General features: G+C 33.8%; 2 protein-coding genes and 6 long non-coding RNA genes across 21 annotated transcripts in view; 2 read left to right on the top strand and 6 right to left on the bottom strand.

Moving 5' to 3' along the window:
* Nucleotides 1–216, bottom strand: part of LOC112728169 (uncharacterized) — a 6,504-nt gene extending 6,288 nt beyond the window's left edge. Inside the window, exon 1 of the long non-coding RNA XR_003166157.3 lies at nt 1–216. This exon is cut by the window's left edge and continues 87 nt beyond it. This is a non-coding gene — a long non-coding RNA (uncharacterized lncRNA).
* Nucleotides 217–1,821: 1,605 nt separating this feature from the next.
* On the bottom strand, nt 1,822–6,406 carry LOC112728170 (uncharacterized). The gene is made up of 5 exons (XR_003166160.3): nt 5,859–6,406; nt 5,116–5,213; nt 4,097–4,147; nt 2,278–2,460; nt 1,822–2,069 (listed from the first exon to the last, which is right to left on the bottom strand). It is a non-coding gene; the product is annotated as an uncharacterized lncRNA (long non-coding RNA).
* An 11,700-nt stretch (nt 6,407–18,106) lies between these two features.
* Nucleotides 18,107–18,544, top strand: LOC140176859 (putative pentatricopeptide repeat-containing protein At5g37570). The gene has a single exon (XM_072208415.1). The coding sequence runs from the start codon at nt 18,107–18,109 to the stop codon at nt 18,542–18,544; it is 438 nt and encodes a 145-aa protein (XP_072064516.1).
* Nucleotides 18,545–21,166: 2,622 nt separating this feature from the next.
* Nucleotides 21,167–22,654, bottom strand: LOC112729402 (uncharacterized). Its single transcript, XR_003166519.3, has 2 exons — nt 22,196–22,654; nt 21,167–21,513 (listed from the first exon to the last, which is right to left on the bottom strand). It is a non-coding gene; the product is annotated as an uncharacterized lncRNA (long non-coding RNA).
* A 2,608-nt stretch (nt 22,655–25,262) lies between these two features.
* Nucleotides 25,263–27,620, top strand: LOC112730501 (protein FAR1-RELATED SEQUENCE 5-like). Its single transcript, XM_025780583.1, has one exon. The coding sequence runs from the start codon at nt 25,263–25,265 to the stop codon at nt 27,618–27,620; it is 2,358 nt and encodes a 785-aa protein (XP_025636368.1).
* An 8,595-nt stretch (nt 27,621–36,215) lies between these two features.
* On the bottom strand, nt 36,216–38,689 carry LOC140177121 (uncharacterized). Its single transcript, XR_011868875.1, has 2 exons — nt 38,345–38,689; nt 36,216–36,486 (listed from the first exon to the last, which is right to left on the bottom strand). It is a non-coding gene; the product is annotated as an uncharacterized lncRNA (long non-coding RNA).
* A 1,114-nt stretch (nt 38,690–39,803) lies between these two features.
* Nucleotides 39,804–44,127, bottom strand: LOC112728171 (uncharacterized). Of its 10 annotated transcripts, none has more exons than XR_003166168.3 (12): nt 43,789–44,127; nt 43,468–43,677; nt 43,170–43,292; nt 42,636–42,803; nt 42,494–42,533; nt 41,955–42,182; nt 41,498–41,564; nt 41,357–41,405; nt 40,848–40,933; nt 40,635–40,757; nt 40,194–40,305; nt 39,804–40,101 (listed from the first exon to the last, which is right to left on the bottom strand). It is a non-coding gene; the product is annotated as an uncharacterized lncRNA (long non-coding RNA). The 10 variants fall into 10 exon arrangements; XR_011868880.1 differs by having other exon boundaries at nt 39,804–40,098; nt 41,955–42,347; XR_003166167.3 differs by having other exon boundaries at nt 41,955–42,347.
* A 4,497-nt stretch (nt 44,128–48,624) lies between these two features.
* LOC112728172 (uncharacterized) lies at nt 48,625–65,354 on the bottom strand. Of its 5 annotated transcripts, XR_011868884.1 has the most exons (10): nt 63,352–64,148; nt 62,822–62,915; nt 61,962–62,102; nt 61,277–61,401; nt 61,115–61,186; nt 60,930–60,979; nt 60,575–60,800; nt 49,403–49,525; nt 49,131–49,206; nt 48,625–48,937 (listed from the first exon to the last, which is right to left on the bottom strand). It is a non-coding gene; the product is annotated as an uncharacterized lncRNA (long non-coding RNA). The 5 variants fall into 5 exon arrangements; XR_011868885.1 differs by lacking the exons at nt 61,962–62,102; nt 63,352–64,148 and adding an exon at nt 65,218–65,354; XR_011868887.1 differs by lacking the exon at nt 61,962–62,102 and having other exon boundaries at nt 49,131–49,159.
* Between the last annotated feature and the right edge of the window lie 6,735 nt (nt 65,355–72,089).

Raw genomic sequence — 72,089 nt, forward strand, 5'->3', positions numbered from 1 at the left:
GGCTCTTGCATCTTTGAAGACAAAGTCTCAGCACATATTCCTTATTTTCAAGACCATAGCAGTATTTTGGAATACTGTCATACGATTCAACAATGATAGCACAAATAACAAATCCAACAATAATAATGAAAAAACGTGTTATTTGTTTATAGGTCACACCACCATTTCTAGCCATGTGTCTTCTTTTTGTTTTGGAAATGCAAATGTATGATATACCATGCATGAAGTTTTATAAAGGCTTAAAATTTCAGAATTGATATATTTGTTACTTAATTCATGTCCTTTTAAATCACCTTAAGGGTATCCCCTCGTATAATCAAAACCGTAAATTAATTTTGGTTGCCCCTTAAAGTCATTGAGTTTCGAAAAAAAAATGGTCTTTACATGTTTTGAGATTACGTAACTTATAATAATATATAGTTTAGGTGCATGCAGTAATATATAGTACCATGATACTATTTTTTTTAAAAAATTAAATTAATAATCGTAAAAGTAACAAGTCAAATTTAAAATAAGAGAAGTAATCAATCAAACTTAATTAATGTGAAAGAGATCACAAAAGTAACAATAAAAAAAGTTTTTATAGAAATGCACATAAAAATGTAGAAGGAGAACTCAAAAGTTACCGTATCGCGATCTGAGGAGATGCATCAACAGAAGAGACAACGAGAAAAGAGATTGTCGAAGTACGTAGTGGCATTGGCGCCAATAGCAAGGAGATGAATGACTGTAGCGGTGGCGGTGGCAGTGGCGGCAGCATTGGCACGACGACGGGTATAATTTAGGATTTCAATTAGGTCTTGCTCACTTTCCATCTCACTCGAAGCTAGCCCTAGTTTGCATCTTTAGTATGGGCTTTAAGTGTTTGTTTAGGCTTTTAAATATGTGGGTGTTTTAACTATATAAATGCTGGAATTTTTATTTTTGGGAGTTTTATAAATGGTCACAAATAGATGATGTTGGGGACGTTTTGAAAAATCTCCACCAATTAATAAGAATCTTGTAGAGTCTAAATCTTTAGGTCATAAAAAATTCTAATACTATATTATGAAACTATTTCTTCTAAAAATTTAAACTGATAAAAATAGACACATGAATAATTATATTTCTAACCCTTAACATTTTACTTCATTTAAGTGATTAATTAATGGAGGTCACTCACATAAAGTTGTTCAAAATAACTTTTTCTTAAAATATTTTATTTCAACTAATCAAATTGCCACACACATAATCAGTTAAATCATTATTTTTGTCATAAACCGGATAAATTGATTCAATAAAAATTAGGTGAACCAAATTTCATACCGATTTGAATTAGTATTTTTTTTTTATATATAAAATGACTACCACTACAAGATAGGCGCGTTTTAGCGGCGGTTTTTTCATGATTCGCGGCGGTTTTAAACCGTCGCAAAATCAAAGACCGGCGGTTTCTTGGACCGCCCTGGTTATGGGCGCGGGCATTAGGTTTGGCGGCGGTTTCCGCCGCTAAATCGGTATTTTGCGGCAATCAATTAAAAAACCGCCGCAAAATTCGAGTACCATGATGGCACTATTTCCAGTATGTTTACCGGCAGTTTTAAAACCGCAGCTATTTACTTCAATAGTCTCAAATTTGCGCCTATTTTGCGGCGGTTATAAAACGGCCGCTAATGTCAAATCAAATTGAAAAAAAAAATTGGATTTTTCTTTTAAAAAATGCTAATTTTTTTTTGTTTACTTTTATAGATATAATTTTTTGTCCTTTTTGGATTTTTTTAATACTATAAATCTTAATATTTTAAAGCCATTGAATCTAAGCTTGTGGCAAAAACAATAAAATTAACTGGAAAATAAAATAATATATTTATAAAAATATCAACATAGCAAATCTCTTGCTAAAAATTGCATAGTCAAATTTAAAAATATGTTTGCTTCAAACCAAAATAAGTCCAATCTTAGGATTCTATTTTTCACTCTATCCTTTCACGGAATTCATCCCTGCAGCGATGTTTGCTGGCAGCTCCTCACCTTGCTGTTGAAATAGATATCTCAGAACACTCTTTTTCTTCTCTGCTGCTGCTTTGAACCTAATAGATTACAAGCGTTACAATCTTAAGACTGTAAGTAGAAAAATGAAAGGAAGTAAACTTAGACACACAAAATTATGAAATATAACAACAATGAAGCATTTTATGAAACATCGGTTGAGCAAAAGCATTCTTTTAAATCAACATAAGATTAATATAAAAACAACTTGCAACCATTTCACAACAGATTTCAACACAAATTATTTACCAATAAGTAGTAATAGAAGTATGGCTTGAATATTAAATGTTGCGCGATGCAGATTTCCTTTTCCTTTACTTCCAACAGCAACACCCAATGCAATGTCATCAGTAGCTGCTCCATCCAATGTCATCACTATTCAACGAATGGATGCTATCAACCAGCACGACTAACATTGCTATAATCCGCAGCCTGTCAAAGGAACACAATCAAATTGCATAATAATAATAATAATAATAATAGAAAAATGAAGGAACCTGCATTCTCTTTAATAATAAAAAAAATTAACTAAAAATTTATTAGTTGATAATCAGGCATATAAAGATAGGACTATCAGGACTTAGTTTATCTGATAAAAAAACAAGCAGACAACTATCTCAATCCAAATTTTGATAATGACTTCAGCAATGTATATGCTTGTAAAATTATGCTTACTTTACTATATATGTGTTTCATAAAATTTAAGCGAAAAATTTTATAACTATAGTCTATAGTTATCCCCATCTTGTAATCATAAGACCTCAACATCATAGCATTATAATAGCATGAACATAGCTTAATACCGTCATTGGAACTTAAGGGTTTGAAATAGAAACATCAATCAGGCCGAGAGATTTATATCATTTTCCAAGCATTTCTAACACATGCCATGACCAAATTATGAAAGAAAGTTTCCTAAAAATATGCATATATACCTACACAACACGGGAGATCAAGTGAATATCCGCAAATCCAGAGTTAACATCTTAGAACTTAGAATATCAAAATAACTTCTTCAGAGATACTCCAAATCTAATCTTACGTTCCTATAAACATAGGTTTCCCAACATATAGAAAATTTATGAGAAAAAAAATCAGGAAGTAGTGCTCATCTCATGTGTAATTTCCACTCACTCCCTTAAAGTATATATTATAATTCACAGCCAAGACTAATGAGTTCTTTCTAAAGGTTGGGATGGCAAAAGGAGTAATATAAATTCTAAATTGTGTTTGATAAGTGTCTTAGGACAAAATATTCAGAAACATTGAGACAATAGAGACAGAGACAGGACGGAAAAAGAAAGGTCCCTGTCCCCTTTTTTTTTCAAGATGCCATTCTTTTTTTCCATGGCCTTTGTTGTTTGGCAGATGCATTTCATGCTCATCTAACAAAAATTTGCATCTCATAAGAAGCATCTCAAGAACATACAAAAAATTTCATCTACTATAGTTGTACTTTGACTTTAAAAGACCACACATCAATAAAATATGTTAGTTAATATGGAAATAAGCTTATAGTGAACTAATTCTGCCCAAGCATTCTCCCTGCTGGTTCTTATAAGCTCCTTCATAACCTAAATGCATACTTTGATATGAAAAACCTTTTTTTTTAGGAAAGGAAAAAAGTGAGCAACTAAATTAACCAGGCACACCATACTTAAAGATACAACATATATTAATAATTGATAATGGAGTGGTGATGAACACCTACTCAAATACCAAATATAAAAGACGAGCAGGATTCTAAATGCCATTGAATAATCAATGCTTTAAGTGATCAAACTACAGAGCTTAGACAAGAATATAGCACAATACATAAATGTCACTGTCAAGTGTAATGTTGTGCCTTAATGCTTAAAACCAAAGTTTTACATTTGTCCTTACCTTTTAATAATGGAAAAATTATCCATGAAACTAACTAGAGAATAGTATCAAGGAAAAAATGAGGCTCTTGATATTTTCATGTCCTTCCATCACAAAATAATTCTATGCACACAAAAATGCTAAATAATCATACTAGTTAACTAGTTCAATAAATATTAGGAGCTAAATTGACTTAAAAACTTACACTAAGAAATATCTTAAATCAAGGGCTCTCTGCTTCCATGATATTTTCATCCTACAAAAATGAGCAAAACCAATTTTAAAGTGCATAAAAAGAAAATTTAGAACAAATCAAACCAAAAAGAAAATGTATATAAAGAACCTTTTTACTTTTTAAATTTTTTCATACACAAGGTTAAGACAGCACAAGCACCTAGTGTATCTAATAACAGGTTAAAGGAGAAGAAATTAAATTGTCCTTTTGATAACAAAATTAAGTCTTTTTCTATTAATAACAAACTAAGTAGGAGAAATTATTGGTTATAAGATAAAAAAAGACAAAATAAAAATTGAATTATGATAAAGTCTAAATTAGTAGCACGGAATTGACTTTAGTATAAAATTGAATGCACAATAATATTATTCCTATAATATTTATACAAATCGTAATTTGTATATAAATCTTATTCATTTATAATCTTATTCTTTTAATCTTTATTAGCATAAGGTATACTAAAAGGAGAAAGCCAATGACAAAGGTAATGGAAAATCAATAAATAAACAAATTTTCAAAATAAAATTGTTTAGTCAACCGAAGATTGTTTGTTCTTTTCCCTTATACATTTTGATCAATCAACTAATGAAGTGAAACCGCAAGCATAAGCCATGTGAAGCATGCTTAGTTACTCAATCAGATGCATCACACATGCTTTATATATACTCTCCCATGCTTTATATATACTCACTTATAGACTAAGATAATTGAAAATGTATCAATCTTTAATCCAATTTGTATCACTCAATAAAAACAGAACACAACTTGTACTTATTATGTCCTCAGCAAAATAGCAAAAGGACAACATGGACATCAAAAGTTTTGGTCCTCACTGAAAACATCCTAGAAAAGCATCTCATGCCATCATCATTCCAATGATCAAGAGAAAACTATATATAAAATACACCAATCTAGATATTTATAATTCACTCCACATTCATTACTCAAATATGATAAATGGATAAATACAAATATTTAGCTTGTCTCACCTTACTGTCCATAGTGTAAAAGAATAACTGCACTCCCATTACAAGAACTCAAGAACTATGAATGCATTTTTCTTGCACAAATATGATAAATGGATAACCTGCGAATTGATGCATATATGTAAATACTCAGAAGCTATGATAAAGTTTGAGACAGTGTTTATAAGAATTCAATTCAATCAATGTGCCAATTAGAAATATATTACTCAGCAGCTTGCGAAAGTGTTTCCACATGTCCTGTAATATGTAAAATGGTAGACTAAGGGCCATCAACGTAGCCTAATAACAATCCCTAATAACCGACTGAACAGTTATAAAGTCAAGAGAGATACTAACAAAAAGTGCCAGAAGTTGTATCTTGGGACTTTTAAAACATATTTAAAACACTTGGCATATTGTCGAACACTTGGCATGCAAAAGCATAAACAACACAAAATAGTATTAACAAGCATTCTTTGTAACACCAATTCAAAATTCAGCACTAATGACATGAAAAATCAGCAGCATTTCGCAGTGGCTCAACAGAGTATCAGTCAATTAATTAAATTGAAATTCAAACTCAAGAAGCTATTAGCAACATGTTTAACTATGTATAAACTAACACTAATTCTAATAAATCCTAATTCTAATCTAAACTCAATTAACAGCAGCAAATAATCCTAACCAAATCAAATTAACACTAAAATCAACATATAACTAATACTAAATTAACTAAAACAGAGAAAAAAAAAAGATGATTTGAGAACCTGAGTCAAAGAACAGAACAAGAACAAAGGAGAGAGGGATGCAGTGGCAGTGACCAGTCGCTGCTGCGTTTGAACTCGCTGGAACTATAGTGGCTCTGTTCTAATTCTGCGACTGGGAATGAGGGAGGCAAGGGCCAGCTGAGAGCCACAGTGCGAGGTTGTAAGGAGGGGAAGAAGATGGTTGCGGCGGCATTGGATGGTAGCCCCCGGCGGCGAGACAGAGAAGGCAGGAGACAGGGGAAGAGAAAGAGAGAAAGGGTTTTCGCCGTGGTTGTTCGGCGAAGGTGGAAGAAAAAGAAAAAGAAAGAAGAGAAGAAGAAGAAGATGATGACGGTGGTGGTTCTGACAGAGACGCTGGGGGAGATGATCGATGTTGGCTCTGCGTTAGTGGTCCAAGAGAACCTAGGGTTGGAGTGAGTGAGTGACGGCCACGGGGGCACTTAGGGCCGCTGGCTCTCTTTATGATTTGATTGCGGGAGTTGGTGTTGGTTCCTTTTGTAGCAGAAGCCCAGACCGCTACCATAACCGCCTTTATTTTGTTAATTTGCGGCCATATAATAAACAGCCGCCAATTTATTGCCGCTATCCTCCATTTTTGCTGTAGTGTACAATATTTTTATTATACAAAATGACTAAAATATCCCTATTACATACATACATACATACATATATATATATATATATTTGTTCTCAAAAAAACCTACTTCTAATCCTCTCATCTCTGTGTTATCGTTCTCCTTCTTCTTCTCTCTGCCACCCTCGTCCATTTTCACCGCCGTACGCCACCCTCCCCCTTTCACTGCTTACACATTTAACTCTTAAGGTTACTGCATAACTCTCATCGCGCGCCTGACACCCAGCCCGAGGGAACCGTCGTCGCCAGAGGCAAAATCGTCTGCCACTCTCCTCCCCTCTCTGGCTCTCTGACTCTGCGACTACAATTTTTTCTACCTTTCTAACTATCTATTATAGTGTAATTGCGTCTCTTCCTCTCTGGTCTTTGGTTCGCTACTACTCTTCTCCTCCCCTTCGCCGCTAGTTCAAGTAAGACCTTCCATTTATCCTCTTCAATGTTCAATCTGTTGTACTTATACTATATTATTTTCTTCTTTGTTTTTTTTTTAAATATGCTTATTGATGAGCGGATATTTTATATGCATTTTGACATCATTTTTATATAGTTTTTAGCATATTTTATTTAAGTTTTATTATATTTTCATAGATTTTAGTGTAAAATTCATATTTTTGAATTCTACTTTGAGTTTGTGTATTTTTATACAATTTCAGGTAATTTCTAGCTGAAATTGAGGAGCTGGAGCAAAAGTCTGATTCAGAGACAGAGAAAGCACTGCAGATGCTGTCAGAATCTAACCTCCATGCACTCGAAAGAGCTTTTCTGGAGCTACACAAGTCCAAATGAAGCGTTCTCAATGGCTATGGAAAATTAACATCCAGAGCTTTCCAAAAATATATAATAGTCATACTTTGCTTCGAAAATGAAGACCCAAAACTTGCGTTCAACGCCAGCCATCTACCCCAGACCTGGCGTCCAACGCCCACAGAGAGGTAGACAGCGTCCAATGCCCAAAAGGGGGCCCCTAGACAGCGTTCAATGCCCCTAGGGAGTTTTAGAACGTGAGAGACACTCAAGCTCAGTCCAAACACTCACCAAGTGGGCCCCAGAAGTGGATTTTCGCACTACAAGCTTAAGCCTATCATATTTCTGTAATTCCTAGTCATTAGTTTAGTATTTAAAGGAGAAGATCACCCTTGTTTAGGATCTTCTTCCCCACTTTTACATTTGAACCTGTCATTGTATTTACAGTATGAGTTTCTAAACATCCTAAGGTTAAGGTTAGAATCTCTACTGAGTTTTATGAATTAATAAAAGTACTATTGTTCTATCTCAATTCGTGTTTGATCCTCTCCTAAGATGCATCTTTATTCTTCAACCTTATGAATAAGTTGAACCGGCACAAGGTTATCTCTATTCTACATGAGTTTAGTGAGCGTCTTTCATCAAATATCAATGAACCACTAGCTTGAGGATACGTCTCTTAGATTGCTAATCCACGACTTCGTTGGAGACTTCTCGAGACATTAGTTCAGTCGAGGTGTGGGGAGATTAGTGTCTTTGTGGTAAAGGCTAGAACCAAGGTGCAACACTCTCTGATCCGGAAGATTCGACCTTGTCTGTGGCATTTTGAGTAGGATCACCAATGGAATGAACTGCAGGAGCTTCACCCTCATTCAAACTGGATGCGCACTAATCCTGGTGTTCAGCCTAGAGGAAGATTGGCGGCACTATTGTCGGGGATTGTTCGAGTTGTCGGGGATTGTTCGAGTTTGAACAATCTAACGGATTATCTTGTTGCTTAGATTAGGTATTGTTTTGAATTTTGTTGAGACTTTTATTTTTCTTTTTTTTTCGAAAAAATCAAAAACATTTTCAAAAATCTTTCTTTTCTTTGTTAATCTTTGTTCTTGTTTAAGTTTTTGTTGTTATTCTTGTTGAGTTTTCGAATTTCTTGCTTTTTTTTTTTCAAAAATTTTCAAAAATAGTGCCTTTTGTTTAAGTCTAGTGTCAAATTTTAAGTTTGGTGTCCTTTGTGTGTTCACTTTTTGCTTTGAATTTTTGAAAAGTGTTCTTAGTGTTCATCTTGATCTTCAAGTTGTTCTTATTTATTTTCCTTGTTTTGATCTTAAAATTTTTAGTTTAGTGTCTTTTAGGTGTTTTTCTCTTTTAATTTTCAAAAACTGTGTTTTAGATTTAAAAATTTTAAGCTTGGTATTTTTTAGTTATTTTTCTCTTTCCTCGTTAAATTCAAAAATCAAAAATAAAAAAATATCTTTTCTTATCTCTCCTTAATTTTCAAAAATATTGCATATTTGATTTCAAAAATTTTAAATTAGGTGTTTTCTTGTTAGTCAAGTTAAGAATTAAATTTAAAATTATATCTTTTTAAAATCTTTTCAAATCTTTTCTTTTAATTTGATTCTTCCTTATCTTAACCTCCTTTTAAAATTTAAATTTTAATAAATTAAAAACTATCTTTTTTATTTTGATTTCAAATCTTTTTAAATCTTATGTTCTTAAATTTTTTTTTCAAATCTTTATCTTATTTTGTTTCAAATTCAATTTCAAAAACAAATCTTTTTCAAAAATCAAATTTCAATTCTTATCTCTTTTAAATCTTTTTCAAATCTTTTTAAATTCCTATCTTATCTTTTCTAATTTTAATTTTTAAAATTATATCTTTTTTTATCTTTTCTAATTTTAAATTCAAATCTTTCCTAATCATCTATCTTATCTTGTTTTCAAATCTTTCTTAATTAGTTTGTTGTTTTCTCTCTCTTCTTTTTCAAAACCTCCTAACTAATTTTTCTCTCTTCAATTTTTGAAAATCTCTCTTCTCTTTCTCTCTCTCTTCTTTTTCGAATTATATCATCTAACTTTCAAATCTTTTTAATTAATTAACTTTTATTTTCAAATTTAATTAATAAATAAATAAAAATAATTTAATTCTATTTTTTCTTTACTTCTTTCTTCTACCTTTCTTTTACCATGAACCCAAATGGGAATGAACAGTTCAGAAGAATTTTGGGGTCCTACATGTCCCCCAACCCTGACTTCTATGGGAGAAGTATTAGTATACCTCCCATTGGAGTAAGTAACTTTGAGCTCAATCCTCAACTCATTATTCTGGTGTAGCAAAACTGCTAGTACTCTGGACTTCCACAGGAAGAACCTGTTGAATTTCTGGTAAACTTTCTACAAATTGCTGACACAGTACACACTAAAGGAGTAGATCAGGATGTTTACAGAGTACTACTCTTTCCCTTTGCTATAAGAGACCAAGCAAAGAGGTGGTTGGATAACCAGTCCAAATCTAGCTTGAGAACATGGAAGCAGCTAGTAGATAAGTTTCTAATTCAATACTTCCCTCCAAGGAAGATGACCCAGTTAAGACTAGATATCCAGAGCTTCAAGCAAGAGGACAATGAATCTCTTCATGATGCTTAGGAGAGGTATAGGAGAATGCTCCGAAAATGCCCCACTGAAATGTTCTCAGAATGGGTGCAATTAGACATCTTCTATTATGGCCTTACAGACATGGCCCAAATGTCTTTAGACCACTCTGTTGGTGGCTCTATATATATGAGAAAGACAATTGAAGAGGCTCACGAGCTTATTGAGATAGTTGGCATTAATCAGCATCTGTACTCAACCGCTGAGACTTCTATGAAAGGAGAGGTTAAGGTAATATTTACTGAACCTAACCATCCAGAACAGGATGGTCCATTGACTCATCAATTACACGCCCTTGCCCAGCAACTGCTAGAATTGCATGAGACTTTGAGAGAAACACAGGCTTCTAATAGGAATGTGGAAGCCCAACTGAGTCAAACAAGGCAGCAGTTATCTAAGCAGATAACAGAAGAGTGTCAGGCCATTCAACTGAAGAATGGGAAAGTACTAAACACCCAACCTCAATGTAACAGAAGATCAGGGGAAGAAAAACTCACAGAATGATACCAGATTGATGTCCAAGACATCTCTGAGGGTGTTGAACGCCCAAAGAGGAATGTCATTGGCATTCAACGCCAAGAAGAGGTACCTACACTTGGTGTTGAACGCCTAATATGGGACATTGTTCTTGGTGTTGAACGCCAGGAAGAGGGCAGTAACAAGGGCGTTGAACGCCCAAATAAAGGTAGTCAGACACATACAAGTGCTGATAACACCCTTCCAATTCCGTAAGCATTCAACCTACATCAACTAAAGTTGATGAATACAGGGCCAAGATGCCATATCCTCAAAAGCTTCGCCAAGCGGAAAAAGATAAGCAATTTTCCTGTTTTGCGGATTATCTCAAGACACTTGAGATTAAAATTCCTTTTGCAGAGGCTCTTGAACAGATACCTTCGTATGAAAAATTTATGAAGGATATCTTAATCCGTAAAAAGGATTGGAGAGTGGCAGAAATAGTCTTCCTCATTGAAGATTGCAGTGTAGTAATTCAAAGAAGCTTACCAGATAAACTCAAAGATCCGGGAAGCTTTATTATACCCTGCACTTTGCTTGCACAAGAACTGCATTGTGTGATCTTGGGGCAAGCATCAACCTGATACCAGTTTCATTAATAAAGAAACTCAGTTTAACTCACGAAGTAGAACCAACCCGCATATGTCTTCAACCTGTTGATGGCTCTATTAAGTTTCCATCAGGCGTGATTGAAGACATGATTGTTAAAGTTGGACCCTTTGCCTTTTCCACAGATTTTGTGGTACTGGAAATGGATGAGCACAAGAGTGCAACCCTCATACTAGGAAGACCCTTCCTAGTTACAGGATGAACTCTCATTGATGTTGAAAAAGGAGAAGTAACCCTGAGAGTCAATGAGGATGAGTTTGTGCTAAATGCTGTTAAAGCCATGCAGCATCCAGACACTCCAGAGGAGTGCATGAGTATTGATATCATTGATTTCTTGGTGGAAGAAGTGAATATGGCTGAGAGACTCAAAGAAGAGTTGAATGACATCTTTTATGATGCTCAGCCTGAGTTAGAGGAGCCAAAGGAAACTAAGGAACCTCTGAAAACTCCTAAGGAAGAAGACAAGCCTCCTAAACTCGAACTCAAACCATTACCATCCTTCTTGAAATATGCATTTCTTGGAGTTGGGAATACTTATGCTATGATCATAAGGTCTGCCTTAAAACCACAAGAAGATGAAGCACTAATCCAAGTGCTAAAAAAACACAAGACAGCTCTTGGGTAGACAATCGATGACCTTAAGGGCATCAGCCCAACATAATGCATGCACAAGATCCTGTTGGAGGATGACGCCAAACCAGTGGTTCAACCACAGAGGCGACTGAACCCAGCCATGAAGGAGGTGGTGCAGAAGGAAGTCACTAAATTATGGGAGGCTGGGATTATTTATCCCATCTCTAAAAGTCCCTGGGTAAGCCATGTCCAAATTGTCCCCAAAAAGGGAGGCATGACAGTGGTTCATAATGAAAAGAATGAACTGATTCCTACAAGGACAGTTACAAGGTGGCATATGTGCATTGACTATAGAAGGCTCAATAACGCCACCAGAAAGGATCATTTTCCTTTACCATTCATAGATCAAATGCTAGAGAGACTAGCAGGGCATGCATTTTATTGTTTCCTGGATGGGTATTCCGGTTACAATCAAATTGTAGTAGATCTACAGGATCAGGAAAAGACAGCATTTACATGCCTCTATGGCGTGTTTGCTTATAGGTGGATGCCATTGGCCTGTGCAATGCACCTGCCACCTTTCAGAGATGCATGCTCTCTATATTCTCTGATATGGTGGAGAAGTTCCTTGAAATATTCATGGATGACTTCTCCATCTTTAGAGATTCATTTGAATCCTGCCTTGACATTTAGCCCTAGTTCTCAAAAGATGCCAAGAGACGAACCTGGTTTTAAATTGGGAAAAATGTCACTTCATGGTGACTGAAGGGATTGTCCTTGGGGATCGAATTTTGAATAAGGGAATAAAAGTGGATCAAGCCAAGGTAGAGGTAATCGAACGATTACTGCCACCCACTAATGTAAAAGGAATCAGAAGTTTCCTATGACATGCAGGATTCTACAGGAGGTTCATAAAAGATTTTTCTAAAACCACAAAACTTATGTGCAATTTATTAACTACTGACACTCCATTTGTCTTTGACTAAGAGTGTCTGCAGGCCTTTGAGACTCTTAAAGCTAAGTTTATCACTGCGCTTATCATCTCTGCACCCAACTGGAACTTGCCATTCAAATTAATGTGTGATGCCAGTGACCATGCCATTGGCGCAGTCCTGGGGCAAAGGCATGACAAGCTTCTGCATGTCATTTATTATGTCAGCCGTATTTTAAATGATGCGCAGAGGAATTACACTACTACAGAAAAGGAGCTACTTGCAGTGGTTTATGCCATTGACAAGTTCAGATCCTATTTAGTAGGATCTAAAGTCATTATCTACACTAACCATGCTGCTCTCAAATATCTACTCACCAAGCAGGATTCTAAGCCCAGGCTGATAAGATGGATATTACTCCTGTAAGAGTTCGATATAGAAATCCAAGACAAAAAAGGGTCAAAAAACCAGGTGGCTGACCACCTGTCTCGGATTGAACCTATAGAAGGGACATCCCCTCCCTCTACTGAGGTCTCTAAAACCTTTCCAGATGAGCAACTCTTTGTCATTCGGACAGCACCATGGTTTGCAAACATTACAAATTACAAAGCTATAAGATTCATTCCTAAAGAATACAATACGCATCAAGCTCAAAAACTCATGCATGATGCAAAGTACTACTTGTGGGATGAACCATATCTCTTTAAGAGATGCTCGGATGGGATCATCCGACGCTATGTGCCTAAAGAAGAAGCACACAAAATACTATGGCACTGTCATAGCTCCAACTTTGGAGGACACTTTGGAGGTGAGCGAATAGGCAGAAAGGTTCTCCAAAGTGGATTCTACTGGTCCACACTCTTTAAGGACTCTAGAGAGTTTGTCCGTAACTGTGACAGTTGCCAAAGACTGGCAACCTCTCTCATGGTCACGACATGCCTCAGCAAGGAATCCTAGAGATTAAGCTGTTTGATGTATGGAGTATAGACTTCATGGGTCCTTTCCCAGCTTCATACTCAAATACCTATATCCTTGTGGCAGTAGATTATGTGTCTAAATGGGTTGAAGCAATAGCATCACCCACTAATGACACTAGAGTAGTAATGAAGTTCCTCCAGAAGAACATCTTCAGCAGGTTTGGTATTCCTCGAACATTGATCAGTGATGGAGGTATTCATTTCTACAACAGACAGCTTGACTCTGTTTTGAGCCATTATGGAGTTCACCATAAAATGGTAATACCGTACCATCCTCAGATAAATGGGCAGGATGAAGTCTCAAATAGAGAGCTAAAACAAATCCTGGAGAGGACAGTAAGTGCCTCTAGAAAGGATTGGGCTAGAAAGCTTGATGATGCTCTATGGGCATACAAAACAGCCTTCAAGACCCCTATAGGAACATCACCATATCAATTGGTGTATGAAAAATTCTGTCATCTGCCAGTGGAATCGGAACACAAAGCCTATTGGGCAACCAGATTCCTCAACCTTGATGCTAAAGCATCAGGAGAAAAACGGCTGCTCCAACTAAATGAGTTGGACGAATTTCGCTTAGCAGCATTTGAAAATGCAAAGATCTATAAAGAGAAAGCAAAAAGGAGGCATAACAAGAAGATAACTTCTAGATTATTTGAAGCAGGCCAAAAGGTTCTGCTATTCAACTCAAGACTCAGATTATTTCCAGGGAAACTCAAATCCCATTGGAAGGGACCCTATGTGGTCACTAGTGTATCACCCTATGGGTACATAGAACTTCAAGATAAGGACTCGGACAATAGGTTCACTGTCAACGGACAGAGAGTTAAGCATTACCTTGAAGGAGATATTGAGCCAGGAGGCTCAACATTGCTACTGAGCTAAGTACAATGAAGTCCAACTAAAGATATTAAAGAAGCGCTTGTTGGGAGGCAACCCAATGATCAAAAGCATATTATTTTCTATTCCTTTGAATATTCTTATTCTTGAATTAGTTTTCTTCATAATTAGTTTTTATTATTTTACTTTTTTTGTGTGTTGGTGTTCATGAAAAATATTTAAACAGAGACAAAATGATGTAGAACAGAAGGCAGAACACCCTAGAGGAAGCATCTCTCTGGCGTTGAACGCCAGAAAAAGGTGAAGAATGGGCATTTCACTACATCATGCTGGAGAATGAGGTAAAAGTTCTCCAAATAATTTCCCGTTAGATATCCAAGACAGGATGTCCATCCAAGTCAGGTTGGCCTATCCAAACCTCATCTTTCACCTATGTTAAGAGACTAAAGCACTGCTTCACATAGATACATTTATCCCAGTGAAAAGCCCAATCACCAAACAAGTGATGGAAAGCGCCAAGATACCAGAGGATCATCCCAAAAGGAAGGCATCTGAGCCTCCACAAGAGATCCCTCCAATTAAATATTGGACTCAGTTGAAAGCATCTGTGATTCAACTGCAAACCACCTTGGATCAACTAAGAGAAGAGCAGAAAGATCAGACTAGCATGATTTGCAAACTGGTCAAGGAGCAAGAGAAGCAGGGGCGTGAATTAGAAGCTTTGAAGCACCAAAAACCTTCCCCTGAAGAACCCAGCACCTCTCATGATTAAGGTGGTTGAGTTCCACCTCCCATATTTCTGTTATTCTAATTTCTGTTTCTCATATTTAGGATTACATGATCACTAGTAGTATTTTAAGTTCTATTTTATTTTTCTGTCTTTTAATTTAAAGAATTGCATAAGCATTAATAATAATATAGTTTTTATTTCCGTCAATTAGTTATAAAATAATTCCTCTTATCATCATCAAACTGGAATAAAATAGTGAATTTTTTTAGAAGAATTAAGATGCATGAATTTTTGAGTTATATAATAAGAATAGTCAATTATTTTGATGTGGTGGTATTGCCTTTGTCTTCTGAATGTATGAATGTGATGGTTTATCAGTGGCTAAGAGAAGGGGGGTTGAATCTTAGCCCCTTTTTTGCTTAATAACACTTGCTGTTTTTCAGAACACTTGAGGAGATATTTTTGTTTTTGTCTCGTGACTAGTCAAAAGATATTTTCTTTTTGTCTCGTAACCAGCCAAGAGATATTTTTCAGATTTGTCTCCTATACAGCAGAAACAGAAATGGAGTAGAAGAGAGAGAGAATCACACCAAGATGTATCCTGGTTTAGCTGCTAAGTGCAATGCAGCCTACATCCAGTCTCCATCACAACAATGATGGAATTTCACTATAATCATGATTACATACACCAATTTTCTCTAGGAACTAACCTTCCTATCCGGGACAAATCCATAATCTAATTCCCAATCCTGAACTTGACTTGGTCACTGCCAAGCTTTCAATTGCAAAGTGCTAACCTAACTTGCAAGGGGATTCCCACAGAATCATGAAACACAACACAGATGTACAAAGGACCTCTAAGGACATATATGGCTTTTTCTTTTAATTTTGCATACTCTGCCTTTTTTCGCTCTATGGCTTTTTCTTACAAACCTCACTGTTTGCCTTTTTCTATGAGACTCAAGACAGACAAAACTAAACAGAAAAATTACAAAATGAAAAACATTGAAGGAGAAGAACTTCTGTTAGCTTGGGTAGCTATGAGAACTCTGTGCCTTGCACTCTTTTCTCCTTACTTCAAGCCCTGGCTGTTCTCCCTTATTTATAGAAGGGGAAGCCTCCAAGGTTGAAGCTCTTGAACCGAGCTAAACTTCTTCTTCTTCATGCAAAATCGGTTCGGCCAGAGAGAGAGCAGAGAAAACCGAATGCTATATCTAACATGCAATTACCTCTGTATATAGTATATATAATAGGGCTCATTTTAGTTTTTTCATGTAACGATAATAGAATTTTTAAATTTTGATTTAAAGCATTAGAAATAATGCTTATACGCAATTTTTTATTTGAAATAATAAAAAAAAGTTCTTATAGGTACGTTTTAAATTTTTGAAATTAAATGCTTTTTTGTTTTTTGAGTTACTTTTTTTTTCTTTTGTTTTCAAATTTTCATTTTGATTTTTTTTAAAAAGAATTTAAATTTTAAAAAAATATTTTATAAGGTAGGTAAGATTTTTTTAAAACAAATACGAAAATATTTATGTAAATATCAATATCTTATATTAAAATAAATAAATTAAAATAATTTGTATTTTTTTTTAATGATTTTTTTCATGAATTTTCCATGGATGTATATAGTGGTTAGTGATTAGTAGTAACATGGGACTAATATTTTTTCTGACAAATTAGTAACAACATGAAATAAGCGAGAAAATAGTCGCTAATTCCTCACTAAATAAGCTTTTGATTAGTGACTCAATTGCAACCAGTTACTTATAAAATTTTCTTGATCAGTTTTGGATTTGTTATAACTCTGCGACAGATTTTCAACGAGATTAGCGAGTAATTTGCTACAAAATAGGTAGGATATAGTTTTTACTTTGCGACAAGATTGCAGTTGCCAAGTCGCTCGCTAAATTAAACATGCGACAACTTAGCGACAAATGTATTTCACCCGCTAATCAGCAACTTGAAATCAGCGAACAAATTGTGTCAGTTGTTAAACGGTCACAAATTTCTCACTACTTAGGTCCTAGGCGCTCAATATCCGTATTTCCACTTTAGCGACTAATTAGCGAGGAACAGTTCCTTAGCTAAATGATTTATTTATTGCGACGAGTTAACGACGACTATTTTCTGTCGCTACTCTTATTTTGAATTTTACAATATTATGCGACAAATTAACGAGAAACTAGTTGCTCGCTAAAAAATAAAAACTTTGGTGACAAATTAGCTAGGAAATTATCCATCGCAAAATGCATTTCAATTCTTCGTGACGGAATAGTTAGGAACGTTGTTCCTCACTAATTAGCCATTTCGCACAAAGTTTATTTAGCGACGAACTTGTGTGTGAATTGTTTCTCGCTAATTGTATATCAAACACTTGCGACGGAATAGTGACAATAATATCACTCGTTACTTTACTTTTATTCGATTGAACCCCTAAGTGACTGATTTGCTAGAACATTGTCACTCGCTAATTTATTTGTGACAAATTAGTGAGGAAATTTTCTCCGCTCTTTTTTTAGCCACAAAAGTCAACATGCGAGAAACAAACTTACTCGTAAATCTCTCGCTAATCAGTCGCTTTTCTCAAGTTCAGGTATTTTGTGACTGCTCATTAATTTTGTCGTTAGTGCGTCACTAATTCGTCGCTAATTTGTCAAATTCTTGTAGTGAAACTATGAAGTCGTCCTTCTACAATAACAGAATAAGAAACCGTTGTTACACACTCTTTTAACCAGCCAATCCATTTCTACCAGAAACCCATTTTCTTTAAAATATCGAGTAAAAGACAAATAGGTCCCTAACCTTTTAAAACGAGGACATTTTCGTCACTCAATATTGGAAAATATATTTCGATCCCTCACGTTTTAAAACGGCTGACAATTATACCCCTCCGTCCATTTTGGACAAAAAACGGCAACAGAGCCAGCTGACATGGAGGGGTAGAGAATGACGTGTCCGTTACACTTGCTAAAGTGGATTGGGACAAATTATTAGTGGACAAATTCATCCCTTAAGGCCAAAATGACGCCGTTCTTCCGATGAATTCAATATTTCGACACTCTTCTTCTCCACCGCGTTCAACTGCCGCCATTATCACCCTTCTTAAGGCCTGCAAGACCATTCATCACATCTACCAAGTCCACGCCTCCATCATTCAACGAGGTCTAGAGCAAGATCACCTCATTATCTCCCGCTTCATTTTCCTTTCCGCCTCCTTTGCCGCCACTGCTTCATATTACACCTCCGTCTTCGACCGCGTCCTTGGCCCTTCCCCTTTTCTCTGGAACTCCCTCATTGGAGCCCACACCAAAGGAAGTTACTTTTTCGACGCCCTCTCTGCTTTTATTCGCATGAAGGCACATGGGTCTCTTCCTAATAGGTACACTTACTCTTCTGTGATTAAGGCATGTTCAAGCATGTACAGATCCTGCGAAGGAAAATTGCTCCATGGCTCGGTGTTGAGGTATGGGGGTTGAAGGTGATATTTTTGTTGGAACCTGTTTGGTTGATATGTATGGAAAATGTGGAAAGATTGGTGATGCTCGCAAGGTGTTTGATGGAATGTTTGAGAAGAATGTAGTTTTATAGACGGCAATGGTGGTTGGCTATGTGAAGGTTGAGGATATGGTGGAGGCAAAGAGGCTATTTGATGAAATGCCTCAGAAGAATGTGGCATCATGGAATGCGATGATATGGGATTTTGTGAAGGTGGGGGATTTGGGCAATGCTAGGGTAGTGCTTGATGCTATGCCGGAAAAGAGTGTTGCTTCTTTCACGATCATGATTGATGGCTATGCAAAGGCTGGTGACATGGCTACCTCAAGGTTCTTGTTCGACCAAGCTCCGAAAAAGGATATTGGTTAGCTTGATGTCGGCTTCTTTTCAGTTGGTTGCCTTATATGTATGTGCCATGTTCAGATATACCACTTCAACCAGACCAAGAAGGAGATGGCAAATTAACAATTTGTGTATTTAGTGGTCCCATTTTAGTGTGTTTGTGTGTATATTTCAAGGTCAAATTCAAGCATCTGGATGATGCTTTTGATATATCAAATGATCTCCAACATTTGTGCTCCCAAAAAATAGTAACTTAATTCTTGGAATGCAATTTTTTATAGTATTGCACAGGTGATACATACACGTATAAGGTTGCTGCTTCTCTCGAAAAAGCCTTGCAGGTATTACTGTATGTGTTAGGATTAGAATTAGTTTAAAACTTTCAAATTTAGGCCTTCATTTTAGTGCTGGTGTTTATATATATAGTCTTACATAAATATGGTTAGAGAAGAAGTTTTCTGTTCCTGCATTGCAGGGATTTGAGCATGTGTATGGTGACATTGTGAGTGGGGTCATAGATGTCAATGAATTAAAGTTCTTGATTAAGCATATGGAAGGTATGGTGAGAAAGATGGATAGGTATGTTAGTAACACTAAGAATTTGTATAGTGAAATGGAGGTTTTGAATCAATAGGAGCAAGCTATGAACAAGGTTCAGAATAATCAAAATGAGGAGAGTAGGAGAGTCTTTGAGCAGAAACTCGCATGGCAGAGGCAAGATGTTAGGCATCAAGGACTAATTTGTCCATTAAAAATTTGTTCTCCATCCACATCAGCAACTAAAACGGACACCTAACACTCTACCCTTCCAGGTCAGCATGTTCAGTTGCCGTTTTGAAGCCCAACTCGACGGAGGGATCTAAGTGTCACGCGTTTTAAAACGTGAGGGATCGAAATGTATTTTTCGATCTTGAGGGATGAAAATATCCTCGTTTTAAAAGGTCAGGGACCTATTTGTCTTTTACTCTAAAATATTCCATATAAAACTCCATTCCACCTTATCATACGCTTTGTTCATGTCTAATTTCAAGGCTAAATCCTGAAATCCATATATTTTGTTCTTTAGAAAGTAAATAAATTCATGTGCAATGAGAATATTATCACTAATGAATCTTGCTTTGACGAAAGTACTCTAATTAGCGCTTATAATATTCTCCATAACATTCTGCATCTTATGAACTAAAATTTTGGAAATATAAAAAATATCTTCATCAATTACGTCACCATAAGCCTTTCCAATCTTTCTCCCTAACTCCTTTGTCTTGCAATATTCAAGGAATTTCCATAATTGTATCCAAATAAGGACATTATCAAAATCTCTATCTTCTACTATTTTTTCCTGTTTCCAGTATCTAATATTGATAATAAATTTTTGGAAAAGCCACGGGCGCTTCTCTCTATTCTGGTTACGTCGATCTCATTATCAAAATAGAACTAAAAAATATTCCCTTTTTATAGCTTTACACCTTGAAACCTTCAGGTTGTCTCCAAAATGCATACAAGGGAGATTTTATAGTTCCTGTACTAAAGAGCCGAACAGCCATTATCCTCCCATCAGACTTCGTGAACATTTATCAATCCCATCTTGAATATTTGTATCTTTAAAGTCTATGATTTCCTCTTCATCACCCAATGAATGTTGTTGCTGTTGAACAGCAGGATTGGCATTGCTCCCCATTATTAATAGTGTTTATTAGGTCGGACAAAGTCAACAACTCATTCGTGTTTGATGAATATTAGGATTTCTCTCAAAATTCTGAGAGAATATTTTACAAAATTTTATCAGAATTCAGAACCCTATTAATTGTTGTTGACCCAAAAAAAAAAAGTTCAGCATAAAATGTTTAAAAAAAAGAAAAATCTATATAAAATTCGTTAAAAAACATGATAGATATATAATTATTTATGTATTTTTTTAATAGATTAAATTTTTTAAAAAAATAATTTTATAATTATTTATTGTGATGGATTTTATTAACTATACTTACTTGTCAATTATTTTCTAGCATTATTTTACCTCATTTAAATTGTTAATGATTACTAATAATACATCATAAAAGGTAGAATTAGGATATTGAAACTTAAGCGTAATTAAAGCAGTTAATAATAAAATAATATTAGAAAGATAATAATTTAAAATTATTTTATTAATTTAATATTCATAATTTTATATACATAATATTTATAATTATATTTAAAATTATTTATTTATTTTCATAATAATTAAAGAGTGCGGAATAAAAAAATTAGACTAGTTTAAATTATTTTTGTATTATCTCTTAAATATTTTTGTTAACAGTGTTATGCATAAAAATCAACATTGGAAATCGCTTTCGAGTTTGATCCATGTACAGTACTTTTTCTACTGTCTCAAGAATATCTGATTTTTTTATTACATTCGATGAGGCTACTATTGCTTAGGCTACTATTGCCTTATTATAGCACCACAAGGATAATTGAAGAACATAATAAGAAAGCAATAACAAATATCATAAACAAAAGTCTTTTAAACACCCCAAAATAATTAGCAATGTGAATCATTGCACGGTCTAATCAAAGTGCTCAAACAATCTTGAGATTTATTTAAATGTCAGTTCTCACATTATGCCTGCAGCAGAAGCAAATAATTAAGGTGAATGCTATGGTGCCTATTACTTTGTACCTAAGTTACTAAAAAAGGTAAGTAAATAATATTTAATAAATTTTATATGATTTACATTTTACTTTAAACATTTTATTTTTTACTTTAAAAGGGAAGTTAGGCAATTTAGACACCATAACAAAGGCACCATAGAATTCACCAATAATTAATCATTGTTAGGTGCTATTTTAGATATTCTCATTTTATAATATAATTTCAAAATTTTTATGACAAAAAAAAATTAAATTCAATCATTATTTAAAACAAATAACATAAGATAAATTTTAAAAAAAGTGTATGTTTAAAAAAAAATCAAACAGACTAAAAAAATTTTGACAAATTAAAAAAAAGTCTATGTCAAAAAAAAAATCAAACAAATTTAAAATTTTTTTTTACTAACGTGCTATAACTATAATTATTCATATATTTTTACGTACTCATTAATTTAAATTGTTGAGATAAATAATATTATAATATAAAATACGATATTAAGTTTTTTCTGGTCTAACTTATTAATCACTCTATACTTAGAAATAAGTAAAAAATTTATCATACAGTCTATATATACAAAAATACGATAATATAATCTCAAAAAGATTTATAAGTTCACAAATAAAAAATAAAAAATCATAAAGACTCATATACTTACCACGCATTAAGTCTCCTTCTCAAAACTAGTTTTGCATCTCTTAATGCAGTGCTCTGTTATTGTAAAACTATGTTTAAAGCGCCATTTGCATCCTTCAATACACCTTCTAATCCTATATTCCGTCTCTTCAAGACTATCATATTGAATTTCAGCAGTCACAGCAGTACAAATAATCATTCCCATAATCAACAATGTTAATGCATGTGGATGGGTGCACCACTCTTAGCCATATATGATAGAGAAAGTCTAGGGACTAACACTTTTGTTGAAATTTGGCTAGCACTTAACCATTAAAAAGAAAATGATTAATCCTACACCATTAGATGTCATCTCACACCATTAAAAATATTGATAATGGCTAATTAATGGCTAAACATCACAAATTATGCTGACCCCTAGCACTCCTCTATATGATATATGTGCTTTTTCTCTTTCTTTTATTTGTTGTGTTGGAATTACAATTTTATCAAAGACTATATTTTATGCGCCCATATATAGGCCTAACATATTTTTTAGAATTTTTGTCTCCCTCGCTTTACGTAAGAGTCATTAACTATCAATGTGAAAAAAAAATGTGTTCCCATTGTAGCAATAGTGTTATTACTTATTATCTCCATAAGGGTATTTTTATTATTTTTCATTAAGCGCGATTGCCTCTTCTTGACTTCGAAACATTTCGAGAATAATGGTCATTGTTACATGGCTCAGGATTCGGTGGTCCAGAAATCTTTGGACCACTTAGTGGTCCAAGTAAAAAAACATGTTTTTTAAGATTTTTTAACAACTGTTACATAGTCCTTTAACTAATTTTAATTATAAATTGACCCTATATATTTTATATAATTATAAAAACGATTTTTTATTTTATAAATAATTAATTTATCATAAATTTATCATGTTCATTAACAATCAAATACAAAAACAACAACAATTAGATCATCCATGGATCCCAATTTTCTTAAAATATTACATTCAATCCGAGACGTTCTTGAGGAGTCATGAAATCGTGTTTCGCTGAAATCCAATCGATTGGACTATCAAACCAATCGATTGAAATTTAACCCAATCGATTGGATTTCAGTTTATCACTAAACAATCGATTGTATATTGCTGGTAAGCATGGTTTTGCATAAATCAATCGATTGGTGAAGGTAACCAATCGATTGAACAATGAATTAAATGTGAAATTTATGTAATTCAATCGATTGGTCACGGCTAAACAATCGATTGGTCTCAATATTCAATCGATTGGTTACGGCTAAAAATCGATTGAATTATCATCAATTTCAATTTCAATCGATTGCATATAAAACCAATCGATTGATACTGTAATTATATGTACTCCAATCGATTAAAATAACAAAACAATCGATTGGAACATTGTGTTTAAGTATACTTCAATCGATTGGTGGGGGCTTGATTTCGTTTAATCTATCTACCAATTTTAAAACTTCTTCTTTAAATATGATCCGTCTAAGATTATTATTACTATTAGTTGCCAAATTTTTGAACTTTTGTTAATTTGTTTTTTCCTGCTACTATTATTATTATTATTATTATTATTATTATTATTATTATTATTATTTTGAATTTCATTTGAGTATTTAGTTAATTAATGATAATTATCTTCTTATTCATCTATCTTATTATTAAAATTCTATCTTACTTTTGTAAAGTTTTATTTTGATTTAGATACTCTAATCTTATCTTTTCCTTAATATTAACATTATAAATTGGTGAATAATCCATCACCAATTATTCAATCCCACCATTAAAATCGTGTATCACTCTCTTTATAAAAAATCTCATTGTTTTTCTTTCGAACATCCATCCATCTACTAAATATCCAATTTTTTTTATTTTTTATCTGTCTATTTAATATCCACCTTTTGTTCATCGTTAATCGACAATCACCGTTGCACCAATCAGCAAAGATCCAATCAATTTTTTCATTATAGTGTTCAGAAAACAATCCATCGTTTTGATTACAAAATCGAGGTAAGTGGATAGAATATCTAATTTTCCTATTATTCGTTTCGATACTTTATTCGTAAAATTGATTGTGTAATGAAAAAATATTTTTTTATCTTTTATTAACTGACAAGACATTGAGAATTACTAAAAAGTAAATAGATGTTATTATTTTTTATTACTAATTGGCTAGCAATCAGGGACGGACCTAGAGGGGCGAGTAGTGGCCTGAACCCCCCAAAATTTTAAGAAATTATACTTATATATAAAATTTGTGTTTAAAAAATAAAAACAAATATTAGGTAATTTAATAGTTTTATATGTATTATTTTTCACTATGTAATAGATTTATGTCTTAATTGTTAATTCACTAATATCTTTACCTAACTAATTTAATATCATACCCTCAAGTCTTTGTACCTTTCAAATTAGTTTTTATATAATAATTTCTATATTTATTTTTTTTAAAATCATTTGTTTTTTTATATTAATATATTTAACATTCATATTTTTTATATTAATAATAACTTAAGTAGTTATGTTTTGGTAATCACATTATGTACTGTAGATATTATTTTCTTGTAAAAAATATTAATTCTTCTTCTAAATTCACATTGGTAAAAGAAAATTTTATAAAGATATCTTATATATTGTATTCTACAATGGTACCGTGTCTTTCAATTAATTAATAATTTATAATTTATTTTTAAATTTTTTAAAAACTTTTGAAAGAATGAATTTTAGTTAATAAGGTATGTGATCATTTTTAACAAACCCCGTTATAAATTATATGGTACTTTATAAATTTGTAATGTACAATTGTTAAAGTTATATTTTATTTATGTAATTATCATATTAAAAATAAATTTGTTGGAAAAAGTTATAATTATATGTATCTTAATAAATCTATTAAAAAACTAACTCCAATAACTATATGTTTATTATTTTTATAGGTTAAAAAAAATTATATAAAAATTGGCACCTCAATATTAAAATCTCTGGATCCGTCCCTGCTAGCAATATACGAATCTATCTATTGTATATAATGTTATAAGATGGAGTGTATTGATTTTTTTTTTTCATTGGACATTTTAAGATGTCAGGTATATTTACGGACACTGAGATGAATGAGCAATACCAGGAGGACGATGACTTTAACCAACAAGAAGAGCTAGTAACTGACCAAGATATGATGGATGAACAGAATGAATTCGAACAAGATTTCAGAGATATCATAACCGAGGGAGCGTTTTTTTCTGAATCTGATACGTCAGATTATATCGTTGAAGCCGTTTATGCGGTTGACTTCGTGCAAGACATTACATCTGTGAAATTTAGTGAGAATTTTGCGGAGGAAATTGGCAAATACCACTTTTCTACTTTGCAGCTTGCATTTGATTTTTATATGAAGTACTCAAAGTCGAAGGGCTTTAGTGCAAGGAAGAGCAAGACCTTCAAGAATAGTAGTGGCGATATTTACAGACAACTGTTTGTATGCCACAGGCAAGGATTCAGGATGGAGAAATATTACACGATGGAAAAAAGGAAGAAGGAGCCTAGGTTGGAAACAAGAACTGGATGTGAAGCCCGAATGGATGTTAAATTTGTACCAGAAAGTGGAAGGTGGCATATCTTTTATTTCTCTGACGAACACAACCATGATCTATTGGATACACAATTCAGTGCTATGTTGCCTGCCCACAGAAAAATGTCAGAGGCAGATATTATGCAAATGATGAACATGCTAAAGTCAGGGATCAGCACCTCACAGATATTTAGTCTTCTAGCTAGCCAAGCAGGCGGATACGAATTTGTTGGCTATGGTCCCCGAGATATGTACAATAAGATTGCTCGGGAGAGGCATCAAATTCCTGGTGATGCAGCACGAGTGTTGAAGAAGTTGGAGGATATGCGGTTGAAGGATCCACAATTATATTTCAAGGCATGTCACGATTCAAGAGGTCTGTTACGTAATTTGTTCTGGTCTGATGGGATTAGCCAACTAGACTACCGACTCTTCGGGGATGTTATTGCTTTTGATGCTACGTACAAGAAGAACAAGTATAGTTGTCCGTTAGTAATATTCAGCGGGGTTAACCACCACAACCAAACAACTGTTTTTGCTGCTGCGTTAATCGCAGATGAAACTACTGATACATATGTTTGGCTCCTGCGTCAGCTCATGTTTGCAATGAGGGGCAAGACCCCGACCTCAATCATAACTGATGGGGCCATGGCGATTAGGAATGCAGTGAGAGATGTATTTCCCGAAGTCAGACATAGATTATGCGCTTGGCACCTTATTCGAAATGCAACTAGCAATGTTGGAAATCCATCGTTTACATCTAAATTTAGAAAAATCATGACAGGAGACTATGAGATTCCCGTGTTTAAGCGTAAGTGGGTTCAGCTTATTGAAGAATTTGGAATTGAGGATAAGCCGTGGGTGATCAACATGTACGAAGAGAAGCATATGTGGGCTACTGCATATCTAAGAGGAAAATTCTTTGCTGGCTTTAGAACTACATCAAGATGTGAAGGTTTACACTCAGTTGTGGGAAGGTATGTGGGGTCGCGGTATGATTTGACAAGTTTTGTAGAGCATTTTCAAAGGTGTGTAGCACACATGCGCTTTAACGAATTTAGTGCTGATTATGGATCTACACGTGGGGTGCCCGTCATGCAAACTTGTATAGAGCTGCTAGAGAGATATGCTGCTGAGTTATACACTCATGAGATATTTCTTTTCTTTTGGTCATTTCTCTCCAGAGCTGGATCAATGCGGGTTCTGAACATAGATAATAACGATGATTGCATAAAATACATTGTGTGTAAGCATGGGAGGCCCGATTTTACGTGGACCGTTGATTTTCGTCAAGAAGAAATGATCTTCATGTGTACCTGTTTACGAATGGAGTCATTTGGTATTCCCTGCGAACATATTGTGAAAGTTCTGGTTGACAGAGACATCCGTGAGATTCCCCGGTCATTGGTATTGGATAGATGGACAAAAAAGGTTAAATCAGCACTCAATGATCCAAGTGGGTTCACTAGGGATGCTGTTGTTATTAGTCGTCAAAGTGCTTTGGTGGAATTTTCTAAACAACTGGCTGCTGTTGCTGCTAAAGTACCAGAGAGATATGAAGAGACACGTGATTTAATTATGGGATTGTACTCATCTTACAAGGCTGCAGACGAAGGAGATAATCAACCTCACTCAGGTGTTGCTAGAAGTATCAATCCGTATGTGCATCCAACCACTGGAGGCTCAGGACAGCCATCTAAGAGGAAGAAGCGGCAACGTTGTAGTGTTTGTCAAATGGAAGGACATAAGAAGACAACATGTCCTTGGCAAAAGGACATTGACAACAACGTTTTAGAAAATGAAGCAATCGGTTCGGACGATGGCGACATGTGTACCGAAGCAACGGCTGAGTTAGATAGTGATAGTTAGCAACCTCCATAATCTTTAATGTTTTTGGGATGAAAATCAGTTCCGTATTTGTATTTTTTCTTTTTCACTATATTAATGAGATTTTATACATTCTTCCAATAGCCGTGCTTATGCTTTCTATGTGTAATGAGATTTTACTAATATGATTTCACTGCAAAGAATTATCGTAATTATATATCATTTGTTGTACACGCATAAGATTTCTCCTTTAATGTAGTATATGCAGTCTAATTTTGAATTGGTATAATTATACCACAAAGTTATAATTATCCCACAAAGCTATACCAAAAGGAACTGGATTGGTAGGAAGATCTTTATCAAAAGCTATAATTATATTTTAGGATATATATTTAAAATTTATATATTATTTTATTTTAAAATAGTTTTTTTGGTTAGACCACGATTGGACCGGTTCAACCAGTGAACCAGTGATTCTGTCGGTTCGATGACCGGTTCGGTTCTCTGAACCTTGCTCATAATACATTCATATACTTATTAATTTATTATAATATGTTTATTTCTTTGTCTTTTTTATATATCTGGAACTAATGATTATTTTTTCACTGCCATGTGTAGAAATAATTATTTTAGAATACTATATCATTAATTCCATCGAATAAATAATACTATGTGTAAGTTGATCTTGGATGAATAATAGGAATGGTAGAAAAACGGCTGATGATATATTTTTAATACTGTACATACATATTCCACAATATTTCACAATAATAATATACTTGAATTAATCATTCTACTTATATGACAAGATGAATTTGCTTTCTTGGTGGGATTAGCAATTGGTTGCTTACAATTAATGACAATCTAGCTAGGTAATAATCCTAGACTCCTAGCTGTTAGTATGTAGCTAGCTTCTTTAGTTTTTCCATTTCAATTGTAATCCACTAATGTTAATTAAATTGAAGTAGCTAAGTATGAAAATAATTCGGATAATAATTCGGTTGTAACGAACTAAGATTTGGGTTTTAAAACTAAGCAGTTACAAATATAAATAACGATTACAAGAATTTATTTTCATAAACACGATTAAGATGGATAAATTTAACGTTTGAGTAGAAAAAATGTGTTTTCATTTTTTTTACTTAATTTCTTTTCGTAATTTTAGAAACAAGAAGTAACAAAATAATATTATTTTATTAATAAGTAAGAGAAAATCGTCATGGTTGTATTTTGCTTTATTTATTTACAGATTTATCACTTATAGTTTGAAATAATATTTGTATGGGATGGTGGTTGATCTAATGTTTGTATGAGCTGGTGGTTGAAATAAGGTTTGTATGAGCTGGTTGTTGAAACAATCAATGGAAATGACATTACTTCATGATAAAAATATGTGTTTTTAAAATAAATTAAACTAAAACTCCATTCGGTGCATAGAAATAGAGTAAAATTGCGAAAAGTAACAAAGCAATACATTTCTATTTAAGAAGTCATTTAAAGAAATTCGCAGAAAGTACATCCACTAACTCTAACAAATAAATACGCACTAACCAAAGTATTATAGTCTATCTAGATTAATTATAAGAACTGTGCATATTCCAAAACTCCTCGACCGATGCTATAATCTGTGGCTTCTTATGGTTGATCCGACTCCGGAGTATATGCACCGCGGTTATCATGCGAATATCGTGATCATCAAGCTACAAATTATACATTATGAATTAGTACCAAAAAATAGGACCTCCATATTAGTTACTGTTTGTCACATCAAATTACCTCCATGTTAGAGAGGACCTTATCCACTCTACTAGACAATTCTTGAACTTTATTTAGATCCTCGCTTTGAATAACATCGTCATTAATAACTTGGTCATCCCGTAGAAAACAAGAAAAAATTAAAGTTTAAATTACTCGTAATACGTTATACTAGATATTAAATAACCATTAAGGATTACCTTTGCACTAGGAATTGTAGTTCCAAGTTGATCACCAAAATCAACTTTGATAAAATCACAGTCCAGTGACATATTCTGTGTGTTAGTAGCATCATTTGAGACCCCCACTATATCTTCGTTAGAAGGAATATCCATGATTATTATCAACGGAAGAATATATTAGGAGTAGACTTGGTTGAAAGGCAAATAGTTAAAATAATTTGTCAACATATACAAAATTAGTCGGATTGAACACATATATATACCCAAAAAAGATAACAAAATTTGAATTCTATCTTTTAAAAAATTTGCGAAACAGCCGAATAATCTTAAAACTGTTTAAGATATCTTATCTTTTAATTAAAAACAAATACTTTTCAATTTCAACTTAAGAACATATTTTCAATTTAAGAAATTAAATTTGATCAATTTATCTAATTATATCTTATCTATAATTATCTTTAATTAGAAAAATACTCAAATGAAATTCAAAATAATAATAATAATAATAATAATAATAATAATAATAATAATAATAATAATAATAATAATAATAATAATAAACGTAACTTCTAATTCAATACGCATGGTTTGGGTTTAGTATATAGCGATTTTGAAATTTCAATCGATTGGATTACAATACCAATCGATTGAAAGCTGAAAAAAACACATTTAGGACACTTTCCAATCGATTGAAGTTTCAAACCAATCGATTGAATTAGAAGTTACGTGCAAAGTTCAATCGATTTTTAGCCGTAACCAATCGATTGAATATTGAGACCAATCGATTGTTTAGCCGTGACCAATCGATTGAATTACATAAATTTCACATTTAATTCATTGTTCAATCGATTGGTTACTTTCACCAATCGATTGATTTATGCAAAACCATGCTTACCAGCAATATACAATCGATTGTTTAGTGATAAACTGAAATCCAATCGATTGGGTTAAATTTCAATCGATTGGTTTGATAGTCCAATCGATTGGATTTCAGCGAAACACGATTTCATGACTCCTCAAGAACGTCTCGGATCGAATGTAATATTTTAAGAAAATTGGGATCCATGGATGATCTAATTGTTGTTGTTTTTGTATTTGATTGTTAATGAACATGATAAATTTATGATAAATTAATTATTTATAAAATAAAAAATCATTTTTATAATTATATAAAATATATAGGGGTCAATTTATAATTAAAATTAGTTAAAGGACTATGTAACAGTTGTTAAAAAATCTTAAAAAACATGTTTTTTTACTTGGACCACTAAGTGGTCCAAAAGTTCCTGGACCACCGAATCCTGAGCCTTGTTACATAATAACACTTTTAGAGTAATGTTATTTGAGTAACAAAATTTTATTTTTTTTATTAATACTTTTAGAGTAATGTTACAAGATCGAAAAGTTCTTTAGTTTCATGTCTAACATGTGTCAACTGTTTCTTTATGCATCCATTGAGTTCGCAAATAATTTAAAATTCAAAATTTGAATTCGGTAACTGTTTGAATTGATCTTCTCCCAACAACTTGACACATCTCAAAATTCTTAAATATTTGAGTAAAATCATGCAATTTTTAAATTAATCCTAAAAAGATTAAATCAGTCAAAATCAGTATCTATCTTCGAAATATTTTAAGAGCATCTCTAATGTTTAGTTTTAATTTTATTTTATTTTAGATTTCACACAATATTACATAAATATTTGTGAGACTATGTATCATAAAAATTGATTTAAAATTTAATATAAAATTCGTCACTTCAATATTTTATTTTATTTTAATTTAACAATACATAATAAAATTACAATATTCATTTGATGAATTTAATAGATATATAAAGAGTAGTGTTTTACTAATATCTCTTTACTGATACTAGTATCATTTTAAAATTGTGTTCAATACAAATTTTAATTTCAAATAACTTCAATCACTGTAAAAGTCAAAACTAATACAAAAAAATATTCCTGCTCTAAGTTTATCACCTTAGTTCTTCTGTTCATTCGGTGACTAACGACATTAATGTTTATCTATTTATCTGCATAAGCTTGTCAAAGTGAAGAGGTCTGTTGTGCATACCCACCCTTGTCATTAATCTTGACTGGTACAATCTTCTTCCATTAATTATACGATCATTGTGAATAGAATTTTAGTTCCACATTGTTATGGTCAATTCATGATATAAATATATTCGTTCTAGTTGCACTGAGTTAAAATGCTTCAATGATTAGTTTGAATTTTATTACAAGTAATTTGGATTTCACTGCTAGCACTTTTGTCCTGCATATAATCCAGAAATCATTAATAAAAAAAGACATTTGGTCAATGTCCCAGATTTGGAGGTTCTCTACATTTCCGCTACTCATTATGCTGGAGCAACAACAATTTGATCTCTCAATAAGTGGTATGTTGCTGCACAAAAATGATATTTATGGATGAGATAGGATTTGTGCACTTGGAGATTAATTTGCCATGGTTCTATAAATTTATTGGATTAGCTAAGTGTATTGTGTGTTGCCAATAAACTTGTTATTTCAACAAACATTAACGTTAGTTACAGAATAGGCAGAATGATTAATGTGATTAATTTTAAAATTTTTAGAATTAATTTTAAAATTATAATCTTTTAAAAACTAATTTAATCATTTACTGTAAAATATTTTTAAGTGTTTATTCGATTCTCTTCATAACATTTTCGTTTTATGAAACTTTATGTGAATTTTTTTTATTTCAAATATTACTTGATACTTGTTTAATTTACATATATATATTTTGAATGTATCTAATATATATATTTTTTTAAATATTTGGTTAATCTCATTTAGCGGTAAACACGCATCTTCACACAAATTTTTTATTGGATTTATGTGATTTTTTGCATAATTTTTTTTATTGTCTTAGATTTTTATATTGAGTAAAGTATCGTTTTTGTCCCCAACGTTTGGGGTAAGTTGTAAAGTTGTCCCTAACGTTTCAATCGTCCTATTTAAGTCCCTAACATTTTAAAATTGTCTCAATGTTGTCCTACCGTTAGTGATCCGTTAACAGAATTAACGGCGGGACAAAATTGAGACGATTTTGAAACGTTAGGGACTTAAATAGGACGAAAACGTTGGGGACAAAAACGATACATAGAAATAAATTTTAATTCTATCCTTCAATAATATTAATTTTTTATTGTACATAGTATTTAATTATTTTTTAATCACATCTAAGTAAATTACATTTAATCACATTACTTTCATTCTAAATAAATTTATGTTTTTTATAATTTTACACTTAAAATAATGTAATTTTTTATAAATAAATAAATTTTACTCTTTTATTCTAAATAAATAATGTAATGTGATTAGAATGAAAGTGTAAAATTATAAAAAAAAATTATAAGCAATGTGATTAAGTAATGAAAGTAAGATTACATTATTTAAAATGAAAGTATAAAATTTATTTATTTATTAAAAAAGTTACATTACTTTAAACATAAAATTATAAAAAAATATAAGTAATGTGATTAACTAATAAAAGTAAAATTACATTATTTAAAATGAAAGTGTAAAAATTATTTATTTATAAAAAAATTACATTACTTTAAGTGTAAAATTATAAAAAACTAAATTAATTTATAATGAAAGTATAAAATTATAAAAAAAAATTATAAGTAATGTGATTAAGTAATGAAAGTAAAATTACATTATTTAGAATGAACGTGTAAAATTATAAAAAAAATTAATTTATTTAGAATGAAAGTAATGTGATTAGCCATAATTTATTTAGATGTGATTAAAAAATAATTGAATATTATGTATAATAAAAAATTGATATTATTGAAGTATAAAATTAAAATTTATTTTTATGTATCTCAATTTTGTCCCGCCGTCAATTCTGTTAACGGATCCCTAACGGCAAGACAATATTGAGTCAATTTTGAAACGTTAGAAATTTAAATAGGACGATTGAAATGTTAGAGACAACTTTGGAACTTACTCCAAAAGTTGGGGACAAAAATGATACTTTACTCTTTTATATTAAATTATTCCTTTTGGAATCAACAAAATAATTGAACTCTAATCTTTAGATTATAAAAATTCTAATTCTATATTATGATACTATTTTTTTTTAAATTTAAACTAATAAAAATAGACATATGAATAATTATTATATTTCTAACACTTAACATTTTACTTTATTTAAGTAATTAATTAATAGAGCTACTCACATAAAGTTGTTCAAAATATCTTTTTTTAATTTAAAAATATTTTATTTCAAGTTTTCAACCAATCAAATTAACACACATTATCAATTAAATCACATTATTTTTGTCAAAATTAAACCGAATAAATTGGTTCCATCGAAAATTAAATGAACTAAATTTTAAATCGGTCTGAATTAGTTTTTTTTTAATATAAAATTTAACCAATTATATGTGTTGTAATTTGATTGGTTGAAAAATAAAAAATCTTTAAAAAAAGATATTTTAAATTAAACAACTTTATGGTTATGTTTGGTTGGAAGGAAAAAAATAGAGAGGAAAGAAAGGAAAGGAAAGGAAAGGAAAAGAAAGGAAAGAAATTGAGTGGATTTTTATTTTTTTTAAATGTGTTTGGATAAAAGAAAAATAAGAAAAAAAGAAATGTTATAAAAAGATAATTTTATCTTTATATTATATAAATGATATAGAAAAAAGTAAAAGAGATAATATTAGAAGTAGAGAGAGAGATTTAGTTTTTTCTCCATTTTCTCTCTATTATTGAAAAAAAAAATTAGTTGATCCTACCAATATTTTTTTATCTATTTTTTTTTCTCTCATTTCTCTTCTCAATCAAATAAAAAAAAAATTATTTTCCTTTCTATTTCTTTTTCTCTCTTTTTTTTCCTCCCATTTTCACCTCAAACAAACACACCTATGAATATATGGTTCTTTGGCTTTCACGAGGTGCATGATTGGTTCAAGCATGGCCTCCTCAAAGAAGGTTGTTCCAAATTTGCAGCTATAATATGGTCAATTTGGCAAGACAGAAATATGGGTAATTTTCAGGGAGTTTTCGGATCTGCTGGGTCAATTGCATACAAGGCTCGCAGGTGCATGGTGGATTTTGAATATACAACTCAGAATCGAGTGTGTTGCATCCAGGGATTAAAACCTCTATCTTGGTCTCCGCCAGAACCTGGTGCTTGGAAGTTAAATTGTGATGGGAGTGTGAACTTGGGGGATAATTGTGCTGGTTTTGGGTGGGTAATTCGCGATAGCTCCAGTCAATGGGTAATAGGATGCTCAGGAAATTCCTTTGGATCTAGTGTCATCAAGATGGAGTTGTGGAGTATATGGAAAGGTTTGGCTTGGGCTTGGGAGGCGGGTCTTAAGCTTGTTGTCTGTGAGACAGATTGCGCAGCAGCTTTTGAGCTAGTGACTGGTTGGCAAGTTCCACTCTGGCATCTTGAAAAAGAAGTAATACAACTGATCTTTGACTTGAAGTTAAGAAGGGATTGGGATATTCGTTTTGAGCTTATCCCGAGAGAAGCTAATGTCGTGGCAGATCGGTTGGTAAAGATGGGATCTGGAGGTAGCGGAACTGATGAGGTTCACCTTTGGCACCAGCCACCAGAGATGATTTATCCTCTCTTACTGTTAACAACCTGATTTCTTTTCTTTTTCTTTTCTGCTCTTTTGTTTTTTCTCTTGGTTGTTCACCAAAAAAAAAACACACCTATGAATAAGCCTATGTAGTATTATTAAGAACAAAAGTCAACCACCCAATCCGGACCTGTTGAGATTCTCCGTTACCAGATGTAGTGGAGTTATGAATGATAATTCCATAACGGAAACCTAACGAATGGTAAAAAAATCTGCACCATTAAATCGATATTAAAAAAAAATTTAGTAGTAAAATAAAAACACTAAATTTTCTTAAAGTTATAATTTATATTTTTAAAAAAATCTGTTTTACTTAAAAAATAATTTTAATATTATAAATAAATAAAAAATATTTTTATATTATCGTACCTAAATATAATTATTAGATAAAAGTATATTTTTACATAAAATATTTAAATATAAAATTATTTTTATTTTTGGATAAAATATATTTTTTATTTTTAATGTTTTTGAAATATTTTAAAAATATTCTTAACATTTAATTGATTTAATTTTATCCTTAATATTTGAAATAAACTTTAATTTTATCTTTTATATTAATTTTTTGTCAATCAATTTTTTTTAATTATATACTTATCACATATTCATCATCGTATCATACCATTTTTTCTCATTTTTTCTTATTCGAGTAGCAATCTCTCTCGACTTCTATTATTTTCATAGATATTTTCTCTCCATACTTTTTTTTATTTTACTGCCATTCACTCCATCTTTACTATCTCACTTCACTGCAATTCGAAAGCTTTCATCATTAATATTAAAGACAAAAAATATATATTTTTTTATCTTTTAAAAATTCTTTTAAAAAAATTATTCAAATAAATTTTAAGTATTAGAATGTCTTTATAAATTGTTCTTCTATGTGTAATAAACTTGGTGAAAAAAGCCTCCTCATCTCAAAAACTACGAAATTCGAATGATCGCAAGAATTTTGAACAAATATTATGCATAAAAAATTTAACTTTGTGAATCGCTTTTGAATTTTATCAGTGTGCATTATTTCTTCCTTTGTGATTATTCGTCTAAATAAATTTTAAATTGGATGAGCATGTAAAAGAAATTTCGGCAGCAATAATTTCACTTCACAATTTTTTATTACATTTGATTGTAGCCTAATGGTTACTATTGCCTTGTAGCACAATTTAACTATTAAAGCACAAGGATAACTGAAATAATAAGAAAGTAACAAATATAATTAACAAAGTATTTAAACATCCCGTGTTGCAACGTGAATCATTTTCTGGTCTGATCGATGAGGTGCTCAAATCTTCTTCTATGTGTATTGAAATTAAAGATTTATTTAAATTTCAATTCTTACATGCCTGCAGAAAATAAATGTTAGGTTTTTTTGAGCATATAACTATTTGGAAAAAATTATCTCTCACATAACAATAGTGTTAGTATATATAGACTATAGAGTACTGTACTTCAAGCTCAAAGTATATATATAACACGGAAACCAAAATGGAACACAAAGTAAATTTAAAAATAAATTAAACTATTGAAATATTTTGGATTAGTTGCACTTTCCCTCTTGAACATTATTATTAGGTCACATGCAACTTTAGCCCTTAAACTTTAAAAATGCGCAAATTAACATTTAAATTTTTAAAGATTTAGAGCTAAAGATCACATAATCTACAATTCAGAGAGTAAATCGCAATTATCCCAAATATTTATTTCATATGTTATTTTGACTACATCTTAAGGCCCTTGTCATATAGGTAAATGATTTATATGCTTTATTTTTCAATATCTTATTAATCTTTGGTGAATTCTACCCAATCATTTTTAAAATAATATAAAAATTATCTTCTATGATGTGTCACACTTTTAATTTAAGTTATTATCTTAAGCATAGTTAGATTATACTGTAATAAATTTTTAAAAAGGGTAAATGTATAATTTATTAAAAGATTAGAAACTGATTGTTTTTAATTTTCCAAATCACGTTAACGGTAGCCCCTCTCTCAATGTAACTCAGCAACTCTTTCTCACTAGTCAGCCTCTCCTGAAGTCTCGAAGACTCGAACGGCGAACTCCAGAGTACAGAAGTCACAATTACCGGCTCCTCTGATTCGTCTCGCCAACTCCGGTGCGTCTCCAGTAATACACCGTCACGTTTGTGGCTCCCCTACTTTGCGTCGTCACGTCTCTTTGCTCTGGTGCATCTCTTGTCATCGCGTCCTCGTTCGTTGCTACTGTCACCTCTGGCCAGAATCTGCTTCGCCGTGTTTAGATAAATTGGTTTTCTCTCTTCTCTGCATTCTTAAAACTTCCTATAAGTTTTTTTTATGTATTCAATTGGCTTATAATTTGATTAAAATCAACGAGGCAGTGTTGCTTTGGAGATGCACGAAAATGAAAAAAATGGGGAAGAGCGAAAGGCCGAAAGTCATTACAGAGGATTAGAATACAATTACATTTTCTGGAAACGATTTAGAAAAAAGTCATGTTTCAATTTTTAATACTTTAAAATTAAAAATTGCATATTTACACATTTTAAAAACTAATTTAATTATAAAATATTCTAACTATGGCTAACCTAATAACTAATTAAAAAGTGACACATATCACACCAGATAAATTACATGTTACTTTACAAAGAGTATGATAGAATTCACCTTAATTTTTATACTACTCTAAACTTTTGGTGCAATTTAAAAAAAAATTAAGATAATTTGGAAGTATTTATTATTTCATATATTAATATTAAAAAATATAAAAAAATAATTTTTAAATATGAATATTATTTATTTAACTTTTTTTTCACTCACTCTTTTGAAAGTCATCTAAACCACTATGATTCTATCCAATTCTTTATGAATGAATAACCTTTATTTTTAAAATATTTAGGGTTTAGAATTAGAATTTAAGATACATAATTTAAAATTTATGGTTTAGAATTTAAAATTTAGAATATAAAATTTAAAATAAAAAATATAGACCGATGTCAGATGAAAAATATTAGCTTCCTAGTTGAACTCATGATTATAATAAACTACTTAAAGTACCATGATTTTGTTTTAATTTTTATTTTGTATCATATAGTTGAATATCCTACATACTTTGTATCTTTGATCAGTTAACACTCACCAATGAGTGGAAAATTTTTCATATAGTAAAATATGAATATTAAATAATTAATATAATATAATAATTTAAAATTTAAATACTTACCATTGCTATAACTTTCCACCGGAGGACGATACTTAGTATTGCATCTCTAATGCAATCCTCCGCCGCCTCCGGATTATTTCTATAGCGGCTCTTGCATGATTGAGCACAACGTTTCAGCTTATATTCCGGATGTTGAAGACCATCGTATTGAGCTGAAGACCATTTTGGAATACTGTCATGCGATTCAACAATGATAGCACAAATAACAAATCCAATAATAATGAAGGAACATGTTATTTGTTTATACGTCACACCACCATTTCTAGCCATATTATATATATGTCTCTTCTTTTTGTTTTGGAAATGCAAATGTATGATATACCATGCATGAAGTTTTATAAAGGCTTAAAATTTCAGAATTGATATATTTGTTACTTAATTCATGTCCTTTTAAATCGCCTTAAGGGTGTCCCCTCGCTTTGTTAGGAGTCATAAATTAACAATATAATCAAAACCATAAATTAATTTTGGTTGCCCCTTAAAGTCATTGAGTTTCGAGAAAAAAAAAATGGTCTTTACATATTTTGAGATTATGTAACTTATAAATATATAGTTTAGATGGATGCAGTAATATATAGTGGCATGATACTATTTTTTTAAAAAAATTAAATTAATAATAGCAAAAGTAACAAGTCAAATATGAAATCAGAGAAGTAATCAATCAAACTAAATTAACGTGGAAGAGATTACAAAAGTAACAATAAAAAAAGGTTTTCATAGGAATGTACAAAAGAACATAGAAGAAAAATTCAAAAGTTACCGTGTCGCGACCTGAGGAGATGCATCGACAGAAGAGACAACGAAAAAAGAGATTGTCGAAGTACATGGTGGCATTAGCGCTAGTAGTAAGGAGATGAATGACTGTAGCGGTGGTGGTGGCAGTGACGACAACGACCACTACAAGATTTTTATTTATTTGTGGAGGTTTATAACCCCCACCAAATGGTTTGTGAGGGTTTCCAAAACTCCCAAAATTTGAGGTGCCACGAGGTCTTTTGTGGGGGTTTTTAAAAACCTCCACGATCTATTTAATGGAGGTTTTAAATGTGTTTAGTGGGGGTTTTATATTATACTTTTGTGACAGTTTTAAATCACTTTTGTGACGGTTTAAAACCCCCACAAATTGATTTTTTAATTTAACAAAAATTAACTATTTTGTGAGATTTTCAAACCTCCACAAATTTTATAATTATTTATTTATTTTTAATTTCAAATCATTCATTAATCTCATCTTATTTACATATTCTCAAATTAAAAATTTATTTTTTGATATCAAAATTTAAAAATTAAATCTTGACAATTCAGAGAGACACCCCCATCTAGATCGGTAATACAGCCCAAGAACAAAAGAATTTGATTCAAACATTCATGATCATAGAATCTACAACTTAATATATATATATAAAACTTAGAAATTAAACATGAAGAATGCTCCAGATGTATCAATTATCAAATGAGATTTCAAAGAGAATTAATAACCTCTCATTTATTAAGCAGCAAGAAATACAATGTTCTGAGTATAAGGTACAAAATGGAAAATCAAGTACTTTATAAGCCTTCCTTACAAGTCAGGTTCAAGGCTTCAATTGTGTATTCATTGAAAATTTTGATTTTCTATATGCATACCGTGCAGCCACCTAATGCCGCTACCCAGGCCACTTTCTAAGAAAATAGGGAAGAGGAACGTGGCTGGGAAGGGTGGAAAACAACCATCAATTCTCATGAGTGATTAACTGCTTCTTTAATTAATCTGTCTTCTGTGCCCAATGATGCAGGTTACAAAATATTCACAATTGTAGTATAATTGAAAATGCTTTAGTATTCAGGAGAAGATAGAGTGATATAATACCTATAAAACTTGCAAAGGTTCCAATGATTCTCCATGATTGTGGAGAAGGCGAATAGCAGCATTAAACATGGGCTCCTTACCATCTTGTGGATCCAAATACATTTCAAGCAACCTGAGGCCATCATCAGATTTAAAAATGCAAAAATCCATTACAATGTGCAAAAGAACTTCTAAATAAATATTTTTCCAATCTAACACCTTGTAATTGTTTGCATTTAAGTGTTCTATTGCATGTCACACAAATTAACCAGAGAATTACAAAGAAACTGGAGAGCTTTGCTTCTATCGTTTTAATGAATTTATATTTATTCATTTATTTTATTGAGGATACCTGGTCCTCAAATATCTATGTAATATCCTTCTCTTCTTGTAAATGATATTTCTTCTTTTGTCAGATACTAATAATATTCGGAGGAGTCATGTGAAAGAAAGTAAAATTACCGGGAGATATGTACCATCAATAGAGAGATTGAAGCAGCTTAGGCGATCTCCAACAAGTGAATAAGCTCCACACTGGAGAACTATTGCACCGGGTTGATATGTTTCCACTACTTTAGAGATGATCTATAGTATAAAAATTTTCAAAGTTTCAGATTAAATGGAATCAAGTAAGAAATAATGCACAGAGACAAAGTGAGAGGGAGTTGGACTTACAGTATTGAAAAGTCGACTAAAGCTAGGGTCATCTATTCCATCCTTGAATGGGACATCTATGGCATAATACTTGCCTTCTTTTTCTCCTATTTCCGTCAATACAGTTATATCAGTTCCAATCATTCAAAAATAGAGCTTTAATATATTTTAAAGAATAAAAATATTCAATTTCAGCAAATATGCAGCTAGCAACATGCCACTATCAAGTGGTGCCTGAGACCTGACAACTTACAAAAATACAGACTTAAAAATATATATGGGACTTCTAACATAATAAACTACAAAGTTATAATAGACTTCTAACATATTTAAAACAAAACAGGATATAATAGACTTCTAACATTATGTTTCAGCCTAACTCTATATTAGTATTCAAGATAAATCATAAACAAAACTAGGCCATAACACATCCGAATACTTAAAACCATTCTAAATGATATATGATGTGATAATGATTGTACAATGGGATCCCTTCAGAAGACACTGTTCTATACTCTTTAGACCATTACCTTATGAAGACAATTGGAACCTGCCACTAGGCTTTCTTCTTCTCCATCCCTGACATTTTCCAAATTCAAAAACCATTCAGCATCACCAATATTAACAAGAATAAAAGAGAGGAAGGAAAGATTTTCAAGTCACAAACTTACAAAGATAAGATAATACACAAATGTCAATCCAGCCAATACAACAAATGCGATCTGAAATACGTTGTACCTGTTATGTAGCAGCCATTTTGTCAGGTTATATATAAGCAAAGTATAGACAAAGGAAAAAATAATACAAGTAAATATTCATATTAACTCTTCAACAATAATAGTGAAAATAACATTCCTAATATGAATATCATATAAGTTATTGATGCAACACAAAATGTAGCCATTAAATGGTAAACACTAAATCAAATATTTACTTTGAACACTAATCCAATATATTTTAGGTGTGTGAATATTAAAAACCTAGTAGGATAAGGCTTTGTTGTTGTTATAGTACAAGAAAAAAAGTAGACCATCTTACTATGCGGTATATATTTGCAAACTATTAAAAGGTTCCACATTTGCCCTTAAAAGGATACAGGAAAGTGAAAAAAAATCCAGCTCTACTCACTTGTACAAATATTTAATTCCACGCAGAGACTCCAAGGCGTGGCCAAATATTTCCTGTGCTGTAGCTGCTTGATCATAGTAGGCAAATGCTGTCGCACAAAACTGGATCACACTGAAATAGTGAAATATTTTAACATTATTAGCAGTTTAGTCAAAGCACATGAATACAACATAGGCAAGTCAACTGCTTCAACAACGGAGCCCTCTTTCATTATTCCATCGGCAATTTCTGTGGCCAAAACAGACAAATTATTCAGATTGTGGAAAACACTTCAGAATACAACATATTTATACAAAATCAATCTTCAAGGAATTAAAGAACAAACTAGCAATCATGGTTAGAGTACTTATTTCATTCATACTGTTGGACCTGCCAACAAAGAAGTCCCTAAGTCTGCAATAGCTGAACAGCTATCAGCACAAATTCTTGGATAGCAATGTGATCATATCAGTAAATTAGAACTGAAATCATAAACCATTTACGATCATGTCATAAGAAAAACTAGCAGAATTATACTAATTTTTTTGGTCTTCACATACCAGTTCTTTTGTCTCCAATAAGTATATCTCCCATATCAAACTTTTGCAAAGAAAAAAAAAAGATAAAAGTTAGTAAAAAAAAGAAGGGAAATAAAAAATGCATTGTAATTTTTAAGAAAAAAGACTATATTTAATGATTAACCTCCCAATATCTTTTTCTTGACACAGGCACATAAGTGTGCTTTCCCTTGTAGTCCAAAAACAAGTTCGCCCCCATTCTCTTCCTCTGGGTTACGGTTCAGCCAAAATGAAAACATCGATTCCTTAACAAAACCTTGATCAAGCATATTGTACCTGTTACACATTATATCTGACAAGAAACAGGAATCAGATGAACTTGAAGAAATGAATAATCAAAATTTGGATGCTAGCAGTACCAAACTGGAACAGCTTTTCCAACTACTATCTCTTAAAAGTGACTAGTGCAAACTAATTAGAATGCTCTGTTTAAACAATTGCAAACAAAAGCTTCAGTGTCTTAAATCAATCCTGCTACTGAACTTAAAGCAAACTGCATCATGAATTACCATCATCTTCAGAAACTGCAACAACAAGGTTAGTTAGACAGTGCATTAACCTTGACATGAGCAAAGATGTTATAATCAACTTATACAATAAAATAGAGAAAACAAGAATTGGAAAAATAAAATGAATGAAAATGGTTCTACTTACTAACCTGATGGTCATTGTTGTACTTATCAAATATCAACAGCCTTTGCTTTGCTCCAATGGTCTCTAATCTGTGCTATTGTTGTTGAGAAAAGTATCAATTTCCAAGAAAAGGGAAGAATCCATCATGCTGTTGTTGAATCAAGAGCATAATTAATCAATAATCATGAATCAGAGCATGGAGTTGTTGAATCAGGGGAAAAAGGAAGAATAAAATAAAATAAAAATAGCATCAATTATAAAATGATCAAAATGGAGAAATAAAACTCAACAAGAAAGTTATAATTGAATTATTGATTGCTAACCAAATATGCGATTCACATCGTCCGATCCTTCGATAGAAGGTGACGCCGCGATACGCTGAGCTTTGCGACCTCGGTCCATGTCTACTCTTCTTCACCTGTTGCGCTCTATGAAGAACCATTCTTTGCTCCACCGCCGCCATTGCTGTTGCACTATCACCGCCGCCGCACTACCACCGCTGCGATCTTTCTTCATAACAAATTCCAACCACGCTATATATGCATGAAAAATGTAGAGAAAAAGTGAAAAACAATTGAATATCCAAACTGAGTTAAATAAATAACAATGAAAAAGAAAAAAAAATGAACAAACAGAAATTGAACTTAGGTGATTGAGGAGAAAATCAAACGCGTCGACAGATAAGCTTGATGGAGGCTCCGACGGTGACTACGAACTCACTCTCTCTTATCTCGAAAGCTATGGCGTGTAGACGAGCTTACTCTCTCTCTCTGATCTCGAACACTAGAGCTTACTCTCTCTCTCTCTCTGATCTCGAACACTAGAGCGAGCTTGATGGTGATAATGGAGAAGAGATGAATGTGGTGGTAATAGATCTAGGGTTTCAGATCTCACATAAACATTGATTTGGATTTTGGACGATTTTAAACTTGAAATTTTTAAATTTTAACTAACAATAATTAATGGGAGTTTTAGATGATGCCACAAATAAAATAGATTGGGGAGGTTTTAAAAAATCTCCATAAAAAAAATTCCATAATTAAATAGAAATCTTGTAGTGGACGGCTGTAATTTAGGGTTTCGATTAGGTCTTACTCACTCTCCATCTTACTCGAAGTTAGCCCTAGTTTGCATCTTTAGTATGGGATTTGAATGTTTGTTTGGGCCTAAAATGTGTGGGTGTTTTAACTATACAATGTTAGAATTTTTATTTTTAGAAATTTTATAAATGGTCACAAATAGATGATGTTGGGGAGGTTTTGAAAAATCTCCACTATAAAACCTCCACCAATTAATAAGAATCTTGTAGTGTTTAAATCTTTAGGTCATAAAAAATTCTAATACTATATTATGAAATTATTTCTTCTAAAAATTTAAACTAATAAAAATAGACATGAATAATTATATTTCTAACCCTTAACATTTTACTTCATTTAAGTGATTAATTAATGGAGGTCACTCACATAAAGTTGTTCAAAATATCTTTTTTTAAAAATATTTTATTTCAACCAATTAAATTACCACACATAATCAGTTAAATCATATTATTTTTGTCATAAACCAGATAAATTGATTCAATAAAAAATTAGTGTTGAGTTTGAAAAAATAATATTAAAATGATGATCAAACATTATTAAAATGTTAATTAAGTGTTTATAAAATATTTTTAATTGTTTGTTTGATGCTTTTGTTTAGTGTGCAGGAAGAAAAATTAATTTTTCATTGATCCAAGAAGCATGAAAAATAAGCCTACACTAATACTCCAAATATTGATCCAAAATGAGAAACAGGTGAACCATAAAAAAAAGAAAAGGAAACAAGTCACATGTTATGAGTAGAAAAGCAAATTAATTATGCCCCAAATAAACAAGCCAATCTTGATCACCAAACAAAGGTTGCCTCATACCAAAGTGATTTAAATCAAGTGGCTGAATGTTAAAAAGAGAAAGAAATCTAAAGAGATCCAAATCCTTCAAAGTCCATGATGAATTAAAGAAAGAAACCAAAGGCCACAAGCTCCATACGGTGATCACAAAAAGCATTTATTTTCTCCCATGCATTGGTTACTGGAACTCAAATTCCAATTCAATTAATTGCATTTCTTGATAACCGAAACTCCCAATTCAATTCAATTTACTTTGCATTGAAAACTTTCGCCAAAAGCTTCTCTCTTCTCTCTCCTCTCTCACTTGCTTTGATCAAATCACATCATCTTCCAAGAAAGAAAGAAAATAGAATGCACATAGAGTGGGTTATGACCAAAGGCTACAGGCTCCATACGAAAGCTATTCTCTCTTCTCTCTCCTCTCTCTTGCTTCGGTCAAATCACTCTTTCATAGAAGAAGAAAGAAAAAAATGGAAGACACAGAGGGAAGAAGATTTTTTCCACAGAAGAAAGATCTGCGAAGTGAGGCTAAAAGATTTCTTTGCCAAGAAAAGAACAGAAAAGTCTCGGTTCTTGAAGCAAATCTATCTTGAAGGCTCAGCAAAAATTTGTTTTCGTTTTTGTGCTACAAAGAAGATCTAAGTCTCAGAATCTGTAGCTGGAAGAAGCAAAAATGGAAAGCATGAAGCTGTCCTAGGTTAGATGCTCATCAACACTCAGAATCAAATTTTGGAGCCAAAATCAAGATCAATGGCCAAGATTGAAGAATATGGATGAAAAAGGATGAGAGAGGTGCATGCAAATAGATTCGATTTCTCTCTCTCTCCTCTGTTGAAGCTGCTGTTACTCTGTTGTTGGAGAAAAAGACAGTGCTAGGGTTGAATGTGACTCAACCTTGGAAGCTTCACTCTTCTATATTAAGGGTGAACGGCCAAGGGTTGAAGGTAAGGAGTGAGAGCACATGTTTGGGTTCCCATAACTTTTTGAGCTGTTTATTCTTCTCCTTCATGGCTTTCATTGAATTTTTTTTTCAATTTAGTCTGTCTGTGTTTCATTGGTAAAAGGCAAAATGTGAGGTTTTGTAAGAAAAAACCAATGAGTGAAAAAAGGCAGAGTTAAAGAAAAAGCCATAGTTATCTCAGAAATTCTTCGTATGTATTTCTGTTTTGTTGTCATGATCCTGAGGGGATTCCCTTGCAAGTTGGGTTAGCACTTTACAGTTGAAAGCTAGGGTGAGTCCTAGTCCCTTGCAAGTTGGGTGAGCACTTTGTTGTTGAAAGCTAGATTGAGATCTAGTCAAATTCAGATTGGGTGTAGAATCTGGATTTGTCCCAGATAGAAATGGGTAGTTCCTAGGAAGAAATTGGTGTTTGTAATGTTGTGAAAACATAGTGAAATTCCATCATTGTTGTGATTGAGACTGGATGTAGGCTACATTGCACCTAGTAGCTGAACTAGGATATATCTGGCGTTACTTCTTTTTCCCTACTCCTTTCTCTGTTTCTGTTTATCAGGAGACAAAAATAAAAGTGTCTCTCAACTCGTCACGAGCCAAAACAAAAGTACCTCTCAACTTGGCACGACACAAAAGTAGAAATATCTCCTGAAGTTTTTCTGAAGAATCAGAAATTAATATACAGTGAAAAAGGGGCTAAGATTCAACCCCACATTCTCTTAGCCACTGATTACCATCAATTAGGTGAACCAAATTTTATACCAGTTTGAATTAGTATTTTTTTTTTATATAAAATGACTACAATATCGTTATTATACAAAATGACTAAAATATCCCTATTATATATATATATATATATATATATATATATCTTTTCTGTGTCATCGCTCTCCTTCTCTCAGATTCTCTCCTTCTTCTTCTCTCTGCCACCCTCGTCCATTCTCACTGCCGTATGCCATCCTCCCCCTCTCACTGCTTACACACTCTCAAGGTTATCGCAGAACTGTCATCGCGTGCCTGACACCCAGCTCGAGGGGAACTGTCGTCGCCGGAGGGAAAATCATCCGTCACCCTCCTCCCCTCTCTGGCTCTCTGGCTCTGCGACTACAATTTTCTATACCTTTCTAACTATCTGTCATAGTGTAACTGCATCTCTTTTTCTCTGATTTCTGGCTCGCTGCTACTCTTCTCCTCCCCTTCGCCGCCAAATCAAGTAAGACCTCCCATTTATCCTCTTCATCGTTCAATCTGTTGTACTTATGCTATATTATTTTTTTCTTTGTGTTTTTTTTTAAATATGCTTATGATGTATTATTGATGATTCTGTTGAATTTTGAGTTATTAATTTACTAAATTTTTATTTGAATTTAGTTTATTAATATTAAATTATTGTTGTTGAGATTGAATTATAAATTCAATTTTTTTAGTTTATCAATTTTATTCTCCATCCCCTTGTTCGGTCCTAAATTTATTAATTTGATTATGAAATGCTCTTATACTATTGTTTAGTGCAACATCTTATAGGGGTTTGATATATGGTCTCATTTAATTTAATGGCTTACTATCACAATACACTTGCTTGTCATGTCAAAGAATGAGGAGAAAAAAAGGAGAAAGAAATGTGATTCAAAAACCATTTAAAAAGGACAAAGAATAAGAAGATTCTAGTGTGAATGCAATTGAAATAAGTCTTGAATTGTTTTTCCATTTTAGTCAACTTTCTAATAAGTTAATTGACGAAATAGAAAGGGAAATAAGTATATAATATGCTTTGCTCAAACTTTAGTATGTTCAAATTAGTAAGAGTAGATCACTTTGTATGTATGACTTGTTTAGGAAAAATTTTAGATGAAGTATTGTGCTTTCTTATTTTTATATTTTATCTGGTAAAAATTGCTTGCAATCTTTTCATCATTTTGCACAAAATTTGTTTATAGGATGTCCAGGACAAGTCAAGATCTGTGACCAAGGCTAGCTCCTGTCATGAAGTGTTAATATAATTCTAGTATTTTTTTTAGTTTCTTCTTATAAAATTTTATCTGAATTGGCAGCGAAAAAGAGGAGAAGAGCAGCAGCGAGCTCACTACAAAAAATTCTGGTAAAAACGGCGGTTTTTTTGGGTAAATCGCCGTAATTCTGGGCGCCATTCTAGTTATTACGGCGGTTTTTGAATAGGTTAAAATGGTGGTTCAAATCGCCGTTATTTCCAGGGTTAAAATGGTAGTTTTTGGATAGGTTAAAATGGCGGTTTGAACCGCCATTATTACTCTGATAGAGTGGCGTTTTGGTTGGTTAAAACGATGGTTCAAACCGCCGTTATTTTCAGGGTTAAAATGGCGATTTTTGAATAGGTTAAAACGGCGGTTTGAACCACCATTATTACCCTGACAAAGTTGCGTTTTGATTGGTTAAAACGGAATTTTTGAACCGCCATTTTTACCCTAATAGTAGCATTTTGGTTAGTTAAAATGACATTTTTGAATGCTGTTTTACCCTGACAGTGACATTTTTTATCGTTTGAAAAAATAATTTTTACCGTCATTTTTATCGCGTTAAATAAATAATTTTATGATTAAAATTTTACAATAGCAAAAAATCATAATCCATAAATAAAATATTATATAACTCATAAACAAAATATTAATATAATATATAATTTTTTATTATTGAAAATCAGAAGTAATAACTCCTATACAAAACATTATCTTACTAAACTTAGCAAAATACAAGCATTGCAATAAACACTAATCAGTCAAATCTACCATCCAATTCTCTAAACTATGTTAATATCTAATAATGTATTTAAACCATCTAATAAGTGCTGTTTTTACTATGGTACTAAAAATCCTTCCCTTCAAAGCTTCAACTCAACAAACACATTTTAGTGCTGATTAAATTGCATAAAGTAACATACGTGTCGTTTTGGATGAGATTTGCTTCCTCTTGTGCAAACCTATAATCATGAAAATAGATTGCAAGAATTCAGATTATTTAATCCTAAAATCAAATGCAGCAATAACAATCATACATAATGAAGCTGCTCAAATCTCTTATTCTAATGCATAGAGATATAGGCAACAAAAACAGTTAGCATATATCAAACATCGTGTATAACACCGGTAGATTCGTCACTTCGATTAACTAACCTGTGGTCTTGCTGCTCTTTGTAGGAGCTCTGTAGAAGTACAATTGCTCGAATTGGTAAAGAAGTTGCAAGTAGAGCTTTTATGGGAAAAAAATAACAGAGAAAAAAATATGGGAAGATCAAGTCAAAAAGCACAATTGTTGCTTCTATGCACAAGCAAAATATACGGTAAGATAAAAAGCTATGTCACATCACAAAAAAAAAGAACAAGATAAAAATTAACTCTTATGAAACAATATAATAAGAAAAAAAAATCCTCCATGGTCTCATTACCTTCTCAAATGTAGCAATCAAATTATCTCTGGCAGTTGAAAATCGACTCTCCACAACCAAACTCCTAAAATAATGATAAGCAGCTGCCAGCTCATCCTCAGAATATGAAGCCAATAAGGCAAGCTAAAAAGAAGAGGAAGAAGAAGAAATACTTATCAAAATGGCATACAATACTGATGAGCGGATATTTTATACGCTTTTTGGGGTTAATTTCATATAGTTTTTAGGATGTTTTAGTTAGTTTTTAGTCTATTTCTAGTAGTTTTTAGGAAAAATTCATATTTCTGGACTTTACTATGAGTTGTGTGTTTTTCTGTAATTTCAGGTATTTTTCTGGCTGAAATTGAAGGAGCTGAGCAAAAATCTGATTCAGGCTGAAAAAGGACTGCTGATGCTGTTGGATTCTGACCTCCCTGCACTCAAAGTGGATTTTCTAGAGCTACAGAATTCGAAATGGCATGCTTCCAATTGCATTGGAAAGTAGACATCCAGGGCTTTCCAGCAATATATAATAGTCCATACTTTGCACAAGGATAGACGACGTAAACTGGCGTTCAACGCCAGTTCTCTGCCCAATTCTGGCGTCCAGCGCCAGAAAAGGATCAAAAGCTGGAGTTGAACGCCCAAACTGGCATAAAAACTGGCGTTCAACTCCACAAATGGCCTCTGCACATGAATTGCTTAAGTCTCAGCCCCAGCACACACCAAGTGGGCCCCAGCACACACCAAGTGGGCCCCAGAAGTGGATCTCTGCATCATCCATCATAGTTTATCCAAATTTTGTAACCCTAGGCTACTAGTTTAGTATTTAAACAACTTTTAGAGACTTATTTTGTATCTCATGACATTTCAGATCTAAACTTTGTATTCTCTGACGGCATGAGTCTCTAAACCCCATTGTTGGGGGTGAGGAGCTCTGCTGTGTCTCGATGAATTAATGCAAGTATTTCTGTTTTCCATTCAAACACGCTTGTTCCTATCTAAGATGTTCATTCGCGCTTAACTGTGATGGAGGTGATGATCTGTGACACTCATCACCCTCCTCAAATCATGAACGTGTGCCTGACAACCACCTCCGTTCTATATACGATTGAATGAGTATCTCTTAGATTCCTTAATCAGAATCTCCGTGGTATAAGCTAGAATTGATGGCGGCATTCATGAGAATCCAGAAAGTCTAAACCTTGACTGTGGTATTCCGAGTAGGATTCAAGGATTGAATGACTGTGACGAGCTTCAAACTCCGGAAGGCTGGGCGTTAGTGACAGACGCAAAAGGATAGTAAATCCTATTCCAACCGGATCGAGAACCAACCGGTGATTAGCCGTGCTGTGACAGAGCGCGTGAGCGTAGTTTTCACTGGAAGGATGGAAGGTAGCCATTGACAACGGTGATCCACCAACACACAGCTTGCCATAGAAGGACGTGCGTGCGTGAACAAGAAGACAGAGGAAAGCAGAGATTCAGAAGACAAAGCATCTCCAAAACTCCAATATATTCTCCATTACTGCACAACAAGTAACCTTTAACTTATGCTCTCTTGGTTATTCGCAATTCAACTGATAAACATAATTGACTTCCTGACTAAGATTTACAAGATAACCATAGATTGCTTCAAACCAACAATCTCCGTGGGATTCGACCCTTACTCACGTGAGGTATTACTTGGACGACCCAGTGCACTTGCTGGTTAGTGGTACGCGTTGTGAAAAGTGTGATTCACAATTCGTGCACCAAGTTTTTGGCGCCGTTGCCAGGGATTGTTCGTGTTTGAACAACTGACGGATTATTCTGTTGCTTAGATTAGGAAAAATCTTTCTTTTTTTTGGTTTAGAGTCTTTCATTATTTATCCCTTGTTAAAATACTTTAAACTTATAGCTCAGTTATTTAGAACGTGGTGTTTATGTTCATGATAATTGGCTATCATAATTTTTTAAAAACTTTTTTCAAAAATAATTTTTCTATTAAATCCTGTGCCAAACTTTAAGTTTGGTGTTTTCAAAAATAATCTTTCTTAAAATTTTTGAAGGTCCCATAACTCATTTGGCTAGAGCGTTAATCTGTGTTCTTGGTAATTGGGTTAGAATCTTTTATACTCTTTTCGAAACCTTCTTTTTCATAAATAATATTTTCTCTATTAAATTGTGTGCCAAACTTTAAGTTTGGTGTTTTCTTGTTGAATCCCCCTTGGTTTTCGAAAATTTTGGTGGTTTTCTAAAAATTTTTAAGGTTGGTGTTCTTTCTTCATGTTCTTGTGTTCTTGTGAATCTTCAAAGTGTTCTTGAGTTTTCCTTGTGTCTTGATCTTAAAATTTTTAAGTTTGGTGTTCCTTGGTGTTTTCCCTCCAAAATTTTCAAAAACAAGGAGCATTAGATCTAAAAATTTTAAATCTTGTACTATCTTATTGTTTTTCTCTCTCCTCACTAAATTCAAAAATATCTTTTCAAAATATCTCTTCTAACTTCCTAACTTCTTATCTTTTCAAAATTTGTTTCAACTAACTAACTAACTTTTTGTTTGTTTCTTAATTTTTTCAAAACTACCTAACTAACTCTCTCTCTCTCTCTAATTTTCGAAAATATCTTCCCTCTTTTTCAAAAATTTCTGTTTTTTTTAACTAATTATTTTTATCTTTTTTTTTACGAAAAAAAAATTTTTTTTAACTTCAAAAATTCAAATTCTTTTTAGTTATTTTATTTTATTTAAGTATTTACTTCTTATAAAATAAAATAAATAAAAAGATAAGTCAGTCCAAGTTATATCCATAGATCCATCATGGACATAAGTGGAAATGAACAGTTCAGGAGGACTCTGGGGTCATATTCTAACCCCTCTACTGCTTCATATGGGAGTAGCATCTGCATACCCTCCATTGGAGTCAGTAGCTTTGAGTTGAATCCTCAGCTCATTATCATGGTGCAGCAAAGTTGCCAGTATTCCGGTCTTCCACAGGAAGAACCTACAGAGTTTTTGGCACAATTTTTACAAATTGCTGACACAGTACATGATAAGGAAATAGATCAGGATGTCTATAGACTATTACTGTTTCCATTTGCTGTAAAAGATCAAGCTAAGAGGTGGTTAAATAACCAACCTAAGGCCAGCATAAGAACATGGAAACAGCTGACAGAAAAATTCCTGAATCAATATTTCCCTCCAAAAAGGATGACACAGCTAAGGCTGGACATCCAAGGCTTTAAACAAGGAGATAATGAATCTCTTTATGATGCTTGGGAGAGATACAGAGAGATGCTACGAAAATGCCCCTCTGAAATGTTTTCAGAGTGGGTTCAGTTAGACATCTTCTACTATGGGCTTGCAGAAGGAGCTCAGATGTCTTTAGATTACTCAGCTGGTGGATCTATCCATATGAGAAAGACAATTGAAGAAGCTCAAGAGCTCATTGATACAGTTGCCAGGAATCAGCATCTGTATCTAAGCAGCAACCCTTCCATGAATGAAGAGGTTAAAACAGTAACTGCTGAATTCAGTACTGTAAAACAAGCTGCTGAATTCAATCAGCAATTAGATTTTCTAACAAAGCAGCTAGCTGAATTCAAAGACAGGTTACAGGAAACAAGGATAGCTAATATACATATGGACGAACAGTTTAAGCAAACAAAGCAGCAGCTATCAAAGCAAATAGCAGAAGAATGCCAAGCAGTTCAATTAAGAAGTGGGAAAACATTAAATACCCCACCTCAAGGCATCAAAAATTCAAGAAATGAGCGACCCACCAAAGATTCCCCTGAGGACAGTAAGAGCCCAGGGAAAAATAATTCTGGCACTAAAACGCCAGAAAATGGGTGGAAGGCTGGCGCTGAACGCCCAGACCATGCCCAAAACTGGCGTTCAGTGCCAGAAACAAGGCAGGATTGGCGTTCAACGCCAGAAATGGGCAAGAATCTGGCGTTGAACGCCCAAAGGGGGCATAATCCAGCGTTGAACGCCCAAAATGGGCACATTTCTGGCGTTCAGGCGCCAGGAACAGACAGTGAGTTGGCATCTAACGTCACTCCAGCTTCTGACTCTGGTACTCAATTGTCAGTGAGGGATCAGACACACACAAGTGCTGATAACAACCCCTCTAAAAAGGCTTCTTTAACCACTAAGGTTGAGGAATATAAAGCCAAGATACCTTATCCTCAAAAACTCCGGAAAGAGGAGCAGGATAAGCAATTTGCTCGCTTTGCAGATTATCTAAGGACTCTTGAAATAAAGATTCCTTTTGCAGAGGCACTTGAGCAAATACCTTCTTATGCCAAGTTCATGAAAGAGATCTTGAGTCATAAAAAGGAGTGGAGAGAAACAGAAAGAGTTCTCCTCACTGAAGAATGCAGTGCAGTCATTCTGAAAAGCTTTCCTGAAAAGCTTAAAGACCCTGGGAGTTTTCTGATACCATGCATATTGGAAGGTGATTGCATCAAGACAGCCTTATGCGATCTTGGGGCAAGCATCAACCTAATACCTGCATCCACTATCAGGAAGCTTGGCTTAACTGAAGAAGTTAAACCAACCCAGATATGTCTCCAACTTGCTGATGGTTCCACTAAATACCCATCAGGCGTGATTGAGGACATGATTGTCAGAGTTGGGCCATTCGCCTTTCCCACTGACTTTGTTGTGCTGGAAATGGAGGAGCACAAGAGTGCCACTCTCATTCTAGGAAGACCCTTCCTAGCAACTGGACGATCCCTCATTGACGTCCAACAGGGGGAAATAACCCTGAGAGTCAACGATGACGAGTTCAAGTTGAACGCTGTCAAAGCCATGCAGCATCCAGACACATCAACAGACTGCATGAAAGTTGACCTTATTGACTCTTTGGTAGAAGAGATCAACATGGCTGAGAGTCTCGAATCAGAGTTGGAAGACATCTTTAAGGATGTTCAGCCTGATTTGGAGGATTCAGGGGACATGAAAGAGCCTCTGAACTTTCTTCTGAAAGAGGAAAAACCTCCTAAACCGGAGCTCAAGCCACTGCCACCATCCTTGAAATATGCATTTCTAGGAGAAGGTGACACCTTTCCAGTGATCATAAGCTCTGCTTTAAATTTACAGGAAGAGGAAGCACTTATTCAAGTGCTAAGGACACACAAGACAGCTCTTGGGTGGTCCATAGGTGACCTTAAGGGCATAAGCCCAGCTAGATGCATGCACAAAATCTTACTGGAGGATAATGCCAAACCAGTGGTTCAACCACAGAGGCGGCTAAATCCAGCCATGAAGGAAGTGGTGCAGAAAGAGGTCACCAAATTACTAGAGGCTGGGATTATTTATCCCATTTCTGATAGCCCCTGGGTGAGCCCTGTTCAAGTCGTCCCAAAAAAGGGAGGCATGACAGTGATTCATAATGAAAAAAATGAACTGGTTCCTACAAGAACAGTTACAGGGTGGCGCATGTGTATTGACTACAGAAGGCTCAATACAGCTACCAGAAAGGATCATTTTCCTTTACCATTCATAGACCAGATGCTAGAGAGACTAGCAGGTCATGATTATTACTGCTTTTTGGATGGCTACTCAGGCTATAACCAGATTGCAGTAGATCCCCAGGATCAAGAGAAAACAGCATTCACATGTCCATCCGGAGTGTTTGCTTATAGAAGGATGCCCTTTGGGCTATGCAATGCACCTGCAACCTTCCAGAGATGCATGCTCTCTATTTTCTCTGATATGGTGGAAAAATTTCTGGAAGTCTTCATGGATGACTTCTCAGTATATGGAGATTCATTCAGCTCCTGTCTTGATCACCTGAAACTTGTTCTGAAAAGATGCCAAGAAACCAACCTAGTTTTAAACTGGGAAAAGTGTCACTTCATGGTGACTGAAGGAATTGTTCTTGGGCATAAAATCTCAAACAAGGGAATAGAGGTGGATCAAGCAAAAATAGAGGTAATTGAAAAATTACCACCACCTGCCAATGTTAAGGCAATCAGAAGCTTTTTGGGGCATGCAGGATTCTATAGGAGGTTTATAAAGGATTTTTCAAAAATCGCAAAACCTCTAAGCAATCTGCTAGCTGCTGACACGCCATTTGTGTTTGACACAGCATGTCTGCAGGCGTTTGAAACGCTGAAAGCTAAGCTGGTCACAGCACCAGTCATTTCTGCACCAGACTGGACATTGCCATTTGAGTTAATGTGTGATGCCAGTGATCATGCCATTGGTGCAGTATTGGGACAGAGGCATGACAAGCTTCTGCATGTCATTTATTATGCCAGTCGCGTTCTAAATAATGCCCAGAAAAATTACACAACCACAGAAAAAGAACTACTTGCAGTGGTTTACGCCATTGACAAGTTCAGATCATACTTAGTAGGATCAAAAGTGATTGTGTATACTGACCATGCTGCTCTTAAATATCTACTCACAAAGCAGGATTCAAAACCCAGGCTCATCAGATGGGTATTGCTTCTGCAAGAGTTTGATATAGAAATAAGAGACAGAAAAGGGACAGAGAACCAAGTGGCTGATCATCTGTCCCGGATAGAGCCAGTGAAAGGGACGTCCCTCCCCTTTCTTGAGATCTCTGAGACGTTCCCTGATGAGCATCTATTTGCCATTCAGGAAGCACCATGGTTTGCCGATATTGCAAACTATAAAGCTGCAAGGTTCATACCCAAGGAGTACAATAGAATACAAAAGAAGAAATTAGTTACTGATGCAAAGTACTACTTGTGGGATGAACCCTATCTCTTTAAGAGATGTGCAGACGGAATTATCCGTAGGTGTGTCCCCAGAGAGGAAGCATAGAGAATCCTATGGCATTGCCACAGATCTCAATATGGAGGCCATTTCGGAGGTGAACGAACAGCCACCAAGGTCCTCCAATGTGGCTTCTATTGGCCCACACTCTATAAAGATTCCCGAGAGTTTGTACGTAATTGTGACAGTTGCCAAAGAGCTGGTAACCTGCCTCATGGTTACGCCATGCCTCAACAAGGGATCTTGGAAATAGAGTTGTTTGATGTATGGGGAATTGACTTCATGGGACCTTTTCCACCATCATATTCAAACACTTATATTCTGGTGGCAGTTGACTATGTATCAAAATGGGTCGAGGCTATTGCCACACCCACCAATGATACTAAAACAGCGCTGAAGTTCCTCCAGAAACATATCTTTAGCAGGTTTGGTGTCCCTAGAGTGTTAATCAGTGATGGGGGCACTCACTTCTGCAATAAACAGCTTTACTCTGCCATGGTTCGGTATGGAATTCGCCACAAAGTGGCCACCCCATATCATCCACAAACCAATGGGCAAGCTGAAGTCTCTAACAGAGAATTAAAGAGAATCCTGGAACGGACAGTAAATACCCGTAGAAAGGATTGGGCAAGGAGCTTGGATGATGCTCTGTGGGCTTACAGAACAGCATTCAAGACCCCTATAGGGACCTCTCCATACCAACTCGTGTATGGTAAAGCATGCCACTTGCCCGTGGAACTGGAACATAAGGCCTACTGGGCAACCAGATTCCTAAACTTTGATGCCAAATTAGCAGGAGAAAAACGATTGCTCCAGCTAAATGAGCTAGAAGAATTCAGATTCACAGCTTTCGAAAATGCCAAGCTTTATAAAGAAAAATAAAAAAAATGGCATGACAGAAAGCTGTCATCTAGAATCTTTGAACCAGGACAGAAGGTCCTATTGTTTAACTCTAGACTCAGGCTATTCCCCGGGAAACTGAAATCCCGGTGGAGGGGACCATACGTGATTACAAGTGTGTCACCATATGGTTATGTGGAGCTTCAAGATATTGATTCTGATAAGAAGTTCATTGTCAATGGACAGAGAATCAAGCATTATCTTGAAGGCAACATTGAGCAAGAATGCTCAAGGCTGAAGCTAGATTAAAAGCTCAGCAAGATCCAGCTAAAGACAATAAAGAAGCGCTTGCTGGGAGGCAACCCAGCCATGGGGCAATAATCCTCTAAGCATTTTGCCCTATTTTTATTTTTATTTGTTTATATAAAGTTCACTGACACTAAGGTAAAGAATCATTTGCATAAGTTTACAGGGTTACAGAAGGAATCTACACACAAAACAAAGATAGGGAGCTTACTGGCAAGAAAACGCCAGTAAGGATAGCTATCTGGCGTTCAACGCCAGAAAAGGGCAACAACTGGGCGTTGAACGCCCAGGAGAGCAGCATTTGGGCGTTGAACGCCCAAAACAGGCAGTGTTTGGGCGTTCAAACGCCAGGATGGTGGGGAGGAGCTCTCCTTCTACCCATCTCTTTCTTTTTCTTTTGCTTGAGGACAAGCAAAGCTCTAAGTTTGGTGTGCTTATCCGTGATCACTAAGATCATGGCCCCTAAAGGAAAACAACCCACTCCAAGAGGAGTAAGGGCATGATTTAAAGGAACTGAAGCGCCAGAAATTCTCTCTTGAAGGACCAAGCACCTCACAGACTAGAGGAACATCCACTTCCCAAACCTCAAGGTTGTTGAGTTCTAATCTTAGCCTTAACTCTGTGATAACTGTTCTTATTTTAATTTTACCTTAGGAGTCATATAGTAGTAATTAGTATCTATTTTGATTTTATCTCCAATTAAGCTATAGTTTATTTTTCTCATCATCAGCAAACATGAATAAAGTAGTAGATCTTTTGAATAAGAAGCAATAAAATTTCGAGTTTTAATAAGAGAAATTCTAATTAGTTAAATGTGGTGGCAATGCTTTCTGTCTTCTGAATGAATGCTTGAACAGTGCATATATCTTTTGAATTTGTTGTTTAAGACTGTTAAATATGTTGGCTCTTGAAAGAATGATGAACATGAGACATGTTATTGAGAATCTGAAAAATCAAAAAAATGATTCTTGAAGCAAGAAAAAGCAGCAAAGAACAAAGCTTGCAGAAAAAAAAAAAGAAAGAAAGAAAAAAGAAAAAGGCAAGAGCAAAAAGCCAAAGCCCTTAAAACCAAAAGACAAGGGTAATAAAAAGGATCCCAAGGCTTTGAGCATCAGTGGATAGGAGGGCCAAAAAGGAATAAAATCCTGGCCTAAGCGGCTAAATCAAGCTGTCCCTAACCATATGCTTGTGGCGTGAAGGTGTCAAGTGAAAACTTGAGACTGAGCGGTTAAAGTCAAGGTCCAAAGCAAAAATAAGAGTGTGCTTAAGAACTCTGGACACCTCTAATTGGGGACTTTAGCAAAGCTGAGTCACAATCTAAAAGGTTCACCCAATTATGTGTCTGTGGCATTTATGTATCCGGTGGTAATACTGGAAAACAAAGTGCTTAGGGCCACGGCCAAGACTCATAAAATAGCTATGTTCAAGAATCATCATACTGAAATAGGATACTCAATAACACTATCTGAATTCTAAGTTCCTATAGATGCCAATCACTCTGAGCTTCAATGGATAAAGTGAGATGCTAAAACTGTTCGGAAGCAAAAAGCTACTAGCCCCGCTCATCTAATTAGAATCTGAGCTTCATGCAAAAAAACTCTGAGATATTATTGCTTCTCAACCTACTAGTCTTCTATTTTATTTGTCTAGTTGCTTGAGGACAAGCAACAGTTTAAGTTTGGTGTTGTGATGAGCGGATATTTTATACGCTTTTTGGGGTTAATTTCATATAGTTTTTAGGATGTTTTAGTTAGTTTTTAGTCTATTTCTAGTAGTTTTTAGGAAAAATTTATATTTCTGGACTTTACTATGAGTTGTGTGTTTTTCTGTAATTTCAGGTATTTTTCTGGCTGAAATTGAAGGAGCTGAGCAAAAATCTGATTCAGGCTGAAAAAGGACTACTGATGCTGTTGGATTCTGACCTCCCTGCACTCAAAGTGGATTTTCTGGAGCTACAGAACTCGAAATGGCATGCTTCCAATTTCATTGGAAAGTAGACATCCAGGGCTTTCCAGCAATATATAATAGTCCATACTTTGCACAAGGATAGACGACGTAAACTAGAGTTCAACGCCAGTTCTCTGCCCAATTCTGGCGTCCAGCGCCAGAAAAGGATCAAAAGATGGAGTTGAACGCCCAAACTGGCATAAAAACTGGCGTTCAACTCCACAAATGGCCTCTGCATGTGAATTGCTTAAGTCTCAGCCCCAGCACACACCAAGTGGGCCCCAGAAGTGGATCTCTGCATCATCCATCATAGTTTATCCAAATTTTGTAACCCTAGGCTACTAGTTTAGTATTTAAACAACTTTTAGAGACTTATTTTGTATCTCATGACATTTCAGATCTAAAATTTGTATTCTCTGACGGCATGAGTCTCTAAACCCCATTGTTGGGGGTGAGGAGCTCTGCTGTGTCTCGATGAATTAATGCAAGTATTTCTGTTTTCCATTCAAACACGCTTGTTCCTATCTAAGATGTTCATTCGCGCTTAACTGTGATGGAGGTGATGATCTGTGACACTCATCACCCTCCTCAAATCATGAACGTGTGCCTGACAACCACCTCCGTTCTATATACGATTGAATGAGTATCTCTTAGATTCCTTAATCAGAATCTCCGTGGTATAAGCTAGAATTGATGGCGGCATTCATGAGAATCCGGAAAGTCTAAACCTTGTCTGTGGTATTCTGAGTAGGATTCAAGGATTGAATGACTGTGACGAGCTTCAAACTCCTGAAGGCTGGGCGTTAGTGACAGACGCAAAAGGATAGTAAATCCTATTCCAACCGGATCGAGAACCAACCGGTGATTAGCCGTACTGTGACAGAGCGCGTGAGCATAGTTTTCACTGGAAGGATGGAAGGTAGCCATTGACAACGGTGATCCACCAACACACAGCTTGCCATAGAAGGACGTGCGTGCGTGAACAAGAAGACAGAGGAAAGCAGAGATTCAGAAGACAAAGCATCTCCAAAACTCCAACATATTCTCCATTACTGCACAACAAGTAACCTTTAATTTATGCTCTCTTGGTTATTCGCAATTCAACTGATAAACATAATTGACTTCCTGACTAAGATTTACAAGATAACCATAGATTGCTTCAAATCAACAATCTCCGTGGGATTCGACCCTTACTCACGTGAGGTATTACTTGGACGACCCAGTGCACTTGCTGGTTAGTGGTACGCGTTGTGAAAAGTGTGATTCACAATTCGTGCACCAAATACCTATAAGGCACACTTCGCATATGAGATGTTAATCTACCAAAAATAAATCAGAGGCACAAACAGTTGAAGAATGCCACAAAGTACCTGATGATGGGGATTTCCACTAGAAGGCCATAGAGAATTAGCTTGTAAATAGTAACTAGAAGCTGCTGCAAACTCTTGCTTCACTGAGTCATCTTCGCCATACAGTCCTTTGTAAACAAGCAAGATCACCCAAGTAATTTCAGTGCCTTATGGATTCTCCTTAATTGTTTTGTCATGGATACCACAGCTATGACATCAATATTCTTAAAGGCAAATCTAGAATTTGCTGGTGCAGAGAATGAAAAAGGACTAAGTGCATTCGAAGTGCTTTCTCAGCTAATTAGTATTTTTCTCCTTCAAAGATACCAGGTATACACACAACATAACAACTACATATAAATACTGAAATACATACTTCATAACTACTTGCTGGTTCATATGGATCGTCAATACCAATGAACAAACCTGCAGAAAACCAAATAATAATGAATAATAGTGATTGCTTCTTATGCTATGTTAATGCAAAGATAAAGCTTTTGGAATTCAAGCCATCTATAATTGCCGCATCAGCACTTCTTTGTGCTTCTCATGAGTTCTTACAAGAAGGATAGCTGTGAAAGATTTCCCAATGCATCTGGAATGCTGCCACTGAAGCTACAACCAGCCAAGATGCTGACACAAATTAAGGAAAGAAAGTATTAGTATGCTTTTTTTTTTTTGTGAATATAAGGAAAATGGATCTTGTTTCTTAAGGAATCTTACAGAATATTCAGATTGCTTAAGTCTCCTATCTCTGGAGACAGAGGACCTTTTAAACCTTTGTTGAATGACAAGTCCATACAGTTCAATAATATAGAACCGCCATTATGTTGCTGCCATTTTGTGCCCTTTTTTTTGTAGTGGTATTCAATAATTACAGCAAAAATAAAGAGAAAAATAACATCTATTAGCTGATTCAAAATTAAAAGATACAGCTTCAAGAAAGTTAAAAAAGAAATACATCTAATGCTAGCTTTAACATGAAATCAATCAAGTGAAATATACATAAAAGTATTTTTTTATATACCTGTAACACAAGGGATGAAAAAACCACACTAAGTGAGCACTAGCAAGAAAGCCATGGAACCATGGAAGTAACGTGATAGTCATGTTTTTGGTAAACTAAAACTAGCTACCACAACTTGATTTAGAATTTTAGAATACACTTTCTTTTTTCTTTCTCCCTCTTATATTTGACTCTGTTTTCTCCTTCATTCAATTATTCATTTTTTCATCTTCTCTTCTCTTCCATATTCAAACACCAACACCATGCCTCCTCAAAATGATTCCTAACAGCACTCTCAAAATATTAAAAAGATAAACAAAAGTTCAAAAATTTTTTAATGGTAAAATTTAAAAAACAATTAGAAAATAAATTAAGACTCTCAATATTTTTTTTTTAATTTACCGGCCGTGAATCCTGCACATGGTTCTGCTTCTGGATGGTTCATTGTCACCGCTACTAACAAAGTGTGCAATAGTGATAAACAACCCTTACAAAGTTTATTACCAGCCAGCACATAATTAAATGTCCATAGTGATCAAATTCCTACATGATTTGAAAATTGTAAAATATTTATATATGCATCATTTATCTTGTGCAACTTATATTACTTGTTGAAACTGAATAACCCCTTCTTCATTACTTCCACCTAACCTTAAAATTTTAACAATTTCTTGTACAATCAAAATCAAACTCATCTTTCTTGTACTTTATTTAACAATTTTATTTTAACAATTATTTTTACTTGCAGTTTTCAACTTCCTCCGGTCCTATAAAAATGTCTAAACATGGACCAACAATGCAAATTGAAACCACCATCAGTGAGCTAGGAAAGTACCATATATAGTCTTAAACTCTTAATTGTGGAAACATGGTGAATAACTCAATTATCTAAAAGTGACTTCTTTTTAAATGGGTACTTTTTAACGAGCAGACAAGAGCACAAGGGGCAACACAAAAGAGAAGCATTTGTTTCTTTCCAATCCTATCCAGTAAACTGCACATGTATAACAACATAAATTCGGCCTTATTACTAGCAACTTTATTCAGCTTTTTCTATTAACAGAAACTTAGATAAATTTGGTATTAGTTTACTTACTAAAATTATAGGATAAATTGCATCACAATAAATAAATATTTGCAAAATTCTTTACAGATCGTCTATATACTAACAAAAAGAATCTCACAACAATAAATATCAAAAAATTTAAACTAATTATTTCAAGGTCGCAAACACTATTTAAGTTCAGCATATTAATACTCACTAGATGAACGAAAAGATGATGTCTATCTTCAAGTGGTTCTTATTTAGGTAGCTTCCATCTTTTAAATAGTTCCAAATCAATTTATCTTCATCATCTACACAGAAAACAACCTCATTGTTAACAACTTCATTGTTCTCTAAAGCAAATAACTTAACAAAGCACAAAAACAAGTTTCAAGCTAATAAAAGAATTTGTTAATTTGTCTGCAAAAGAGATATGTCACATACAACAATGATTGAATAAATGCATAGACAAAAAAATAAGCATTCAAGCAATTCATCAAATACGTGCTATGCAAATCAGTAAAGCACCAACCGAAAGCATATTTACAAATCAAAACCGCGAAGAGAATACAAATTTGTATACACGCATGTAAGAAAAAATCGAAGAAATTACATGAAGACTTTACCCCCAATTTCTGCTAACAAGGAAGAAAATCAAAACCTAAAATTACAGAAATAGAAGTAGTAACAATTTGCAAAACAAAATATGAGTAATTAAAAAAAGAGAATGTCGATTTGTATATAAACCTAATTCAACGAAGATGGAGACGGAGAAGATTCACAGAGGACAACACGGTGGAGCAGAAAAAATCACACAGCAGATCCATCAATTGAAGTAAAACGCTGATGGAGGAGATCGCAGCTGGAAGAAAAGCGTTGATGGAGGAGCTTGCCGCCAGAGGAGAGCCTCGTGGATGAGATTGCAGATCTCATGTTGCGATGGAGGAACTTCTTGGTTTCTCACATTGGGATGGAGGCTCGATCAAATAGACAACGTTTATTAATGAAATAGAAGAGTTTTTACTTTTTATATCAGTGAAGCAGGAGCAGGAGCAGGTAATGGCGTTTAAAACCGCCAAAAGCACCAAAAAACCGCTGTTTCCTACCAGTGAATTACGGTAGCCGCATAAACTGCCTCAATTTATGAATATATCGGCGGTTTTGTAGAACTTCCATTATGTTGCTGCCATTTTATGCCTCTTTTTTTGTAGTGGCTAGAGACTAGAGAGGAAGAGATGCAGTCACATTGTCGCAGATAGTTAGAAAAGTAAAGAAAGTTGTAGTTGCAAAATCAGAGAGCAAGAGAGGAGAGAAAGGTGGCGGACGACTCTGCCTTCGACGACGACGATTCCCCTCGAGTTGGGTGTCAGGTGCGCGACGACTATTTTACGATTACCTTGAGAGTTAGACGTGTAGGCAATGAAAGGGGGTGGCATACAGCGATGAGAGTGTAAAAGGTGATAGAAAGGAGAGAGAGAAAATCTAAAAATAGGAAAGCAACGACAAAGAAAAGAGATGGTTAAAAATTATTTATTCATTCAAATAAATCTTAAGTATTAGAATGTCTTTATAAATTGTCTCTCGGTCTCTAATCAACTTGGTGAAAGAAGCCCCATCATCTCGGAAGCTACGAAATTCGGATGGTCGCAAAAATTTTGAACAAATATTATGCATTAAAAAAATCAACTTCGTGAATCGCTTTCGAATTTGATCAATGTGCGATATTTCTTCATTTGTGATTATTCATCTAAATAAATTTTAAATTGGATGAGCATGTAAAAGAAATTTCGTCACTTCACAATTTTTTATTACGTTTGATTGTAGTCTAATGGCTACTATTGCCTTATATCACAATTTAACTATTAAACCTAAAGGATAACTGAAATAATAAGAAAGTAATTTAAACATCCGGTATTGCAATGTGAATCATTTTCTGGTCTGATCGATGAGGTGCTCAAATCTTCTTTTATGTATTGAAATTAAAGATTTATTTAAATTCTAATTCTTACATGCCTGCAGAGAAAAAAATTGTTAGGGTTTTTTTAGCATGACTATTTGAAAAAAATTCTCTCTCACATAACAATAGTGTTAGTATATATAGACTATAGAGTACTATACTTCAAGCTCAAAGTATATATATAACACGGAAACCAAAATGGAACACAAAGTAAAATTAAAAATAAATTAAACTATTGAAATATTTTGGATTAGTTGCACTTTTTCTCTTGAACATTATTATTGGGTCACATGCAACTTTAGCCCTTAAACTTTAAAAATGCGCAAATTAACATTTAAATTTTTAAAGATTAAGGGCTAAAGATCACATAATCTACGATTCTGGGAGTAAATCTCAATTAACCCAAATATTTATTTCATATGTCAGTTGAAAAATATTAACTTCCTATTTGAACTCATAAATATTATGATAAACGACTTAAATAAAGTACCATGATTTTGTTTTAATTTTTATTTTGTATCATATAGTTGAATATCCTATATAATTTGTATCTTTGATCAGTTAACACTCACCAATGAGTGGAAAATTTTTCATATAACCAAATATGAATATTAGATAATTAATATAATATAATAATTTAAAATTTAAATACTTACCATTGTTATAACTTTCCACCCGAGGACCATACCTAGCATTGCATCTCTTAATGCAATCCTTCTTCTTTTTCGGATTATTTCTATAGCGGCTCTTGCATCTTTGAAGACAAACTTCCAGCATATATTCCTTTTTTCTAAGACCATAATAGTATTTTGGAATATTGTCATACGATTCAACAATGATAGCACAAATAACAAATCCAACAATAATAATGAAAAAACGTGTTATTTGTTTATAGGTCACACCACCATTTCTAGCCATGTGTCTTCTTTTTGTTTTGGAAATGCAAATGTATGATATACCATGCATGAAGTTTTATAAAGGCTTAAAATTTCAGAATTGATATATTTGTTACTTAATTCATGTCCTTTTAAATCACCTTAAGGGTGTCCCCTCGTATAACTAAAACCATAAATTAATTTTGGTTGCCCCTTAAAGTCATTGAGTTTCGAAAAAACAAAAAAAAAATGCTCTGTACATGTTTTGATATTATGTAACTTATAATAATATATAGTTTAGGTGCATGCAGTAATATATAGTGCCATGATACTATTTTTTTTAAAAAATTAAATTAATAATCGTAAAAGTAACAAGTGAAATTTAAAATAAGAGAAGTAATCTATCAAACTAAATTAACGTAAAAGAGATCACAAAATAACAATAAAAAAAGTTTTTATAGAAATACACAAAAAAATGTAGAAGAACTCAAAAGTTACCGTATTACAACTTGAGGAGATGCATCGACAGAAGAGACAATGAGAAAAGAAATTGTCAAAGCACGTGGTGGCATTGACGCCAATAGCAAGGAGATGAATAACTGTAGCGGTGATGGTGGCAATGGCGGCAGCGATGGCACGTCGACGGCTATAAATTAAGGTTTCGATTAGGTCTTGCTCACTCTCCATCTCACTCGAAGCAAGCCCTAGTTTGTATTTTTAGTATGGGCTTTTGAGTATTTGTTTGGGCCTTTAAATGTGTGGGTGTTTTAACTATATAAATGTTGGAATTTTTATTTTTGGGAGTTTTATAAATTGTCACAAATAGATGATGTTGGGGAGGTTTTGAAAAACCTCCACCAATTAATAAGAATCTTGTAGTGTCTAAATCTTTAGGTCATAAAAAGTTCTAATACTATATTATGAAACTATTTCTTCTAAAAATTTAAACTGATAAAAATAGACACATGAATAATTATATTTCTAACCTTTAACATTTTACTTCATTTAAGTGATTAATTAATAGAGCTCACATAAAGTTGTTCAAAATAACTTTTCTAAAAATTATTTTATTTCAACCAATCAAATTGCCACACACATAATCAGTTAAATCATATTATTTTTGTCATAAACCGGATAAATTGATTCAATAAAAAATTAGGTGAACCAAATTTTATACCGATTTAAATTAGTGTTTTTTTATATAAAATAACTACAATATCCTTATTATACAAAATGACTAAAATATCCCCTATATATATATATATGTTCTCAAAAAACCCTACCTCTAACCCTCTCTTCTCTGTGTCGTCGTTCTCCTTCTCTCATATTCTTTCCTTCTTCTTCTCTCTGTCACCCATGTCCACTCTCACCACCGTACGCCATCCTCTCCCTCTCACTGCTTACACATTTAACTCTCAAGGTCACCGCAGAACTGTCATCACGTGCCTGACACCTAGTCCGAGGGGAACTGTCGTTGCCAGAGACAAAATCGTCCGCCACCCTCCACCCCTCTCTGGCTCTCTAGCTCTGCGACTACAATTTTCTCTACCTTTCTAACTATCTGTTATAGTGTAATTGCATCTCTTCCTCTCTGGTATTTGGTTCGCTGCTACTCTTCTCCTCCCCTTCGCCGCCAGTTCAAGTAAGACCTTTCATTTATCCTCTTCGACGTTCAATCTGTTGTACTTATACTATATTATTTTCTTCTTTGTTTTTTTTTTAAATATGCTTATTGATGAGCGGATATTTTATATGCCTTTTGACATTATTTTCATATAGTTTTAAATATGTTTTATTTAAGTTTTATTATGTTTTCATAGGTTTTAGTGTAAAATTCACAGTTTTGGATTCTACTTTGAGTTTGTGTATTTTTATACAATTTCAGGTAATGTTTGGCTGAAATTGAGGAGATGGAGCAAAAGTCTGATTCAGAGACAGAGAAAGCACTACAGATGCTATCAGGATCTGACCTCCATGCACTCGAAAGAGCTTTTCTGGAGCTACACAAGTCCAAATGGAGCGTTCTCAACGGCTATAGAAAGCTAACATCCAAAGCTTTCCAAAAAATATATAATAGTCCATACTTTTCTTCGAAAATAAAGACCCAAAACTGGCGTTTAACGCCATCCATCTACCCCAGACCTGGCATCCAATGCCCACAGAGAGGTGGCCAGCATTCAACGCCCCTAAGGAGTCCTAGCACGTGGGAGACACTTAAGCTCAGCCCAAACACTCACCAAGTGAGCCCCAGAAGCGGATTTTCGCACTACAAGCTTAAGTCTATCATATTTCTATAATTTCTAGTCATTAGTTTAGTATTTAAAGGAGAAGATCACCCTTGTTTAGGAACTTCTTCTCCACTTTTACATTCGAACCTGTCATTGTATTTACAGTATGAGTTTCTAAACCTCCTAAGGTTAAGGTTAGGAGCTCTGCTGAGTTTTATGAATTAATAAAAGTACTACTGTTCTATCTCAATTCGTGTTTGATCCTCTCCTAAGATGCATCTTCATTCTTCAACCTTATGAATGAGTTGAACCGGCACAAAGTTATCTCTATTCTACATGAGTTCAGCGAGCATCTTTCATCGGATATCAATGAACCACTAGCTTGAGGGTACGTTTCTTAGATTGCTAATCCACGACTTCATTGGAGACTTCTCAAGACATCAGTTCATCCGAGGTGTGGGGAGATTAGAGTCTTTGTGGTAAAGGCTAGAACCAAGGCGCAATATTCTCTGGTCCGGAAGATTCGACCTTGTCTGTGGTATTTTGAGTAGGATCACCAATGGAATGAACTGCAGGAGCTTCACCCTGATTCAGACTGGATGCGCACTAAACTTGGTGTTCAGCCTAGAGGAAGATTGGCGGCTGCTCAAACCAGCGTCGATCACATACAACCTGCTATAGAAGAAGTCATTCACAATTGGAGTAGATGGTAAGAAAGTATTGATTCAGAAGAACAAAAGCATCTCTGAAGGCTTAACCATCTTCTTATCATTAGATTCACCATCAACTGAGTAACATTTTATTTATTTTACTTTTATGCATTTAAACAATCAAACAAATTTTCTATCTGCCTAACTAAGATTTACAAGATAACGACTGTTTGATCCAAGCCAACAATCCTCGTGGGATCGACCGTGAATCACCTCAGGTATTACTTGGACGACCTAGTGCACTTGCTGGTTTAGTTGTACGGAGTGTGGGAATCCGTGCACCAAGTTTTTAGTGCCGTTGCCGGAGATTGTTCGAGTTTGAACAAACTAATGGATTATCTTGTTGCTTAGATTAGGTATTGTTTTTAATTTTGTCGAGTCTTTTATTTTTCTTTTTTTTCGAAAAAATCAAAAATATTTTCAAAAATCTTTGTTTTCTTTATTAATCTTTGTTCTTGTTTAAGTTTTTGTTCTTGTTCTTGTTGAGTTTTAGAATTTTTTGCTTTCTTTTTTTCAAAAATTTTTAAAAATAGTGTCTTTTGTTTGAGTCTAGTGTCAAATTTTAAGTTTGGTGTCCTTTGTGTGATCACTTTTTGTTTTGAATTTTCGAAAAGTGTTCTTGATGTTCATCTTGATCTTCAAGTTGTTCTTATTCATTTTCCTTGTTTTGATCTTAAAATTTTTAGTTTGGTGTCTTTTAGGTGTTTTTCTCTTTTAATTTTCAAAAACTTTGTGTTTTAGATTTAAAAATTTTAAATTTGGTGTTTTTTAGTTGTTTTTCTCTTTCCTCATTTAATTCAAAAATCAAAAATAAAAAATATCTTTTCTTATACCTCCTTAATTTTCGTAAATATTGCATATTTGATTTCAAAAATTTTAAATTAGGTGTTTTCTTGTTAGTCAAGTTAAGAATTAAATTTAAAATCATATCTTTTTAAAATATTTTCAAATCTTTTCTTTTAATTTTATTCTTCCTTATCTTAACCTCCTTTTAAAATTTAAATTTTAAATCTTTTTAAATTTAAAACTATCTTTTTTATTTTGATTTCAAATCTTTTTAAATCTTATCCTTCTTAACTTCTTTTCCAAATCTTTATCTTATTTTGTTTCAAATTCAATTTCAAAAACAAATCTTTTTCAAAAATCAAATTTCAATTCTTATCTCTTTTAAATATTTTTCAAATCTTTTTAAATTCTTATCTTATCTTTCCTAATTTCAATTTTTAAAATTATATCTTTTTTTATATTTTTTTAATTTTAAATTCAAATATTTCCTAATTATCTATCTTATCTTGTTTTTAAATCTTTTTAATTAGTTTGTTGTTTTTTCTCTCTTCTTTTTCAAAACCTCCTAACTAATTTCTCTCTCTTCTATTTTCGAAAATTTCTCTTCTCTTTCTCTCTCTTCTTTTTCAAATTATATCATCTAACTTTCAAATCTTTTTAATTAATTAAATTTTATTTTCAAATTTAATTAATAAATAAAAATAATTTAATTCTATTTTCTCTTTACTTCTTTCTTCTACCTTTTTTTCACCATGAACCCAAATGGGAATAAACAGTTCAAAAGAACTTTGGAGTCCTACATGTCCCCCAGCCCTGACTTCTATGGGAGAAGTATCAGTATACCTCCCATTGGAGCAAGTAACTTTAAGCTCAATCCTCAGCTCATTATTCTGGTGCAGCAAAACTGCTAGTACTCTGGACTTCCACAGGAAGAACCTGCTGAGTTTCTAACAAACTTTAATTTCTACAAATTGTTGACACGGTACACATTGAAAGAGTGGATCAAGATGTTTATAGACTACTACTCTTTTCCTTTGCTGTAAGAGACCAAGCAAAGAGGTGGTTGGATAACCAGCCCAAATCTAGCTTGAGAACATGGAAGTAGCTAGTAGATAAGTTTCTACTTCAATACTTCCCTCCAAGGAAGATGACCCAGTTAAGACTGGATATCTAGGGCTTCAAGCAAGAGGACAATGAATCTCTTCATGATGCCTGAGGGAGGTATAGGAGAATGCTCCGGAAATTTCCCACTGAAATGTTCTCAGAATGGGTGCAATTAGACATCTTCTATGATGGCCTTAAATACATGGCCCGGTCTTTAGACCATTCTGCTGGTGGCTCTATACATATGAGAAAGACAATTGAAGAGGTTCACGAGCTTATTGAGATAGTTGCCCGTAATCAGCATCTGTACTCAGCTGCTGAGACTTCTATGAAAGGAGAGGTTAAGGCAATATTTACTGAATCTAACCCTCCAAAACAGGATGGTCCATTGACTCAGCAATTACATGCCCTTGCCCAGCAACTGGTGGAATTGCAAGAGGTTTTGAGAGAAACTCAGGCTTCTAACAAGAATGTGGAAGCCCAGTTGAGTCAAACAAGGCAGCAGTCAGGCCATTCAACTGAGGAGTGGAAAAGTACTAAACACCCAACCTCAGTGTAATAGAAGATCAGGGGAAGAAAAACTCACAGAAGGATACTAGACTGATGTCCAAGACATCTCTAAGGGTGTTGAACGCCCAAAGAGGAATATCATTGGCATTCAACGCCAAGAAGAGATACCTACACTTGGCATTGAACGCCCAACATGGGACATTGTTCCTGGTGTTGAACGCTAGGAAGAGGGTAGCAACAAGGGCGTTGAACGCCCAAATAAGGGTAGTCAGACACATACAAGTGCTGATAACACCCTTCTTAAGCAAGCTACTAACCCCCCTACTAATTTCATAAGCATTCAACCTGCATCAACTAAAGTTGATGAATACAGGGTCAAGATGCTATATCCCCAAAAGCTTCGCCAAGCGAAAAAGATAAACAATTTGTCCGTTTTGCGGATTATCTCAAGACACTTGAGATCAAGATTCCTTTTGCAGAGGCTCTTGAACAGATACCTTCTTATGCAAAATTTATGAAGGATATCTTAAGCCATAAAAAGGATTGGAGAGAGGAAGAAATAGTCTTCCTCATTGAAGAGTGCAGTGCAGTAATTCAAAGAAGCTTACCAGAGAAACTCAAAGATCCTGAAAGCTTTATTATACCCTGCACTTTGGGTGATGCTTGCACAAGAACTGCATTGTGTGATCTTGGGGCAAGCATCAACCTGATACCAGTTTTATTAATAAAGAAACTCGGTTTAACTCACGAAGTGAAACCAACCCGCATATGTCTTCAACTTGCTGATGGCTCTATTAAGTTTCCATCAGGCGTGATTGAAGACATGATTGTTAAAGTTGGACCCTTTGCCTTTCCTACAGATTTTATGGTACTGGAAATGGATGAGCACAAGAGTGCAACTCTTATACTAGGAAGACCATTCCTAGTTACAAGAAGAACTCTCATTGATGTTAAAAAAGGGAAAGTAACACTAAGAGTCAGTGAGGATGAGTTTGTGCTAAATGTTGTTAAAGCCATGAAGCATCCAGACACTCCAGAGGAGTGCAGAGCATTGATATCATTGATTCCTTGGTGGAAGAAGTGAATATGGCTGAGAGACTCAAAGAAGAGCTGAATGACATCTTTTTTTATGCTCAGCCTGAGTTAGAGGAGCCAGAGGAAACTAAGGAGCCTCTGAAAACTCCTAAAGAGGAGGACAAGCTTCCTAAACTCGAGCTCAAACCATTACCATCCTCCTTGAAATATGTATTTCTTGGAGATGGGGATAGTTATCTTGTGATCAAAAGCTCTGCCTTAAAACTACAGGAAGAGGAAG

This window comes from Arachis hypogaea, chromosome 12, assembly GCF_003086295.3.
Source record: "Arachis hypogaea cultivar Tifrunner chromosome 12, arahy.Tifrunner.gnm2.J5K5, whole genome shotgun sequence".
Lineage (NCBI taxonomy): Eukaryota > Viridiplantae > Streptophyta > Magnoliopsida > Fabales > Fabaceae > Arachis > Arachis hypogaea.

Bases quoted from the DNA above. Each gene is read 5' to 3' on its own strand.
- LOC112730501 (XM_025780583.1), top strand. From the start codon at position 25,263: ATGTCAGGTATATTTACGGACACTGAGATGAATGAGCAATACCAGGAG.
- LOC140176859 (XM_072208415.1), top strand. From the start codon at position 18,107: ATGAATTCAATATTTCGACACTCTTCTTCTCCACCGCGTTCAACTGCC.